Raw genomic sequence first — 72,089 nt, 5'->3', positions numbered from 1 at the left:
ATTCAAGATGCTATAGAAAGATAAGAAAACAATCTACAATTTTTGTGTTTTGTGTTTTGCAAAATACTGGGAGCATCAAGGCCGAAATTAGACGTGAAGTTAGCATACGCCGTTTTATGGATTTTTTCGACAATTCTTCGTAATCTTGGCGTAACTTTCTCATACAAGCTCCGATTGAGATGATTCAAAATTTTGGGATAAGCTGAAAAAGAGCTCTACATCTTTTATGTTTTAAACTTTGAGAGTTATGAGCTGTAAAAGGGTCGAAAGTGGGCTTGAAAGAGGAGGGCAGTTCATGTACCTTTGAAAAAAAAAAAAAAAATCAAAAAAATCAAAAAATGAGATGTGACCCAGCCATGCAGCTGGGTCATCTCATAAGGGCAGTGTGCACTGGGTACATCCAAAGGAAAGACAAAAGAATGGAAAGAAGAAAAGAAAGGAAAGAAAAGCAAAGAAAGAAAGGACAAAAAGGAAAGGAATTGGAAAAGTCAAAGGAGGTTTCCTTGTGGAGAGTGCCGTGTGCAAGAGGAGATTTGGGGAGAGCAGCATGCGCTGGGGGCTGAAAAGAGGAAGAGAGGCCGCACCATAGGAAGAAAGGAAGGATTTTTCTTGGGGAGAAACACAAGGGAGGCCAAAAACACAGAGAGTTTCTTGGAAAAATTATTTTTTTTGGAGAGCTTTCTTGTGGTTTTCTTTTGGGGGTGCTGCGAAGATACACACACAGCCAGCAAAGGAGAGTTGGAAGCGCGCAAAAATACTATCTTTTCAGAATCGGAAGGCGGTGAACAACGGCGGTGTTCGGGGTGTTCGTGACACGCGACGGCGGTGCGGCGAGTGTTGATCTTTCTCGTACGCTCCAAATTGAAGAAAATATGGTGAAATCTGTTATGTTAGATTTTATTTTCGGAATGAACTAAATTTTTGAATTCTAGGAAAACGATGTAGCCAGTTTCGAACTATGCTTGCTCTTTGATGCTAATCTGAAATAGTTTTCATTAATGTTTGTTTGAGTTATTTTGTGCCTAATGCTTTTAATTAACTGACCATTAATTAAATGATTTTAGTCTTGTGATTTGCTACCGAAAGGGGGGATTATAGGATAGATCTTGGATAATTCAGCGTAGGTAAATATAGAGATCGAAAGACTTGTATGAACCTACGAAGCATAAAAAAATCGAGGGTCTTACTGCGTTCTTGCATTATTAATTTGCATACTCTTATGTTAAATAATAAACAAGAATAGGTTCCGATTGACTATCAAAAGAGGCTTTTGGAAAAATTGGCGATTTTCTAACAAACAGAGAAAACGAAGTTAAATTAGCTCAATGAGTAAAGCATAGTGAGAAACTAGGTGAAATCGGTTTCCTAGAAGTTTTCACCATCATCAATTTGACACGCGGTATCCAGTTTTAAATTCTCCTGAATAGTTTATTTAAAGTAGCCTTGTTTAAATTTTGCAGTCTAAAATTATTAATTTTTCTAAATAAAATCAAGGTTAGTAAAATTTCGGTACATGGTAAAATTAAGACATCAATCCCTGAGGACGATACTCTACACATCATTATATTATAAAAGTACGATACTGTGCAATACCATAACCCAAGTTCCACGGTTCCTATCAGGTATCTAAGTATTCGTTTGACAGCTAACAAGTGCGACTCTTTTGGTGCTGCCTAAAATCTTGCGCACAAACATACACTAAACATTATGTCAGGTCTGCTGGCAGTCAGATATAATAAGCTACCAATCATTCCACGATAGAGCTTGACATCTACTAGAATACTTTGTTAATCTTTGTCTAATTTCAAAGTAGCACTCATAGGTGTTCCTAGTATTTTTCCATCTTCCATACTAAACTTTTTGAGCATATCGCTAATGTACTTTGATTGATTTATAAAGAGTCCATGTTTTATTTGTTTGATTTGAAGTCCTAAGGAGAAATTTAGTTCACCCATCATGATCATCTCAATTTCATTTTGTATTGTGTTTGCAAACTCATTACACAAGTCTTTATTTGTAGCTCCAAATATGATATCATTTACCTATATTTGAACTAGGAGCATGTCATCTTTCTTAGACTTTATAAAGAGTGTTGTGTCTATCTTTCCTCTGATAAATCCATTGTCCAGTAGAAAACCGCTCAGTCTCTCATACCAAGCTCTAGGAGCTTGCTTTAAACTGTACAGGGCTTTTGTTAGTTTATAAACATGATTTGGATTCTTGTGGTCTTCAAAGCCTAAGGGTTGTTCTACATATACCTCTTCACTTATGTAGTCATTTAAAAAGACGCTTTTGACATCCATTTGATATAGCTTGAAATCCTTAAAAGCAGCATATGCTAAAAGCATTCGAATGGCTTCCATTCTAGCTACAGGTGCAAAGGTTTCTTTAAAATCTATTCCGTCTTCCTAGTTATATCCCTGAGCTACTAGTATTGCCTTATTTCTAACAACTATCCCATGTTCATCTTTCTTGTTCTTATATATCCATTTAGTTCCAATAATTGTATTATCCTTAGGTCTAGGAACTAATGTCCATACTTTATTTCTCTCAAACTAGTTTAACTCTTCTTGCATTAACAACACCCACGATTCATCCTTAATTACTTCACTCACATTCCTAGGTTCTTCTTGAGATAGAAAGGCAAAATGACTAATCATATTCCTAAGTGAGGATTGAGTGGGTACTCCACGTAATGGTTCACCTATTATTTGATCAATGGGATGATTCTTTATGTACTTCCATTCTCTAGGTGGTTCATTATCCTCATTTTCAATTTGATTAGTTTTAGCACATGGTTCCTTAAATTCACTTTTCTTTCATGAATCATCTTTAATGGATAATTTTTCAACTTCCTTATTTATCTTAATTTCATCTTCATTAGTCCTCTTAGAAAAGGTATTTGACTCATCGAACACTACATAAATAGATTCTATAATAGTTAATGTTCGTTTATTATATACTCCGTAGGCTTTACTATCTAAGGCATACCCTAGAAAGATACCTTCATCTGATTTTCGCATCAAACTTTCCTAAATGTTCATTGTCTCTAAGCACAAAACATTTACAGCCAAAGACATGAAAATATGATATGTTTGTTCTATAGCCATTCCATAATTTGTACGGAGTCTTATTTAGAGATGGTCAAATCAAAACTCAATTTAGAACATAGCACGCGGTATTTACTGCCTCAGCCCAGAAGTACTTAGGTAGTTTATGTTTGTTAAGCATAGTTCTAGTCATTTCTTGTATAGACCTATTTTTCCTTTCAACTACTCCATTCTGTTGTGGTGTTCTAGGAGCCGAAAAATTATGAGCTATTCTTAATGAATTGCAGTAGTCTTCCATGCCGTGATTTTTAAATTCTCTACCCCTGTCACCTCGAATTTTAGTGATAGTATATCTCTTTTCATTTTGGATTTTCTTGCACAGGTTTATGAATTGTTCACACGCTTCATCTTTGTGACCAATACCCATGTATATCTTGAGTAATCATCAACTATGACAAATGCATATGATTTTCCTCTTAAACTCTGAATTGGGTTTGGACCAAATAAATCTAAGTGTAGCATTTGAAGTGGCCTAGTAGTGGAGATTTCTTTTTTCTTCTTAAAGCTCATTCTTGCTTGTTTTCCTAGTTGACTAGCCTCACAAATTTATCTTTGACGAATTTTGTCTTAGGCAATCCCTTAACTAGTTTAGATATTAAGTCCATGTTTGCGTGTCATAGTCTCTTATGCCAAATCCAATTAATTTCATTCATAGTAGAGAAGCATGTCACACTCTATGAGGTTAAGTTATCAAAACGGGTGCTATATATGTTTTCATGACGCTCAGCAGTGAATAGTATCTTATTATCAGTTTTGTGTTCAACAATGCACTTGTCATGTTCAAAAGACACTCTATAACCTTTGTCACACAGTTGGCTTATACTCAAAAGTTGTGCTTTAAACTATCAACCAGTAAAACATCATCTATAATTACTGATGAATCGTTACCAACTTTACCTACACCTGTGATCGTTCCCTTAACATTATCCCCAAAAGTGACAAATCCTTCATCCTTGGGTGTGATGGATGTGAACTTTGCTTTATCTCCAATCATGTGACGTGAACATCTATTAACCATATACCATCTATCTTTTGAGGAGGATGATCTTAAGCATATATGCAAGACACAATCAGATAACTAGTTTTGGTACCCAGATTTTCTTGGGTCCATGGGGGTTAGTACTAGATTCTCCTTTGACCTTCCAGTCTTTCTTAATTTTGACATCTTTATTTTTGAAAGGATAGTCAAATTTTATGTGACCCAACCTCTTACATTTAAAACATGTAATATTTTTATGATAGTCTTTAGTTGGAATGTATAATTTTGACTCTTTTACAAAATATCCCATGTAAAGGTGTCTCTATTCTATGTTAATCTTTCCATTATAACCAAGACCTTCCTCTTCTAAGGAGTTTCTTTGAATTACTAGGAGTTTTTCAAAACTAGTTTGTCCTTCTGTAAACATACCAAAAATTTTAGATTTGTCTTTCAAATTCTTTTCTAACTCCTCAATTTTTAAATCCTTGTCTTTCATAAGAGATGCATGAGTTTCACTTTGACATTCAACTAAACTTGAAAGTTCTTTGACTTTATTTTTCAAATCAGAAATTTTCTTAGTTTTCTTATCAAGCATTTTAATAGTGTACAAATATTGTTCTTTCAATTCATCAGATGAAAGCATGCCATTCTCATTTTCAGAATCACTAGAATAATAAGAAGATGACGAGAGCAATGATTGTACCTCAAAGTCATTATGTGCTATTAGACACAGATTTGCAATCTCATCATCACTAGATTCAGATTCTGAATTACTTGTGCTGTGCGTATCCCAACCGAATTTTAGTGCCTTCTTCTTTTTCTTGGAAGCTTTCATTAGTTTGGGACACTTAGGCTTGATGTGTCCAACCTCTTTGCAGTAGTAGCAAGTTGGCGGATCTTCCGTTTTTTTCTTCATGCTTGACTCTCCTATTTCTGATTTTGAGTTCTAGGATTTTCTGTTGAACTTCTTATTCTTCATCAAGAACTTCCCGAACTTCTTTGTTAGCAAGGTCATGTCATCTTCTGTATCGGAATCACTTCCTTCACTAGAGTTGTTTGATGACGCCTTAAGAGTTGTGGCTTTCTTTGCTTTAATTTTCTCATTCTTCCTTTCATTTATTGCAAGGTCATAGGTGATAAGCGATCCAATTAGTTCATCAACAGACATCTCCTTGAGATTTCTCCCTTCTGCTATTGTCGTAGCTTTTGCTTCCCAAACTGGAGGTAGCCCCTTGAGTATTTTTATGATAAACTCATAAGTAGGTAAGATTTACCAAAATCATTGAAAGAATTCGTGATGTGTGTGAATCTTCTATACATTGATTGAATAGATTCATCAATAGTCATTTTAAATGCTTCGTACTCACTAGTGAGCATGTCTATCCTACTATCTTTTACTTCCTTGGTACCTTCATATGTAACTTCTATTTTTTCCCAAATCTTTTTAGCAGAGTTACATGTCATTACCCTATTAAATTCGTTTACATCTAGTACACAGAAAAAAAAGTTCATCACAGTAGCATTTATTTGTACCGATTTCCAGTCTTCCTCTGTATACTCATCTTCAATTTTAGGTACATTTACCTTCTCAATTACTTTCATAGGAACATTATTTCCCTTAGTAACTATTTTCCATACCTTCCAATCTACATTTAACAGGTATATGCTCATCCTACTTTTCCAATAGGTGTAATTTACACTGATGTGTGCCATGTGATCTCTTTTACAAATGAATAATTAATTCTATGTAAACCCGCTCTGATACCAAATGTTAATTTAGGTGTGATCCAAAGAGGGGGCTGAATTGGGTATTTTAAAATCTTTCAGATTATTTACCACTTAATCACTACTTTACTATTTAACAACTTAATGATTAAATGCGTGTGAGATTATTCGGCATACACACATGCAATATAAATAATGAAATGCATTGCAGAAAAGGAAAGGAGTAAAAGGAGAGAGAAGGCAAACATAGTTTTTACGGGGTTCAGCCAACTCGGCCTACGTCCTCGCCTTGAGCAACCCACTCAAGGATTCCACTAAATCTCTACTCCTTAAATCGGGACGGAGCTTCCCTTACATCCGCTGCTTGCAAGAGGAACAACTTCCTCCTCACCCGGTTCACAACCCGAACCGTGATTATAATTATAATTTTACAATTTGCAAAACAACTCAAGATTCACTTCTAACAAAGCCAGTGAGTACAATTGAAATCCTAACACATATTCATATGATGAAACTTGAAACTGAGTATGAATGTAACTATATAATCGTTATATGAATGATATCCTTCAACTCAAATTCTCTTTTATCCAATCTCCCAAGTAATGATATAAGTAAAAGATTTGGAAATTAGGGTTCTAGTTTAACTTTACTAGATGCACGAATACTAAATGTGGTCTTATTACAAGATGTGTCTTGAATATTATAAAGATCTAAATCAATATGTCTTCTTCCAAATATCCAAACACAATATGATCTTTGTAATATGAATATATGTATAAATGATATGAGTTCCAAAGATGAAAAGCAATAAAATATTTTTCAGAAAATATCCCTCAATAGTATATATAGTTATGAACTTCTAAAGATATTTAATCAAGTGGTTTTGTAGTATCAAAAATATCAAGTCTTTAACCAAATACACACTTGAATCAAAAACAATTTAACCAATGACAAAACCTTTCTCAAGTAATGATCTTGTCAAAACAATCTCTATATGTATATGAACAATCAAGATCAATCTCTCTAATAATATTCAAGAATAGATGATGAGATTAGAAACTCTTGAAAATAACAAATCGATTTACCAAACCTCAATACCAAGGTTGAAATCAAGACGTGTAAATGAAATCCCTTCGTTTTTCGAGTTTATTTTCCCAAGCTTGATGAGTATATGTTGGAGTGCAGACAATCGTATTGCAATATGTTCAAGGCTCTCAATTCTATTCCAAAAGTTAGGGCACTAGGGTTTCAATATTGATTATATAGGTAACCTTGCCCTTAGAATGATTTCTGACCGTTGGATCAACTTGATGTAGAAATAACTCGCCTGTTCTCACATTAAAAGATCAAAATTTTTAATCTTTTTATAAGTTCAGATGACTGAGGGTTCGAGCCCAGACGATCGAAGTTCCTTAGAGCTTTGAAAAATTAACCTGGACATAAGGTCAGACGATTGAAGTTGGGGTTCAGTCTTCTGAAGTGTCAGGTTCAAATGACTGAAGTCTGAGTTCAATCTTCTAATGTGCTTCTGCCAGGTTTTGTGTTTCACCATTAATTCTTCAAACGACTAAACTTAATGTTTGGTCTTTTGAAGAAATTCTTCAGACGACTGAGCTTAACTTTGGTCTTCTGAAGTTCAATCTTCAATCGACTGAACTTGAAGTTCGGTCTTCTGAACTAAACCTTTCCTGAATTTTTCTTCTTAGTTTCAAAAATCTATTTTTCTCTCTTTCTTTGCTCTTTTATAAAAATATTTTTTGGGGTTTTAAAAATATATCTAAGTCCATAAATATCTCCTAATGATGTTCATGAGATGCATGAGTCCTAAAGTCATTATAGGATATATTTGAGTTTCAAATTAAATCATATGAAATATGTAAATACATTCAGTTCTAAATGCCCATTCCCATGACGATCTTGAACTTGCCGCTTGCATCTTCGTTCTTATACTCTTTTAGTTCCATGGATTGTGCCAAGATATGTATGCTTTAATATTCATGGCTTCCATGACTTGTTATCCTTCCGTGCATGCTATATATTGTTTCTATTGACAATCTCAATGCACAGATCAAATACCAAGTGATTTATCATTATCAAAACAGGATTGGACTCGTAGAGTCAATAGGAGGAAGTCCTCTAAGGATTTTCCTAATCATTACATATGTAGAGTAGTTCTTCCCTAGTGCATCGAGGGATAGTTAATTATGTGAGTGAACCTAGTGTACACACTAGTTATGGATTCCTCTGGGTTCATCCTAAAGGCCTTGTACTCACTAGTGAGCATGTTGATTCCACTGTCCCTAACATCTACACTTCCCTCATAGGTTACTTCTAGTTGGTTTCAAATTTCCTTTGCAGATTTACATCCCATTATCCTGCTAAACTCATTGGCGTCTAGCGCACAGTATAAGGCATTCATTGCACTTGAGTTTATTTGCAACAGTTTTATATCAGTCTTACTACTTCTTTTTTAGGGATTTTTTTTGTTATCTACAGTCTAGAAGGAAAATAGTCACTGTTGACTCTACGAGTCCAATCCATTTTTGATAATGACAAATCACTTGGTATTTGATCTGTGCATGGAGTTTGTCAAAAGGAACTACAGGAACTATATTAAGCATGCACGGAAGGATAACGAGTCATGAAAGCCTTCAAGTAAAGCTACCAAATCGTGGCAAGATCCATGGAACTCAAAGAGTACGAGAATCAAGATGCAAGCGGAAAACTTCAACAGCTTGGGATTGGGTATTTAGAACAAATGTACTTACATTGTCATATGATTTAATTTGAGGCTCAACATAACTTAGGATGATTTTAGGATTCATGCATTTCATGTACATCATTAGGGAACTTCCATGGACTTAAAAATGTTTTTAAATCATGAAAAAATTGTTTTATAAAACACCCGAGAAAAAGAGTAAAGCAGAGTTTTAAACTAGAAAAGAAAAATTGAGAAAAGGGGACTTTGGTAGCCTGAATTTAACCTCAGTCACTTGAAGAATTTCTTCAAGAGACAGAAGATTAAGTTCAGTAGCCTGAAGAATTAATGGGAAAAACAGAACCTGGCAGAGGCACTTTGGTCACATGACCCTAGAACCTTAGGCGCCTGAACCCACTTCAGAAGCCTGAACATACCTCCTTAGGCGCCTGACCCTGTATTCCAACTTGATTTTTCAAATGCTTAAGGAACTTCGGTCGCCTGGGCTTTCAACCTCAGGCGCCTGAACTTGCGGGAAACTTAAAAACATGTTTTTTATTAAACAAACTCGCGAGCTATTTCATTGATCCAACGACTGAGATCAATCCTAAGGGTAAGACACTATATATACTGAATATCTAAACCCTAGAACGAGGTTAAGACACACAACAAGAGAAGAACACACCGCATTGCAAGATTGTAGAAAAAACTTTAGCTGATTGTCTGCACGTCATTCTACGTTCATTGTCTTTGGGAAAATCTATTCTGAAAATAAAAAGGCATTTATTCACTCAACTGTACTTCAATCTAGTATTGAGATTTGATCTTTCAAGTTATCATTCTTAAGAACTTCTCATCTCATCCCATTATGTGCTTTTGATTATCATTAGAAAAGTTTTTATCTTGAGTGTGTATATTCGTATAAAAATTGATTTTTGAAAAATCATTACTTGAGAAAGCTTATTTAACTTGGTTGATTGATTTTTTATTCAAGAGCATATAAATATACTTATATATCATTCATTGAGTTTATTATTGAAAAACCTATTTTGATTAAAAGGTTGATCTTGAAAGTGCATATACATATATATAGTTATTCTCAACAAAATCACTACTTGATTTAAGTTGTGTGATTGATTGAAAGGTTTGATTCAAGTGTGTGTTTTCTAAAGGAACTATATTTTAGATATATTAACGTTTGATTAAATATCCTTGGTACTTATAACTATATATTCTATTGAGGGATATTTTTTGAAAAATAATATACTCAGTTTGTGATTGAATACTTGATATAAAACTTTGTGTTTTTGATTGATTTAATATTTCAAGACAAAGTTTTTGTTAACAAGTTCACTTAAAATATATTTGTGCGTTTTTGCAAAGTGAACCAAGAACCCTAGTATACTCCAAAATATTTTAAATATATCTTTAATTGGGAGTTTTGGTTAAATAGGGATTTGTGTGTTGAAGCATATCATACATAAAACGATTGTATCGTTTTTATACATTCATGAGCTTCAAGTTATATCATATGGTAATGTATTAGGAAATTGAATTGTACTCACAAGCTTTTGTTAGAAGCATTGTTTTGAGTGTTATTTTTCAGGTTTTATTGTATACACGGTTCGGTGTGTGAACCGGTGTGTGAGGGGAGAGTTGTATCTCTTGTAAGCAGCGAAGTAGGAGGGAGTTGTGCCTCTTGTAAGCAGCGGATTGTAAGGGAAGCTCCATCTCAATTTAGGGAGTAGAGATTTAGTGAATCCTTGAGTGGTTGCTCAAGGCAAGGACGTTGGCCAAGTCGGCTGAACCTCGTAAAACTGTGTTTGTCTTCTCTCTTCCCTTTACTCTTTATTTTCAGCACTGTATTTAAATTGTGTAAGTTGCATACATAGGTTGGATAGTCTTACGCTTAAGTAATTGAGTAACAAGAATTTATTGGTTAATATATAAGAAGGGTTTTAGCCATTAATAAGTGTCAAAGATTTTTTAAATACCCAATTCACCCCCCATCCTCTTGGGATTACACCTGATTCAACATTTAGTATTAGAGCGAGTTTACATGGACTTAATAGTTAATTTGTAAAATGATCACATGACACACATTGGTGTAACTCCATTCGGTGAGGGACACTCATCCACTAGACCACCCATTTTCTGCGGTGTAAATTACACCTATTGGAAACATAGGATGAGCATATATCTACTGAACGTAGATTGGAAGTTTTGGAAAATAGTGACTAAGGGAAATCACAATTCCATGAAAGTAATTGATAAGATTAATGTACCTAAAACTGAAGATGAATATACTGAAGAGGATTGGAAGTCGGTTCAAATCAATGCCACTGCCATGAACTTACTTTTCTATGCAATAGATGTCAATGAATTTAATAGGGTAATGACATGTAACTCAGCTAAAGAAATTTGGAAAAAATTAGAAGTTACATATGAAGGCACTAAGGAAGTCAAGGATAGTAGGACAGATATGCTTACTAGTGAATATGAAGCATTTAAAATGACGGTTGATGAATCCATACAATCCATGTACACTAGATTCACACACATCATTAACTTATTAAATGCTCTTGGAAAAACTTACCCTACTTATGAGTTGATCAGGAAAATACTTAGGGGATTACCTCCAGTGTGGGAAGCAAATGCTACAGCAATAGTAGAAAGGAGAAATCTCAAGGAAATGTCGGTAGATGAACTCATTGGATCACTCATCACCTATGAGCTAGCAATAAACGAGAGGAAAAATGAGCAAAGTAAAGCTAAGAAGGTCACTGCACTTAAGGCATCATCAAGCTATTCAAGTGAAGGAAGTGATTTTGAAACGGATGATGACATGGCCTTGCTAACAAAGAAGTTCTGGAAATTCTTAAAGAGGAAGAAAAAGTTCAATAGAAAATTTTAGAACTCTAAATTAGAAGGAGGAGAGGAAAACATGAAGAAAAAGAAGTAGGATCCACCAACATGCTACAACTACCGAGAAGTTGGACACATCAAGCCTGAGTGCCCCAAGCTCATAAAAGCTTCAAAGAAAAAGAAGAAGGCACTGAAAGTCGGCTGAGATACACACAGCACTAGTAGTTCAGAATCTGAATCCAACGACGACGAGGTTGCCAATTTGTGTCTAATGGCACATGATGACCTTGAGGTACAATCTTTTTCATCATCTTCATACTATTCTAGTGAATCTGAAAATGAAAATGATATTATTTCTTATGATGAACTGAAACAAGAATACTAGTACACTATTAAAATGGTTGAGAAGAAAACAAAGAAAATTTCTGAGTTGAGAAGCAAAGTCAAAGAACTTTCAAATCTAGTTGAACACCAAAATGAATCCCATGCATCTTTCATAAAAGATAAAGATTTGAAAATTGAGGAATTAGAAAAGGATTTGAAAGATAAATCTGAAATTATTTGTAAATTTACTGAAGGGCAAAACAATTTTGAAAAGCTCGTAGGATCTTAAAGAAATTCCCTTGAAAAGGAAGGGCTCAGTTTTAATGGTAAGGAAAATATAAAGAAAATACATTTTTACATGGGTTATTTTACAAAAGAATCAAAGGCATATGTTCCAACTAAGAATCATTATAGAAATACTACATGTTTTAAATGTAGAAGGTTGGGTCACATATAATTCAATTGTCCTTTCAAAAATAAAGATGTAAAAATAAAGAAAGTATGGAATGTCAACGGTCAATCTAACACTAACCCTCCTGGACCCAAGACAATCTGGGTACCAAAGCTAGTTGTTTAATTGTGTTTTGCAGATTTGCTTAAGATCAGCATCCTCAAAAGATAGATGGTATATAAATAGCGGATGCTCACGCCACATAACCGGGGATAAAGCAAAATTCATATCCATCATACCCAAGGATGAAGGGTTTGTTACTTTTGGAGATAATGCTAAGGGAAGGATCACAAGTGTCGCTAATGATTCCTCACTCATTATTGATGATGTTTTATTAGTTGAAGGTCTAAAGCACAATTTATTGAGCATAAGTCAACTATGTGATAAAGGCTACAAAGTATCATTTGAACATGACAAGTGCATAGTTGAACACAAAACTGATAATAAGATACTGTTCATTGCTAAGCGTCATGAAAACGTATATACCACAAGCTTTGATAACTTAACTTCACAGAGTGTAACATGCTTATCTGCTATGAATGAAATAAGTTGGATTTGGCATAGGAGACTAGGACACGCAAACATGGATTTAATCTCAAAACTAGTTAAGAAAGAATTAGTTAAGGGACTGCCTAAGACTAAATTTGTGAAAGATAAAATTTGTGATGCATGCGAACTAGGAAAACAAGCTAGGACAAGCTTTAAGAAAAAGAAAGAGATCTCCACTACTAGGTCACTTCAAATGCTACACTTAGACTTATTTGGACCAAACCCAATTCAGAGTTTAGGAGGAAAATCATATGTTTTTGTCATAGTTGATGACTTTTCAAGATACACATGGGTACTATTCTTATGTCACAAAGATGAAGCATGTGAAAAATTTATAAACCTGTGCAAGAAAGTCCAAAATGAAAAGGGATATACAATTACTAAAATTCAAAGTGATAGGGGTAGAAAATTTAAAAATCAAGGCATGGAAGACTATTGTAATTCATTAGGAATTGCCCATAATTTTTTAGCTCCTAGAACACCGCAACATAATGGTGTAGTTGAAAGGAATAATAGGTCTATACAAGAAATGGCCAAAACTATGCTTAACGAACATAAATTACCTAAATACTTCTGGGCCGAGGCAGTGAATACTGCCTACTATGTTCTAAATAGAGTTCTGATTAGACCATCACTTAATAAGACTCCTTATGAATTATGGAACGGCCATAGACCAAACATATCATATTTTCATGTCTTTGACTGTAAGTGTTTTGTGCTTAGAGACAATGAGTATCTAGGAAAATTTGATGTGAAATTAGATGAAGGTATCTTCCTAGGGTATGCTTTAGATAGTAAAGCTTATAGAGTGTATAACAAATGAACATTGGCGGTCATAGAATCTATTCATGTAGTGTTCAATGAGTCAAATCCTTTCTCTAAAAGAACTGATGAAGATGAAATTGAATTAAACAAGGAACTAGAAGAACTATCAATTGAGAATGATTCAGAAAAGAAAAATGAACTTAAAGAACCATCCATTGAAATTGATCAAACTACAAATGAGGCTAATGAACCACCTAGAGAATGGAAATACATAAAGAATCATCCCATAGATCAAATAATAGGTGAACCATTATGTGGAGTATCCACTCGCTCCTCTCTTAGGAACATGATTAGTCATTGTGCATTTTTATCTCAAGAAGAACCTAAGAATGTGAATGAAGCTATAGAGGATGAATCTTGGGTGGTGTCCATGCAAGAAGAATTAAATCAATTTGAAAGAAACAAAGTATGGACTTTAGTTCCCAAACTAGAGGATAAGTCAATCATAGGGACCAAATGGATATATAAGAATAAGAAAGATGAACATGGAGTAGTTGTGAGAAATAAGGTTAGATTAGTAGCTTAGGGATATAATCAAGAAGAAGGTATAGATTTTGAAGAAACATTTGCCCCAGTAGCTAGGATGGAAGCCATGTGAATGCTTTTAGCATATGCAGCTTTTAAGGATTTCAGGCTATATCAAATAGAAGTCAAAAGCACATTTTTAAATGGTTACATAAATGAATAAGTGTATGTAAAACAACCCCTAGGCTTTGAAAACCATAAGAATCCAGATCACGTGTATAAACTGACTAAAGCCCTGTACGGTTTAAAGCAAGCTCTTAGAGCTTGGTATGAAAGGTTAAGCGGTTTTCTATTAGAAAATGGATTTATAAGAGGAAAGATAGATACAACCCTATTCATAAAGTCTAAGAAAGATGATATTCTCCTAGTGCAAGTATATGTAGATGACATCATATTTGGTGCTACAGATAAAGAATTGTGTAATGAATTTGCAAATACCATGCAAAATGAATTTGAGATGAGCATGATGGGTGAACTAAATTTCTTCCTAGGACTTCAGATCAAACAAGAAAATCATGGAATATTAATAAATCAATTAAAGTATATTAGAGACTTACTTAAAAGTTTAATATGGAAGACATAAAAATACTAGGTACACCTATGAGCGCTTCATTGAAATTAGACAAAGATGAACAAGGTATACCAATAGATGCCAAGCTATATCGTGGAATGATAGGTAGCTTGTTATACCTAACTGCCAGTAGATCAGATATAATGTTTAGCGTATGTTTGTGTGCAAGATTTCAATTTACACCAAAAGAATCTCACTTGCTAGCTGTTAAACGGATACTTAGATATTTGATAGGAACCGTGGACATTGGGTTATGGTATCCTAAGTACACATCCTTTGAGATTCTTAGTTATTCAAATGCTGATTTTGCTGGTAGCAAAGTGGATAAGAAGAGCACTAGTGGTACTTGTCATTTTTTGGGACACTCCTTGGTCTCTTGGTTTTCCAAGAAACAAAATGCAGTTGCTATTTCCACAGCTAGGGCTGAATATATAGTGGCAGGTAGTTGTTGTGCTCGAACGCTTTATATGAAGCAACAACTGAAGGATTTTGGATTAAGTTATGAAACAATCCCTATAAGATGCGATAATACGAGTGCAATAAATATCTCAAAGAATCCCATATTACATTCACAAACTAAGCACATAGAAATACGACATCACTTTCTTCGTGACCATGTGCAAAAAGGGGATGTAACACTAGTGTTTGTACGCACGGATGAACAATGGGCAGATATATTCACGAAACCACTTGCAGAGGATAGGTTTATCCAAATTAGATGTGAATTAGGTCTCATACATAGTCGAGAGGTTGCTTAGAATCATGTTAGATGATATAATTCAAGGGGAGCAACATCATTTACGATATAATCACTTGGTATTGCATTAATTAACAATTGGAAACATTCAAAACCTTAAGATCTCTAAGGGGAAAAGAACATAAGGGTGCATCTACTCATGTTTTATTTGTTTACACCTTTTTGTTGATGTCAAAAGGGGGAGAAAATTTGGAAGCAAAATAACACAATGGAACCAAAGGGGGAAAAATAGTTGGTTGATGTCATGATTGAAACATCATAAGCATATTTATTGTGAGCATATTTCATAATTCATTTGGATTTAGGCTAAACACTTTGTGTATGAACATGAACATATTGTCATTCATTGATTATTTGATGCATTAATTGAGGGGGAGCCTTTTAGGTGTAACCCATTATATATTTTTGCTCGTGCATTTGTCATCATCAAAAAGGGGGAGATTGTTGACTCTACGAGTCCAATCCGTTTTTGATAATGACAAATCACTTAGTATTTGATCTGTGCATGGAGTTTGTTAACAGGAACTATAGGAACTATATTAAGCATGCATGGAAGGATAACGAGTCATGGAAGCCTTCAAGTAAAGCTACCAAATCTTGGCAAGATCCATGGAACTCAAGGAGTATGAGAATTAAGATGCAAGCGGAAAACTTCAAAAACAGCTTGGGAATGGGTATTTAGAACTTATGTACTTACATTGTCGTATGATTTAATTTGAGGCTCAACATAACTTAGGATAATTTTAGGATTCATGCATTTCATGTACATCATTAGGGAACTTCCATGGACTTAGAAATGTTTTTAAATCATGGAAAATTAGTTTTATAAGAGACTCAAGAAAAGGAGCAAAGCAGAATTTTAAACTAGAAAATAAAATTTGAGAAAAAGGGGACTTCGATAGCCTGAACTCAACCTCAGTCGCCTGAAGAATTTCTTCAGGAGCCTGAAGATTAAGTTCAATAGCTTGAAGAATTAATGGGAAATACAGAACCTGGCAGAGGCTCTTCGGTCGCCTGACCCTGGAACCTCAGGCCCCTAAACCCATTTCAGAAGCCTGAACTTACCTCCTTAGGTGCCTGACCTTGTATTCCAACTTGATTTTTCAAAGGCTTAAGGAACTTCAGTCACCTGGGCTTTCGACCTCAGGCGCCTGAACTTGCGGGAAACTTAAAAACTTGTTTTTTATTAAACAAACTCGCAAGCTATTTCATTGATCCAACGGCTGAGATCAATCCTAATGGTAAGACACCATATATACTGAATATCTAAACCCTAGAACAAGGTTAAGACACACAACAAGAGAAGAACACATCGCATTGCAAGATTGTAAAAAAAACTTGAGCTGATTGTCTGCACATCATTCTACGTTCATTGTCTTTAGGCAAATATATTCTGAAAATCAAAGGGCATTCATTCACTCAACTGTACTTCAATCTAGTATTAAGGTTTTGATCTTTCAAGTTATCATTCTTAAGAACTTCTCATCTCATCCCATTACGTGCTTTTGATTATCATTAGAAAAGTTTTGATCTTGAGTGTGTATATTCGTATAAAAATTGATTTTTGAAAAGATCATTACTTGAGAAAGCTTATTTAACTTGGTTGATTGATTTTTTATTCAAGAGCATATAAATATACTTATATATCATTCATTGAGTTTATTATTGAAAAACCTATTTTGATTAAAAGGTTGATTTTGAAAGTGCCTATACATATATATAGTTATTCTAAACAAGATCACTACTTGATTTAAGTTGTGTGATTGATTGAAAGGTTTGATTCAAGTGTGTGTTTTCTAAAGGAACTATATTTTAGATATATTAACGTTTGATTAAATATCCTTGGTACTTATAACTATATATTCTATTGAGGGATATTTTTTGAAAAATAATATACTCAATTTGTGATTGAATACTTGATATAAAACTTTGTGTTTTTGTTTGATTTAATATTTCAAGACAAAGTTTTTGTTAACAAGTTCACTTAAAATATATTTGTGCATTTTTGCAAAGTGAACCAAGAACCCTAGTATACTCCAAAACATTTTAAATATATCTTTAATTGGAAGTTTTGGTTAAATAGGGATTTGTGTGTTGAAGCATATCATACATAAAACGAATGTATCATTTTCATACATTCATGAGCTTCAAGTTATATCATATGGTAATGTATTAGGAAATTGAATTGTACTCACAAGCTTTTGTTAGAAGCATTATTTTGAGTGTTATTTTTTAGATCTTATTGTATACACGGTTCGGTGTGTGAACCGGTGTGTGAGGAGAGAGTTGTATCTCTTGTAAGCAGCGAAGTAGGAGGGAGTTGTGCCTCTTGTAAGCAGCAGATTGTAAGGGAAGGTCTGTCCCAATTTAAGGGGCAAGGATTTAGTGAATCCTTGAGTGGTTGCTCAAGGCGAGGACGTAGGCCAAGTCGGCTGAACCTCGTAAAACTGTGTTTGTCTTCTCTCTTCCCTTTACTTTTTATTTTCAGCACTATATTTAAATTGTGTATGTTGCATACATAGGTTGGATAGTCTTACATTTAAGTAATTGAGTAACGAGAATTTATTGGTAAATATATAAGAAGGGTTTAAGCCGTAAATAAGTGTCAAAGATTTTTTAAATACCCAATTCACATCCCCCTCTTGGGATTACACCTGATTCAACAGTCACCTTGGGTTACTACTTTCCAAACTTTCAAATCCATGGTTTGCAAAAATATTTTCATTTGTTGTTTCCAGAAGGTGTAGTTTACACCGCAAAAAAAGAAAAAAAGAAAAAAAAAAGATGTCTAGATGAGGATTACCCTTCACTAAAAAGGGATACACCTGCACTAGCCATTAAGATCTTTGTGTAACTACCTATTAGGATTTGTTACAACCTAAGCTCTTATACCATTGAAAGTAGTGGTGTAATCCCAAGAGGGGAGTGAATTGGGTATTTTAAAAATTATTATGCTGAATCTCAGCTTATTTTAAACCTTTTAAATTTATCAATCACAATATTTTACAAATATCAAACACAATCAACTAATCAATGATAATACTATACCAATACACAACCCTAGGTATATATGAAATTGAATAATACAATCTAAATTTTTACCTTCAACAATTCCAATAATCAATCCTGAATTTCAAAAATGAACAATTATATTCACAAACCAAGATTCAATTATATATCTCAAGCAAGTAGGCTTTTTAGGCTTGAATAACCAGCCCACAAAATTTTTTCCTTAGCTAACCAAAAAACTAAATTTAAGTTTCAGCACTTGCCTGAATTTTCAGCCAAAACCATAAGCCATTCAAACCATTAACAATCCAATACGCTTATTTAAAGTAATCCATAACTAAACTCAGTGTTCAACAAAATTTTCTCAATAAATTTAGAACATACACTGCAGATTATAAAATGTAGAATTTAAAGAGATAGGGAAAGAAGATTGAACACCTAATTTTTTACAAGGTTCGGCTTACCACCTACGTCCTTGCCCCGAGTAACTTGTGGTGAGGATTTCCTTTACCCAATCCATTCAATAGCTGGAGTACGCCTCTCACCATTTGAAGGTGGAGACCCCTCTTTAATGAGAACACCTTCTTGCTAGGCAAGATTCTAACCCTGAATCGTCCGATTGCAAAAACAGCAATTTAAATTCGTTCATACAAGTATAGCACTCTGACAATAGAGCAAAATTTGTACAATAAGAAGCACTATATATTGTAAAAAAAAATAAGTAATTGAAGCTCACAGAGGTTGCAAAGGGATTATGATTGTAGTATAATAAATTTAGAGAATTGAAATCAGAATACGTTTAGGGCTTCGAGCAAAATGTACAACAACTTTTTTAGAGCTTGAATCAAGAGTATAAAAAGAATTTCAATGTGTATTTGCAAGTATATCTTTCCATAATGCTTAAAAATCATCTATATATAGAGTAGGAAAAATTCTTACCATTTTTCCCAAGTTTGGAAACCATATCTTTCGATTTTGGAAAGAAATCGGCGCTATTAGAAAGTTTAAAACATAGACTTCAGTCGCATAAACCATATGTTTAGTAGCCTGAACTATTTAGAAATAAAACTCCAGAACAAGCAGTAGTAGTTCAATTGCCTAACCCCAAGAGTTCAGTCGCCTGACCCTGTTTTGATTTCTTTTTACACTAGCAGTAGCATATCAGTTGCCTAAGTGATAAACCTCAGTCACCTGAACACTATGAAACTTAGTGTTTTTTTCATTTTGAATCCAAAACTTGTTTCAATTAACTTTAAAATGTATTTTGGACCTCATAAAAATGTTTTCCAGATTCTAAATCAGGTCTCTAAGTCAAGAGTTAAATCCTAAGAGTTTCAGTCACAATATTGAAGTTTAGAATAAATACACTTAAATCCTAAGTCTTTATGTTGTATAACTTTAACATTGTCCATTATTGATCAACTCTTTAGTACACTTATATTGTTCATGACATGTACCTTTAAGTTGGGCTTCATTCAATTTTTTCCAAGTATAACAATTTACTTTGTGAAACACACGATTCTTGAAGTTTAACTTGAAAGCACAATTACTAACCTTAATTTGTTATCATCAAAACGAGATTAAATCTTGTTAGGCCAACATGGCATATTACATGAATTGATTTATGATATTTTTTTAGTTTGTTTGTATGTTTTTAAATTCACTGAAAATAAAAAAATGTATATTGTTTTCAACTATTAAACATCCTTAAAAAAGTTTTATAAATATTGCGGTAGCATGCAATATTTATGAGAGTATTGAAAGCTATAACATGCAGCTAAGAGAAAAGGGATCAAACCCATCAAACATGCCCTTGTGAAGACCACCAATTTGGCAAGTTCAACAAATCTAACTCCCTTCTTGGCACATAACAACATGCAACTCATAGGGGCCACCCAACAATCATTCCCCAATTAAAATATAAAAAGTCATTCTTTATTTAATTAGAATAAATCCTGCATACGTAGTAGAAAAATATGGTTGTAAAGTCACCGCAAAGCATGCATCAACAATTCAAATACACAAATTACTATCATACTTACAAAGTTTTATAGTAACCCATACTCATAATTTACATGACTATGGTTCAAGAAAATTGCTAACGAAAGTTCATTGTTGAAGCCTAAATTAATCATGTCGGGTTACTTCTCTCATGGCCCTAATAAGATCTTGCCTCCTAATTTTGAATCAAATATAAAATATTATTTCAATAAAATAATAATATACAATTAACAAAAAGGAGCAATCATTAGGGATGGAGGACAAGAAGTCCTCCTAAAGAACTAAAAATCAAAGCCTAAAGACAAATAAAAAGAGATACATGAGAGAATGCAAAAAAACTAGAACCCTCCTATCTTGGAGCACAACAATGAGTTCACTCCTAACTTTGTATTATGTACAACCAAAAAAATGGGATAAATATTTAAAATGTTTATCATTGGATCATCACCTTGGGATACAGAGACATTATTTGTCATTATTTAGTATTAGGAAAAGTTTATATTAATGTTTGATGTCTAACCATGAGAAGGAAATTAAAATACTAAACATTATTGCCTTAAATTGATCTTCATTTTACTCTCTTGCATGGGGCCTGCAAAAAACGTTGTTTCATCCATTAGTTTTTAGCTAAAAATACTACTTAGTATAGCGTCTTTTAATGGCCATGTTTCAACCATGCTTTTATGCCAAAATTGAAAAATGTTGGATGGTCCAACATGTCTTGTTTAAAGACCGCTTGATCATCGAATGTTTTTTCGGACGCATCAATTTGGGAAATAAAATTCAATCTGAATTGTTTTCAAAACTCCTCCGTTTTTGGTCTCATAGATTCTCTATGATCTTTCTTTATTTATTTTTAAAATTTAGAAATAATAATTAATAAAGTGAGGATCTTCCTTTAATTTTATATTGTTTTGTTTATTTTTATTGTCATTTTAGTGGGAGTGTGGTACCCTTTCATGGATTACCCGAACATAATATCTTTAGTGATGAGTTTATTCAACTCGTTCTGACATCTTTGAATATCCTTAATTAATTTGGATAGGACTTTTGTTTCATCTATGTTTCTGAGAGCACTGCGCACCTCTTCGTTGTCTTTAGCAGTATATTTTTCTAATATACTACTTCGGGCTTGAGATGTCCGAGGAACTTCTCCTTCCTGGTTATGTTCGGGAGCTCCGACGCTTTGTTCGGAGAGGGAACCAGGGAAAACTCAATAAACATATAAATTTTTATTCATGAAACAGAAATAAATTATTATTCATTGAAATAGAGGCATGCACGTTGCCGATGCGACCTAGGGCTGCACAGTACTCTTATAGGTCGTGCCGTACTGCCAAATCGGAAGGTATAACATTCCATGCAGTCATGCGGCGCCCATCACTTGTGGTGACAGTGAAGGAGAGGGTTTCATCATGGAAACTGGAGCTGGCTTGCCAGTTTTGACCCCAGTTCCTTCTCATTTGCTGTCAGGCACCTGAACCTTTAATGGAAACCGATGCAACGTCGCCGGCTCCTCCCACGTTATTGACCAAGAAAAGGGTAATGCTTTTCGATGTGAAACTGATGCCTCCGGACCTTTGGCACGACACCCTTTAAAACACATAAATGGAGAAACTTGTTTAAGTAGGAAACCGAATAAATCAGAAGAAGATAGAAATATGAGACGCCTGCATCTAGAATTTATTTGAGGTAAAGAAAGTAAACAAAAGCCATATAATAGAGGATATCTATGTTCCCCTCACTTGATAATCTAAACTTTTAAATTTAAACTACGTCCAACTTTATTGATATAAGAAGTTATTTTTCGGTGGCAATGCATTTTTGTATAATCTATTGCATAAATCTTTATATTAGAGTCATTCCATTATGTGAATAAGTAAATAAAACCTTGAAATAAAAATTCTAGTCACCATCCACTTAGATATGGAAAAAAAAAATTGTCATGAGATAATTAATATGAGAGTTGGACATGGGTACTAGTCATTTAAAACGCACATGCCTATGCGCAATTAACATAGATCACCGATTCTTAGATGACTAGTAAGGCTTGATACCAACTTTTTTTCATAGACCCATCTTTTAAATATAATTAAAATATAAAACAAGGTAAAACTAGACAAAAAGTAGTGGCTCACATTTATATTGCTCCTAGCTACACGCATAAACATGAAAGATGTTCTAGAAAATAAAATGTACTTTTAGAATTTGAAAAACCCTAACTATGTCCATAATCCATTAGATTTTTATGTATTAATTAAACATGAAATTAGGTTAGACTTTGAAAAAAAAAAACAAAATGCATGACTCAAGTGATCAATACCTCCTGTAAGACACTTGTACCATCCCAGCTTGGTATATGGCAATTTTTTGGAAGGCAGGTTTAGAGAGATCACAATGTGCCCGCGGTACATTGTACCTGTTGAAAATTAAACTTGACTCGTTGGTAGCCGTTTTTGTTGACATTGGAGATTGGCAGGCAACCTACTCCACCTACCAGCCCACCTCCATTGAAGTTTAATTCCCACCATTTGTTGATTTTTTGGTTTTATATCTGCTATACATAGGTGTGTGTATGTAATGTATTATGTGGTGTGTTGACAGTGAAAAACCAGTGAGCGTGTGAGTGATTTTTATTTTTTGAAGTTCTCTGTATCCATTTTTAGATTGAAATACATTGTTGTTGTATTTATTTTTACTGAGTTTTAGTCACAACTAGTGACTGAGCGTTCCTCTTCACCCATCAATGGAATCAGAGAGTCCAGGTACGCTGGAATTGGCCAAACATAGGCGAACAGAGGAGAAATTCAATTTTCTTCCCACTTTTGAAGTTGCTCAAAATCCAAAATTGAGCCTACCATTGTAAAATGCGACTTGAGACGATTCCAACGGTGGAAACGATGTCTTAAATGGACTCCAGGAAACTCCGTACGCGCTCACACGCGCGTTCGATGATTTCAACGCTATTCCCACACGCCACACACGCCGACGAAGCCTCCAGCTGCTGGTGACACACGCCCACGCCCTCCGCACGTGTCTTCTTCACCCGGTGGGTGAGATCCGACTCGACCAGCAACTCGTAACCCAGATCCGTAACCCACAAACCGGATCCGTACCCGAGACTCGACCCGAATCCAATCCGCATCCCGCTGCCGACACGCGGCACGTGTAGATGCTGCCATGCTTCCTAACGGTAGGCATAACGCTGTTAAACGGCCATTAAGTTGAACCGACCAGTTTAAAAACCACTCGAAAATCCTTGTAGTTGGTTCAGTGACTTTTGGACCGGTTCTTTGCAATCCAAAACCGATTCCTAAGGTTTTTCAACCTTCTAAACACATTGGTGGCATCAGATTTGCCAAAATGAGTCTCCATTTCTCTGTTTTTATATATTAAATTCAATGACTAACGATATTGTCGAGACATCCCGGGGGCGCATGTGCCCCGGGCGGCGAAATTAAAAATCAATTTAATATTTTCATGGAAAAACATGGATATCGGAGTCGCCACTAACCTTTAGTGCGGTTAGAACACATTGTCGCGACGTCCCGGGGGCGCGTGTGCCCCGGGCGGCGAAATCAAAAATCAATTTAATATTTTCATGGAAAAACATGGATATCGAAGTCGCCACTAACCTTTAGTGCGGTTAGAACACATGATTACTACCCCGTTAGGGGTAGAATAGGTCTACATTACCAGAGTTGGGGCCGAGAGTTCGGTTACGCGAGGGGAAGGTACGAGCACCCCCTACGCGCCCGTTCTTACGAACGGTACCTAATTAATTTGAAATTATCCCTAAGTTAATCTAATAATTCTTTAAATTACTCCTTTTTATGAATACATGTAAAAAATAAATAAATAAATATATACATATATATATATATATATATATATATTCCCTCAGAGCTTAGGGTACGTGATGCCCGAAGGCTCATACTCCCGCAATAAAATCATAGGGATAAAAAATCAAAAATAATTTACAAAAATACACTCCCAAAATTTTTTTTAAATCTTATAGGGTTTTTTCTAAGTATAAAACTACTAGCTCAGGAGGTTTTCGAAATAACAAAAAGAAATATATATATATATATATATATATATATAATTAAAGAAAATAGCGAAAGTCAAGTCAAAAATGTTTTTAGAATTTTCTCTTAGTTTTCTATTTTTTTATTTTTCTGTATTTCACAAAAATTTCAAATAGCTAATAACAAAAATAATATACTACTTAAGATATAAATCATAACACGTAAATATTATATATCATAATAGTCCAATTTTCAATGATAAAACACCAAGTATTAATAATCAAATCCTAATGATATACTCTAGAATGGAAATAATCAAACCCTAAAAATTATGTACTTTTTATAAACATGTAAGGAGATAAAATGAGATTATGGACAATAACTCACATCATGGATCTATTATAAAATATACACAAACCCTAAAATATTAATGTACTTTAATATGGAAATGTTGTACATAAATATGGAAAATAAATCAAATTCTTCTAAGCCATATACAAGCCAAAGAAATAATATGCATTTTATGGAAACCCTTAAGATCAATATTTAATGGTATGGAATTCCTAAAATTAGTACACAATAACAATATAGAGACAGATTAAATAAAACACTATTTAAAACCCTAATAACGTAAAATAGTCAAAACCCTAAACTAAAACAATAACCAAAACCTTAAAGATAATATCATGAAAATAACGTAAATAATCAAGAATCATGAACATACGTAAATATTACAATCCTAAATAATAAACAATAATACACAAAATCCTTAAATATCCCATAAACAAATAATCATGATAAATATCCTAAATACGTCAAAAAGCCTAAATAATGTCTACCCAATAAAACAAACGCCCTAAATAATATGTAACAATAAAAATAAGTATATTACAATGATTACAAAAAAAAAAATACAACGATAATATAAGTACTTTAAACAAATTCCAACTATGAACATTCCACAAATAAAGAAAATTAATGTATATAAATAATACAACCAAAACCTACCATGAATATGAATACTATATATTAACAAACACAATAAAAATCTAAACTTGAGAACAAATGCCATGACAACAATAGTCCTGCAATAATAAAGATATACCGGTTAATATTCCTAATAAATGTGAAGAAGAAAACAAAAATAAAAATAAAATAAACATGACTATCAAATTAAAACACACTAAAAATCTAAACTTTTGATATAGAAACTAAAATATTTACAAGGCTACAGGTGTAAGTATGTGTATTCGTGTGTGCAGTGTGCATGAGTGCAGGGACTTACAGAGGTGGGGAGGGGTGGTCGGCCGTGACAGAGGATGGCCGGTGAGTGTGTGACGTGGTTGTAGAGAGGAGTTGCTGTGGGTTCTGCCGGACTTACAGTCAGAGACGGTGACTGGAGTTCGGCACGGTGACGGCGAACGGCGGCGAATGAGAGAGCTTGCGGTAGCGATGGAGACGACGATGACAGCGATGGTGATGACGATGGTGAGTCTCTGCATGGTTTTGAATCTGCAGGTTCATTGCGGCGGTGATGGATGGCCGGGCGTGGGTGCCGCCGGACAAGGGTACCTATGTGGTGTCGTGGCTGTGCAGAGGGTCTTCGGGCTAGAGATTTCGGCAGTATGGTGGTGGCCGGAGTTGCGTTGCAACTGGTTGGAGGATGGGGACCGTGGAGTTGGGACGGTGGCAGCAGGGGCTGTTCGCTGGTGTTGCCGGTATGGTGGCTGGCGTGAGGGGGAACTGCACGGGATGAGAGGATGGACGAGTAGGTGGCCGTGAGGGATGGTAGCTAGTTGGAGCAAGAAGAAGAAGAAGTTGAAGAAGAAGAAGACGATGAAGAAGAACAAGCAGAAGAAGAAGGTTTTTTTTTTTTTAATTTTTTTTGTTCTGCTTTGGCTTTGCCCCCCCGGCTCTGTGCGCAGCCCCCCCTTCTTATAAAAATAATTTTGAAAAAACCCTAAAAACATTTCCTTTTTTGGTTTATGGTATTTTTCTTTTTTTTTTGGAAATAATATATACTACTATTATAGAAATAAGGAAATAATAATAATAATAATAATAATAATAATAATAATAATAATAATAATAATAATAATAATAATAATAATAATAATAGTAATAACAAAGATAAATAAATAAATAAAATAATAATAATAATAGTAATAAATAAAGGTAAAAATACTAATAATAATAATAATTAAAAATAATGTTAATAATAATGAAAATAATAAATAATAATAATAATAAGAATAAATAAAATAATAATAATAATAAAATAACAATAATAATAATAATAGTAATACATATATTGGGCCTGGGTAAAAATGGGGTGTCTACACACATGATTACTACCCCGTTAGGGGTAGAATCGGTCTACATTACCAAAGTTGGGGCCGGGAGTTCAGTTACGCGAGTGGAAGGTATGAGCACCCCCTACGCACCCGTTCTTACGAATGGTACCTAATTAATTTGAAATTATTCCTAAGTTAATCTAATAATTCTTTACATTACTCCTTTTTATGAATTTATAAGTACATGTAAAAATAAATAAATAAATAAAGATAATATATACATATATATATATTCCCTCAGAGCTTAGGGTACGTGATGCCCGAAGGCTCATACCCCGCAATAAAATCATAGGGATTATAAAAATCAAAAATATTTAATAAAAATATATATATATATAATAAAATAAAATAATAATAATCATTATAATAATGAACATAATAATAACAATAATAATAATAATAATAATAATAATAATAATAATAACAATAGAAAAAATAATAATAATGGTACTAATGATAATAATAATAATAATATTAATATTAATAGTAGTAATCCCATAATGACAATAATAAATAATATTAATACGCACATATTAACAATAAATACATATTCTAAACATCATAATGGTAACATAATAATTTCACACATGATAATAATAATAATACACTATAAATAAAAGGTAATTATAATAATATTCCTAATAGTACACCCCTAATACCCTATAAATACCTTTACACCCATATGGAAATAATTGATAAAAGAGATAAACCAAATTTCAAATTAAAACATGGAAACCTGTGCACAAGTAAAGAAATAACAAAATTATGGAAATAAGGTATTGCTGAAAATAATAAATACAAGATTGTTGCCAAAATTAATACACAACCCTAACTATACAAATATTAAATACAAAGTGAGTACAATAATGACCAAAAACCCTAAGTACATAATTTATATGAAAGAAATTTCAACCCTAAAAGTACATCAAGATACAATAAATCAAAATATGAGAATACAATAAATCAAAACATGATATACAATGTTAAGAATATATAGTAGTAAGGCAGCAATTTTAAATATACCCTAATATACAATATAATAACATAACCTCAAAATACTAAGGTTACCAAGATAAATGATATTGTGTACATTAAAATGCTACAAATATGATAGTAATAAATATATAATATGTAATATCCATTATAATATTGAACATACCTTAAAACTAACATGCTAAATACACTAAAATACTAAACACAATATTACTAGATATATCAACATGCCAACCGTAACCAAAATATAAAATATGCAAATCAACTATATAAACCTAAGCATAATAATGAAACAATCTACATAATAAACCCAATAATAGCATATAACAATAATAAAACAATCTACATAATAATAATACCAACCATATGCAAACAATAGAATATTAATACTAATAAAATCAATATGATAATTAATATAATAATAACATCCAAACCATACCGTAATTTTACTAATAGTAATATACAAACCAGTAACATAAAAATAACGCAATCATGTAATTAATAATAACATACAAACTACGTAATACTAATACTAATATAATTAATATAATGACAATGCTAATATTAATAAACCAACTATATAATAATATTACTAATAATGATATATAAATCATACAATACTAATAATAACAATACACCTATGATGTGATGACAATATCAGAAATATTATACAAATCATATAATAATATTATTAATGGTAATATACGAACAATTTAACAACATTATTAATAATGATATACAAAACAACATAATAATATAATATATAAATAATAATAATATTACTATCAATAAGATACGTATAATAATACTAATATGGTTAATATTGTATATACATAAATATAACACCTGCAAGCAAGAACTGAGATTTAATAATAATAAAGCATGAATAATTGGTGTGTGCATGTGTGTGTGGCTTGCATGAAAGAAGCTTACCGCCGGGGTGGGTGCTCGGGTCTAATATTCGGAGGTTTGGGTTCAGCTTGGTGTTGATGGAGAACGGAGGTCCTGGTGCAGGCCGAGGAGGGGGCTGTGGTCTCCGGAGTTGAGGTTGTGCTAGTGTGCTGCTGCTGCTGCAGAGGAGTAGTGCCGGAGTTGGGGAGTTTCAGACGCAGGGGTTCTCGGTGGCGGCTGGTTCTGTGGACTAGCGGCGACGACGAATGGTTGGGCTTGCAGGGCTCGGCTGGTTGTGGGAGCCTGGCTGCTGGAGCTCGTGGCGGTGGTTTGCTGTGTGTGGCGTGACAGAGGAGGAGATGGCTGTGTGGCTAGAGACTGCTCTGCTACCTGCTGAAGCCTTGGGGGAATGGAGGGGGCAGCGTGAGAGACAGAGAGCAGAGGGGGGAGAATCAAGGAGGAATGGAGGATGGTGAGGATGATGGAGTGAGGGAGAATACGGTGGAGAAAGAGCAGGAGCGTGAGGATGGATGGCGAGAGAAGAAGAGGAAGCAGAAGAGAGAAACGGATCTCTTTTTTTCACTGTGCGCTGCCCCCCCTTAGAAGAGAAGAAAAGGCCTTTTTATAAAAAAAATATTAGAAACCCTAAATCTCTCCATTCCTTTTTGGTTTATGGTATTTTTCTTTTGGAAATAATATATACTACTATTATGGTAATAAGGAAATAATAATAATAATAATAATAATAATAATAATAATAATAATAATAATAATAATAATAAGGTAAAAATAATAATAATAATAATAATAAAGTGAATATGGAAATAATGTTAATAATAAAAAAAAAATAAAAAACAAAAATAATAATAATAAAAATAATAGTGATAAGAAGCCACTTATAATACTATAGGAAAATAACAATAATATAATAATAGTAATAATAATAAATTACTTATATCCATATAGGAAAATAAATAATAATAACATAATAATAGTAATAATAATAAATTACATATATCAATATGGAGAAATAATTAATAATAATAATAATAGTGAAAAATAATAATAATAATAATAATAATAATAATAATAGTGTAAATAACAACAATAGAAATCATAACAATAATGATAATAATAATAATAATAATAATAATAATAATAATAATAATAATAATAATAATAATAAATTACTTATATCAATATAGGAAAATGATTAATAATGATTATAATAGTGAAAATAAAAATAATAAAAATATTGGGTCTGGGTAAAAATGGGGTGTCTACAGATACTATCTAAGCGGTCATTCCAAATTCGATTCGAGAGAATTATGACAACTGGTCTATTCAAATGAGAGCCCTACTAGGTGCTCAAGATGTCATGGATATCGTTGAAGATGGATATAGAGAAAGCCCATCAAAAGAAGCCGAATCAACTATGTCGGATGCTCAAAGAATGACCTTGCGAGCTGATCGAAAGAAAGATTGTAAGGCGAAATCCATAATCTACCAAGGCCTTGATGAGGCCACATTCAAAATCATCGCCTCTGCCAAGGCATCCAAAGAAGTTTGGGACTCTCTCCATCGAACACGTAAAGGTGCAGATAAAGTGAAAAAGATTCGTCTTCAAACATTGCGAGGTGAGTTCGAATCTCTAAAAAAGAAATCTACTAAATCTATTGCTGACTACTATACACGAGTTATGGTAGTATCAAATCAATTAAGAAGAAATGGAGAGACTCTCACGAGAGAATTTGTGAGAAAATTTTGCGATCTCTAGATCCAAAATATGATTATATAGTTGTGACCTTGGAAGAAACAAAAGATTTGGAAACAATGTCTGTAGAAGAACCTGTGGGCTCACTCTAAGCCCATGAGCTGAAAGTCAACAGAAGGAGTGATGATAAAGTACTGGAGTAAGCCCTCCAAAAGAAGTTGTCCCTCACTGCAGATAGATACGACAAAGGGAAGACATCACAGCAAGGAAGAGGACGAGGTCAAGGATCTCGTGGAATAAATTATGGAAACTTTGACTCCAGAGGAGGTAGCAGAGGCGAAAAAGGTCTCACTAGAGGACCTATAGCAATGAGTGTTGGGGACGACAACAAAAAAAGGTTAGTAAGGAGGCTAACCTTACTGAAACTAAACATGCAGATGGAGAGTCGTTGATGCTAATGGCACACAATTCAACTCCCCAAGACCAAAGTGTTTGGTACCTTGATTCTGGAGCCAGCAACCATATGACTGGCAGAAAAAACCTATTCTTTGAACTTGATGAGAAAGTTCAGGGGGAGATCTCTTTGGGTGATAATTCTAAAATTTCAGTCCGAGGGAGAGGAGATGTTTTGATCAAATAGAAGTCTGGAGATCATGCTTACATCTCCAACGTCTATTACATGCCAGATATGAAGACTAACATACTTAGTCTCGGACAACTCATGGAGAGAGGCTATCGAATTAAAATCAATGATAAGCAGATGGTGATAATAGACGCTCGAGGAAAGCTTGTTACTCGAGTTCAAATGGCAAAGAATCGAATGTTTCCACTCGCCATCCGACATGATACGCCAAGGTGTTTGAGCGCTATCATTAAAAACAAAGACTGGCTATGGCATCTAAGGTATGGGCATCTAAATTTTGAAAGTTTAAAAAAATTGGGAAGCAAGAAGATGGTGAAAGGCTTACCCAATATCCACCATCCAAATGTGATATGTGAAAGTTGTGTTCTGAGCAAGAAACACAGAAATAGTTTTGGAAAACAAGCCGACTAGAGATCCACCATGCCGCTCCAACTAATACACATAGACGTGTGTGGTCCACTAAAACCATTTTTGAATGGATAAAATTGATACTTTCTAACCTTCATTGATGACTACAGCAAGAAGACCTGGGTCTACTTCCTGAAAGAGGTCAGAGGTATTCGATAAGTTCAAAGAGTTCAAAGCTCTTGTGGAGAAACAGAGTGGCTACCGCATCAAGTCACTCCGGTCAGACTAAGGAGGAGAATATAAAGACAAAGCTTTCCTGGAATTCCTTAGGCATCAAGAATTCAAACACAGTTCACACCAACCTACACTCCCTAGTTGAATGGTGTAGCTGAAAGGAAGAACCACACAATCCTTAACATGGCCAAAAGCATGTTAAATGATAAGAATATGCCTAAGAGTTTTTGGGCAGAAGCAGTGTTATATGCAGTCTATTTGTTCAATCAGTGTCCTATGAAGAGTCTTGATACAAAGACACCCTATGAAGCCTGGAGTACTCATAAGCCCAGTGTGAGTCATCTTAGGGTGTTTGGCTCCATAGCCTACGCCAAGATCCCAGAAGCAAGAAGGACAGAACTGGATAATTAAGGAAAGAAGTGTATCCTTGTAGGATACGATGATAGCACCATGGGATATCAACTCTACAATCCCATCAATAAGAAAGTCTTTCACAGCGGGGATGTCATCTTTGAAGAAAATGAATCCTGGAAATGGGACCAGGCTGAATGTTCCAAAGATGCAGAATTGACACTTGAAGGAAAAGAACCTACATAGACAAGAGAAGTGGCTATCGAGCCACAAGTTCCCAAGCTGTAAACACCTCCACATGGTTCACCACAGAGGAATGAAGCTCCATCACCAATAGAGCGTGAAATCTCAGACATGAGACCTAGAGGAGCTCAAAATTTGGCTGACCTGTATTAAACTACAGAACCAATAGAAGAGTATGTTACTCTATATTGTCTGTTGTTGATCAGCGATCCGGTTAGTTTTGAGGAAGCTAATAAAGAAGACCAATGGAGAAAAGCGATGGATGAGGAGATTCAATCCATCGAGAAGAACAAGACTTGGGAGTTGACAAATCTCCCTAAGGGTCGTAAAACTATTGGCGTGAAATGGGTCTACAAGACCAAGAAGAATGCTCCAGGAAAAGTTTAGAGATACAAAGCAAGACTTGTCACCAAAGGCTACAAGAAAAAAGAAGGGATTGATTATGGAGAAATCTTTGCCCCAATTGCCAGACTTGAAACCATCAAATTACTAATTTCACTTTCAGCACAAAATGGATGGAAGATTTACCAGCTGGATGTGAAATTAGCATTTCTGAATGGTTTTTTGGAAGAAGAGATTTATATCGATCAACCATATGGATATATGAAGAAGGGAAAAGAAGATAGAGTGTACAAGTTGAAGAAAGAACTCTATGGCTTGAAGCAAGCACCTTGTGCGTGGAACATGAGGATTGATGACTACGTCCAAAAGAATGGATTTGAGAAGTGTCCCTATGAGCATGCGCTATACATAAAGATGGAGACATATGGAAGCATGTTGATAGCCTGCCTATATGTTGATGATCTAATCTTAATCGGCAACAATCTAGAGATGTTTGGCACTTTCAAAAGGAGCATGGTCAAAGAATTCGAAATGATGGATATTGGCTAGATGGCTCACTTCCTTGGCATAGAAGTTGTGCAAAACAAGAAGGGAATCTTCATCTCCTAGAGCCACTATGCAAAATAAGTACTGAAGAAGTTTGGGATGGACAAATGCAACCCTGTGACAACTCTAGTTGAAACGGGATTGTAGTTGAGAAAGAATGAGCAAGAAGATGTTGACCCCACATATTTTAAGAGTCTGGTTGGAAGCTTGAGGTATTTGATGTGCACCAGACCAGATATACTCAATGGAGTTGGACTTGTCAGCAGGTACATGGAGACTCCTCACCAGTCCTACCTGAACGCAGCGAAAAGGATACTTTGATATGTCAAGGGTACCATCACCGATGGTATGTTCTATTCATCGAGAGGTGATTGCAAACTTATCGGCTATTCAGATAGCAATTGGGGAAGAGATCTTGATGAAAGAAAAAGCACAATGGGATTCACATTTTTCATGGGAGATATAGCGTTTACATGGTCTTCGAAGAAGCAACTCATCGTAACGTTGTCATCATGTGAAGCTAAGTGTGTTGCTACCAGCTCAGCTATTTGTCATGGTATATGGATTAGGAATGTACTGAAGTATATGAGATTTCTTCAAGATAATCCCACAGAAGTCTACATTGACAACCAATCAACGATTGCACTTGCAAAAAAATCCAGTTTACCATGAAAATAGCAAACATATTGATACTCGGTATCATTTTATCAAGGAGCATGTCAAGAATAAAGAAGTGGAGTTGATATCTTGCAGAATGTATAATCAGATTGCCGACATTTTCACGAAGCCACTCTGGCATGATATTTTTGCAAGACTGAAGACAATGCTCGGAATGACAAAGTTAGGAGGGTCAAGTTTAAGGGGAGATGTTGAAAATTAAACTTGACTCGTCGGCAGCCGTTTTTGTTGACATTGGAGATTGGCAGGAAACCTACTCCACCTACCAGCCAACCTCCCTTGAAGTTTAATTCCCACCATTTGTTGATTTTTTGGTTTTGTATCTGCTATAAATAGGTGTGTGTATGTAATGTATTATGTGGTGTGTTGAGAGTGTAAATCCAGTGAGCGAGAGAGAGAGTTTTAATTTGAAGTTCTCTGTATCCATTTTGAGATTGAAATACATTGTTGTTGTATTTATTCTCACTGAGTTTCAGTCACAACTAGTGACTGAGTGTTCCTCTCCACCCATCAGTACCAACCCCCATTATCATTAGGGTTCGAAGGATTTGGTGGGCAAAAGTTGGTTGCAATGACCATAACGGATTGACCAAGACACCATTGTGGATCATCGACACACCAAATCTCAAAGCAAGCCCCACAAAGTGAACCTTGGTTGAACAATATTGTGCTTAAAACTGTGTTGTAACTATTATATCCTTCTTTTACTAGGTCATCATGGCCACAAGCTCCACCTGCATTAAATATGTACTAGACTAAATTATACGCTTTAAAAAATTTGCATTAACTCTATCTATATTTGATATGTGTCTACGTGATATATATATATATATATATATATATATATATCTGTGTGTGTGTGTGTGTGTGTGTGTGTGTGTGTGTGTCTTGTATATTATAGGGAGTATAATAGTTGAGTACCCCATTGGGAGTTTTCTCCTTCATAGAAAGTGGCGTTAGCTTTATGTCAAGTATCATCTGCATTAAGAGCGTTAGGACTATGGACTAGCTAAAGAAACCCAAGTATAATAAAACCATAAATAGCCATTTCACATATAGAGACACTAACATTCAACTTAGAAAAAAAAAGGATAAATATGGAGCAGAGAAAAAAAAAATTGGTGAGAAGAGATGATAGAGTGATAGGGGTATAAATAGAAGCATGCAACATGTTATATATGGAAAATATTTGGGTCAATGGAGCATGCCATTATGGGTCAATGTGGCAACACAAAAGAACATCATAGATTCGTGACGGTCAATGAGTTCAAGAAGAATATTAATTACTACCCCTTGCATATATGTGGGGGAATAAAAAATTTTATTAGGCTACACAATTGAAATAATTAGCTTCTTTTGAGGAATGGAGGAACCTAATAATCATTATAAAATTCTAAACTAAGTCATTATGTAAGGGCACTCTAGATGGAGTCCACCTCGATCCTATATATCATAGTTTTAAAAAATCAGATTAGTGACAAACCCAGGAAACCATAGGATGAGTCAATGATTAAACTTGTGACATTTCTGTTATATATTTAATAATTGTGGAATCTTCCACATAACCCCTTTGCTATTTTTTCTTGGCTCCCCATTTTGTGTTTTTTTTTTCTTAAATATTAATAATAAATAAAATATCCTCAAGGCGGAGATAAAGGGGTACCTTAAGATGCATTTTAAAGAAAGTAAACATGAGGTTAGAAAATGGATTGTAACTCCTAGAAAATTGAGGGTATAAAAGGAGAGCAACTCCTATAAATCCATTATAATTATGGGAACCTGGTATTAACATTGAAACCAAATAAATAAAAAGATAGGTATATGACATGTTTGGATCTAACATTTTCTTTGAGGTAAAGAAAGTAAACAAAAATCATTTTCAATTATATTTTTACTCTATCTCAAATATTATTAAAATTAAAATATATTTTTATAAATGCTTAATTTTTATTTCAAAATTTTAAATAATTACAAAAATTTCACCTAATTTTAAAAATTTCAAACAAAATGTAGAAAACAATGAAAATATGCTTTCAAATTTATTATATAAATTTATCCTCATAATTATTTCAAAGGCAGTGTGAAAAAAAAAAATAATGAATTTATGATGGGGATCGGCATGTGTTGCCCATATATTTTGCAGATGTTTTAGCGCGTGGATGACCTCCGGAAGTCAACATTTCTTTCGCCGACATGCTAACACATGGAAGACCTCCGGATGCCACTTTTGTTCGTTGCTTCGCAAGAATTCATGGAGTATCTAGAAGATGTTTTCAGAGTGAAAAAGTTCCGAATTTAGATGTTGAAGCAAAACCGAGATCAAGACCCCTTGTAGGCCCCACACGGCTGGGCCTCCCCCTTTGATTATTGACTTTGTTACATTTAATATGTAGCCTTGCAAGACAACTTGCTTGCAAGTGTTGTGTCTTGTAAGTTGTGTTTAGCAACTTGTGTTTAGTTATTACTGTGTTTAGAAAATAGGTGTCTTTATTATGTTTGAAAGTTGTGGGTTTTGTTGGGGTTGTAATCTTCATTTATTTTTTCCCCTATGTAGACACCCTAATTTTTACCAGGTCTTTCTGAGAGGACCTAGCATAATAAAGTTAACTTTAAATGATATGGACCTACAAGCTCTGATTGCACAGGATGATCTGCACATGCCAAGTAGACCCATTGTAAAAGCTAGAGCCAAGAAGGTCAAGGAGGCTACGCAAGGACTAATTGAGAAGTTGCTTGAGCAAGAGTCAATGAGGGCCATGGACACTAAAGAAAAGGACTTTCTTGAAGAGCCTAAGATGGTAAATTGTCTAAAGATGTGTGAAACTGGAACCTTAAGCCAATAAGGGCTGTTTGGGGTTGGACTAAATAGTGGGTTAATTGTGTCTATTAAGCATGACATATGACTTACACATGTTTCATTAAATGAAATGGCACATGGCATGTGACTTGCACATGTTTCATTAAATGACATGACATGACATGCTTAAGGTTATGTGGGGCTATTTTATTGGGCAAATTGATGTCATAGCCGATTTTTATTGGGCGAGCTGATGTCATGGGTTTCTTTTATTTTTTATAAGTAGCAAACTTTCTGTTGTATAAGGAAAAAAAAATTTTTTTTTGGTTGAATAATCTCCAAGTGAGGTTTATTTCTCTTCAAGTTCTTTATTCAACTTTCACCAAACTTATCAAAGGGGCTACCTTTGTGGCGTTCATCCATTAATTTGATATTCTTGGTTTGTGCTTCACGTCAAGCAATAGGTCAAGGATCCACTACCATGTTGAATCTTATTTTGGGTTTAGGGTTTTGATAAATCTAATTTGGGGTCTCCAGACGTTCATTTTTGGGGTTCCGCATCATTTGGTATTAGAGCTTTGATTCAAATCAGGTTCTATCTATCTTATTTTTGTTGTTTGCTTTCAAAAATTCTTTTATTTTATAATCATTTGTTGAATCAAGTGTAATCCCAAGAGAGGGAAGGGTGAATTGGGTATTTAAAAAATTCTTTGACAATTATTTACCTCTTAAACCCTTCTTATATATTTACCAATGACTTCTTGTTACTCAATTACTAATGTGTAAGGCTATCCAACCTATATATGCAATATACACAATTTAAATGCAATGCTGAAAATAAAGAGTAAAGGGAAGAGAGAAGACAAACACAGTTTTACGAGGTTCAACTGACTTGGCCTACGTCCTCTCCTTGAGCAACCACTCAAGGATTCTCCTACTCCGCTGCTTACAAGAGATACAACTCTCTCCTCACACACCGGTTCACACACCGAACTGTGTATACAGTAATATCTGAAAAATAACACTCAAAACAACGCTTCTAACAAAAGCTTATGAGTACAAATTAATTTCCTAATACATTAACATATGATATAACTTGAAGCTCATGAATGTATGAAAACGACAATCGTTTTATGTAGGATATGCTTCAACACACAAATCCCTATTTAACCAAAACTCCCAATTAAAGTTATATTTAAAATGTTTTGGAGTATACTAGCGTTCTTGGTTCACTTTGCAAAAATACACAAATATATTTGAAGTGAACTTGTTAACAAAAACTTTGTCTTGAAATATTAAATCAATCAAAATCACAAAGTTTTATATCAAGTATTCAATCACAAATTGAGAATATTATTTTTCTGAAAATATTCCTCAATAAAATATATAGTTATAAGTACCAAGGATATTTAATCAAACGTTAATATATCTAAAATATAATTCCTTTAGAAAACACACACTTGAATCAAACATTTCAATCAATCACACAACTTAAATCAAGTAGTGATCGAGTTTAGAATAACTATATATATGTATAGGCACTTTCAAGATCAACCTTTTAATCAAAATAGGTTTTCCGATAATAAGATCAATGAATGATATATAAGTATCTTTATATGATCTTGAATCAAAAATCAATCAACCAAGTTAAATAAACTTTCTCAAGTAATGATCCTTTCAAAAAATCAATTTTTATACGAATATGCTTACTCAAGATCAAAACTTTTCTAATGATAGTCAAGAGCACTTAATGGGATGAGATGAGAAGTTCTTAAGAATGATAACTTGAAAGATCAAACCTCAACACTAGATTGAAGTACAGTTGGGTGAATGAATGCCCTTTGATTTTCGGAATGGATTTGCCCAAAGAAAATGAAAGTAGAATGAAGTGCAGACAATCAGCTCAAGTTTCTCTACAATCTTGCAATATGATGTGTTCTTCTCTTGTTGTGTGTCATGCCCCTTTTTAGGGTTTAGATATTCAGTATATATAGTGTCTTACCCTTATGATTGATCTCAGCCGTTGGATCAAAGAAATAGCTCGCGAGTTTGTTTAATAAAAAACAAGTTTTTAAGTTTCTCGCAAGTTCAGGTGCCTGAGGTCGAAAGCCCAGGCAACCGAAGTTCTTTAAGCCTCTAAAAAATCAAGTTAGAATACAGGGTCAGGCGCCTTAGGAGGTAAGTTTAGGCTCCTGAAGTGGGCTCAGGTGCCTGAGGTTCCAGGGTCAAGTGACCGAAGAGCCTCTGCCAGGTTCTGTGTTTCCCATTAATTCTTCAGGCTACCGAACTTAATCTTTAGACTCCTGAAGAAATTCTTCAGGCGACTGAGGTTGAGTTCAGGCCACCGAAGTTCCTTTTTTCTCAATTTTTCTTTTCTAGTTTAAAATTCTACTTTGCTCCTTTTCTTGGGTCTTTTATAAAACAACTTTTCCATGATTTAAAAACATTTCCAAGTCCATGGAAGTTTCCCAATGATGTACATGAAATGCATGAATCCTCAAATCATCCTAAGTTATGTTGATTCTCAAATTAAATCATATGACAATGTAAGTACATAAGTTCTAAATACCCATTCCCAAGCTGTTCTTGAACTTTTCCGCTTGCATCTTGATTCTCGTACTCTTTGAGTTCCATGGATCTGGCCAAGATTTGTAAGCTTTACTTGAAGGTTTTCATGACTCGTTGTCTTTCCATGCATGCTTAATATAGTTCCTGTTCACAAACCCCATGCATAGATCAAATACCAAGTGATTTGTCATTATCAAAAACGGATTGGACTCGTAGAGTCAACATCATTTATCCTTATTTCATACTCTTCTATCATTTGATTTACCTATCTTGTTTTCTTGTTTCCGAAATTTTCCATCTCTTCTTTAATATCATCCATCATCAAGATTGAATCTTTTGTGGTTAGAAATTGCAAGAAACACAGCAAGGTTGATTAGAGCACATTAAAAAAAAAAAAAAGCCATTTAGTGCATTCAAAAAAAAAAAAAAAAAGAGGAGGCAGCAGCTTGAAGGTTTGTGCAATTTGTGGTTGCACTTAACTTGGATTCTCCTTTGGCTTTATCTTAGTCCATCCTAAAATCTATTCAATTTATTATTCTGATTTGTATTTGAATATACCCTTGGTCGAGTTTGTTATTTAGTTCCATTGAATTTCTTCTTATTTCGTTTGCATCATTATTATTTTCTTGACTTCTTTTTGTCTTTCCATCATTGTTTTGTGTCCTGATTTAGTTGTTCTATTGTTATTTTCATTGATATCTTGTTTCTAATTCATTGATTCAATTGCCGCGTTTGGTTGGACTATTGGTTTGTTTGGGATTAGTTCATTAAAGAACTAAAAGAGAAATCTTAAGTGGTAAGAGGCACGAGTGTGTGAGCGTATCGGAGGGAAAAAGCCAAAAAAAAAAAAATTGTGTCAAAACATGAGCATTGAGTGTCATTGTTTGGAGGGTAAACTCGTAAGGGAGTGAGTGAGGAATTTTTTTTTCTCTTTAATATCCTTTTTGCAGGTTTGAATTCATGAGTAGAAAGGCGGTTGACACTAAAACTTCTTGCAAAGGTAGCGAGAATGAGAACCCTCCACAAGGCTCATTCTTCACCTTGCAAGCCATTCAATAGCAGTTTGAAAGACTCAATACAGTTTTTGGGGAGTTCATAGATAGATTGGATAAACAAGACGCTGCAATTGATGGACTGAGAAGTGGGCAATCCAATGAAAGAAGGCAAAGGCCACATACTCCTCTGATTACTGAATTTGAACATGATATAGGTAGCAATGAAGCAAGTGATGATGAACATGATGGTATGGGAAGATTTGCTTATAGAGGTGCTAGGCAAGAGCTACAACCTCGATGGGAGCGAAGGGGTCGAGATAACATCGATAGAAACATCGGAAGCATAAAAATGAAGATCCCTCCTTTTCAAGGGAAAAATAACCCGGATGTATACCTTGAATGGGAGAGGAAGGTTGAGCTCATTTTTGAGTGTCATAACTACTCCGAAAAAAAGAAGGTGAAATTGACAGCTATGGAGTTCGCTGACTATACACTGGTATGGTGGGATCAAATTCTTCTCACTAGGCGTAGAAACATGGAAAGGCCTGTTGAGATGTTGGCTGAAATAAAGGTGGTGATGAGGAAGCAATTTGTACCAAATGACTACTACCGAGACTTACACCAACATCATCAAAGCCTTACCCAAGGTTCCAAAAGTGTGGAGGACTACCACAGTTAAGGAGATGGAGATGACTATGATTCAAGCAAATATTAAGGAAGATAGAAAAGCTACAATGGCACGGTTCTTATATGGGTTGAACCAGGAAATTGTTAACATAGTAAAGCTGCAGCACTATGTGGAGTTAGAGGACATGGTGCATATGGCAATGAAAGTAGAGAGACAACTCAAATACTAAGGAGGAAACAAGCATGCTACAACAACTTCGGCTTCCCATTCCACATGCAAAACGAATTAGGGGAAATCAAAAGAAGAAAAGGTTGTTTCCAAATCCAAGGAAGAGAAGGAGAAAGACAAAGACAAAGTGGGCAGCCATGAAAAAGGTACAACTTCTTCTCAACCTAGTAGGTACAGAAATACCAAGTGTTTTAGGTGTTTGGCTACTGACCATATTGCATCATAATGCCCAAATAAAAGAGCAATGAGTATGAGAGATGATGGTTTTATTGAGACCAATGATGAAGAGATTGATCATGAGTCCATGCCTTCACTAGAAAAGTCTAGTGATGTTGAGTATGCTGTCCATGGCGAGGTATTAGTAACTAGGAGAGCTTTAAATGTGCATGTGGTGAAAGATGAAAATGAGGAGCAGCGTGAGAATATATTTCATACTCGATGTTACATCTATGATAAGGTGTGTAGCATGATCATCGATGAAGGGAGCTGCACTAACGTAGCTAGTACCACATTAGTATAGAAGTTGGGGTTGCAATGCATAAAACATCCCAGGCCTTACAAACTTTAATGGTTGAATGAGTGTGGGGAAATTAGGGTGAACAAGCAAGTGCTGACACTACAAAAAAATAGGGTTATTAGTGATGGTTTTAAACCGTCACTAATACTCACAAAACCGTCACTACTAGTTTTAGTGACAGTTCTATGAGTATTAGTGACGGTTTTCAATTTGTCGCTATACCTGCCGTTACTTATACTTATTAGTGACGAAAATTTCAAATCGTCACTAATAATCGAGTATTAGTGACAGTTTTAATCCGTCACTAAAGAACGAAGCCCGTCACTATAGATTCTACACCAGATCGATCAAAAACCGTCACTAATGCTCTATTATTAGTGACGGTTTCAAATTCCTCACTATTGCTTCATTATTAGTGACGATTTTATATTCCTCACTATTAGTACATTATTAGTGACGGTTATAAAACGTTCACTATTACTCATTAGTAGTGACGGTTTAAAAAACGTCACTATTGGCCTTCTATTAGTGACGGTTTCAAAATTGTCACTATTTGTCTATTGTTAGTGACGGTTTCAGGGTCGTCACTATTGCTTTGCAGAACCGTTATTTATGGATTTAGTGACGATTTTAAACCGTCACTAAAGACATAGTATTAGTGACGATTTTGAAATCGTCACTAATACCTAAATTGCACAATTAATAGTGAAGTGAATTTTTTTCCAATTATATTATCTTGTAAAAATCTGATTCAAATTAATTCCTATAAAAACCATAATTGCAATTCAAATTTAAGTACAAATATATTATACAACTTCAAATTCAAATACAAAATATTATACAAATTCAAATTTAAGTACAAATATATTATACAACTTCAAATTCAATACAAAATATTATACAAATTCAAATTTAAATACACAACATTATAAAAATTCAAATTTAAATACATTCCATTTGTTCAAATAAAAAAAAAAAAAAGTGGAAAGCTGCATCCGAGCTGCATTACATTGTCCTAACGTTGTCACAGTTGCAAACCCCTACAAATTAAGAAAGTTAAAAAAATTAGTATACGGTTTTTGAAAATAAATCACTACGTAGCACATATACAGGCATAAAAAATAAATCACATCAAGATCAGATTGTAGAGGACGAAATAATCCACCCTTCAATCAGTACACACCAATACAAAGAATGAAAAACACAGCAACAATGCAAATTAGGCAGCGCACACTAGCATAAAGCAACATTATAGAACTTCAAAGGTTAAGTTCAAAAAGCAGTCACGACTACAGAATTCAGTATTCTAGGAGGAATCACAGATATACATAGCCTCGAATAACTGCAGGCACTTAAGCAGCCGTGCTGACACTCAATAAACAATCTACCAGCAGCTAGAAGCATTTGCAAGCAGGGCTAGGTGATCACGTACACACACAACATCATTACAGTATCTTCACTTGACAACTAATTAGAAGAAGAATCAGAAACATTTTTAAGTTGTCTTATGCTGAGGTAATGCATTGAAGATGTAATTTGGACTGCCACCACAACCTTGAGGCTTTGAAGGACATAATGTGAAATTTAACTAGTTAGATGGAAGGTATCATGGCTAAAATAAGCTTACGTTTTGATAGCCTTTGAATTTGTAAATATAACATCATAAACATTAATTAAACTACACAGTTCTCACATAGGTGAGCCTACATTGCCAAGCAGAAAAAAAAATTGATATATACTTGGACAATTACACCGTGCTTGCAGCAGTGCCTGCAGCAATGGAATACGGTCACTGCCAAGCAGCTGCGCATGAAACAATGAGATCAAATTCTTAGATTTGATTCATTTGTTGAAACTGAAGGAAGGTGTTGTAATAAAATGAAAAAAAAAATATGATTAGTTAAGGAAAGTTAAGAAGAAACAAGGCCTAGACCCCTTGACAGTTCTTACCTCCTGAAAAGTATAGGTCTCTTGAGAATTTTTAGGAAAAGGAAAAAGTTAGGACTCTAACTTATTTTGGAAATGTGATCGCCAAGATTTATTATTATTATTATTATTATTATTATTATTGTAATTATAAGCAACCAAATCCAAACTACTAGACAACGAACTAAAACGCACATGCAAAACACGTGAAATTTTGAACTAAAATGCACATGAAAACACGTGGACCGTAAAACAGATGCGTGGATACCCGGTGCGTAATCCAAAAAAAAAGAGAAAATTTTCCAACCAGTGTGCTTAGTTATATAAGAAATGCAAAAGGTAAATGATCGGATGCCCAAAAAGTATTCACATTTGGGAGCCTCTCAATCCACAAACAACAAAATTCATCCCAAGGAACAGTAGCTTCAGCCTTCTGGACAGGCTGGCTTCCTTTACTTATAAAACAAGGGATGAATAAGCATACGTGTTATCAAGGACATCATCGAAAAAAAGGCGTCAGGCAGAATATCAATCAGACAACAACGCATCCCACAGGCTTCTCCATTCTCAAGAACACGAAACAATCCAACAATTACAAATATGTACAGAGGGTGAAAATTTCCTATGTATGTGTGAAACAATGCAATACTATTGCCAGAAGTGTGCTTCAACAAAATAATCCTTATGAAACTTGGCAAAAAGAAAAGTGCACACCTCTCAAAAATGTTTATACTACCCTATTTTAATGGTTTTGCTGGATCTGACTCACAAGATTGTTCAATACTCCAATTTGAATGGCAGGCCCAAAATCTAATTGAACAGGGATAGCTTCTTCTTCTAAGTTTATCTTACGAGATATCCCTCGCACTTTTTAATGTTTCACGGCATGTTCCTCAAAACTCGACAATATTTCTACAAATTCCTTGTAGCAGAAAATTAAACTCTTAACTTGATAATAAAATAAAATCAATTTGATAAAAATGGAACATAGTACAATCTGTGGAGGGGAAGACATCCTCCATGAATCAGCTAGAATACTTACAATATTGCTGCTTTTGAGCCTTCGAATCCCTTCGAAGGTTGGATAGCAAAATCCCCCATAAATCTCAGAAGAATGCCCCTAAAGAGAAGCAAGAAAGATGACCCTGGCCCCCTAACGAAAAGAAAGAAAAACCTTTCCCTTTGTTGCTTTCTCCCCTGTACTACCGAACCTCCTTTTGCCCATTCTCACTTTGTCATAGTTGGGACCAGTTTATTTTCCACAATGAGCCCCCCATCTATTGGGATGTAGGCCGGATGACCATTTCTATCACCCCACCCCTGCCTACAGACCTGGATTTGCCTTTGGGCATAGTTCAAGGCCCCATCCCAATCCCACCAGGTGGCTTCTGCCTCCATTCCCAAATGCATTATCCCTAAAAACCCAAATCTGCCCAGCCAGCAGATTTTACACTCAACTTTAATAAATTCTACACTACAATGAAATGCAAAAAATTGACTTTTACAGTTCTACATCTTGAAACTACAACCAGCAACCTAAACACAACAATATTATGGTTCAGCAACCTCAAGACAACAACATCACAGGGTTACAGTGTACAGTAACACTACAATCCAACAATTTCAATTGCCAATGCATCTTCATCAAAGTCAGATGAATGAAGAAGAGATTCCAAACATAGATGGAAAAATATTAATCAGGAAAGAACCATTAGCTAAAAAAAAATGTAAAGGATCATGCAACTCAACAATCGGAATCACCAAAGACAGCTGCTTTCAAATGAAGCCATAGCCCAAATTCACAAAATTGCAACACGGGCACACAGAACACAGTAAATCCTTGAAATTCATTGAATTGCATTTCACTTCCTAATTTGACTTGCAACATACTCATGCTTGAAGTTTCATATTCTGGAAAATTTAAGTCCTTTAAAGATCTCAGTAAAGCTGAAATTGAAACTTAGGATCAAAATATCCCAATTTAAATTTCAGGAAGGGAAATTTAGTGAAACTTCAGGGACTTGTAGAGAGATAAATTGCCAAATTGCCGAATGGAAGAGGATATCAACAAGGAGTCCCTGATTTATTATTATTATTATTGTACTTATAAGCAACCAGATCCAAACTACGAGACAACGAACTAAAACGCACATGCAAAACACGTGAAATTTTGAATACAAGAAATATAAATAATAAAAATAATAATAATGATAATAAGACGAGTTGAATTCAGGTTAAGCATGCATCCTTCATAAACAAACAGCAACCACCACCACCACCATTCCCCCCCCCCCCCCTCCAGAAAATAGGAAAAAAAAAAAAATAGCAAAACAGTTGCTGCAAGGTGACAACAGTTTGTTTAGACTCAATTTTTTTTTTTTATCATTGTACAAGTTGGATGTGTATCCAATCAATTTTAGCAATTAATTTTTATAAGGGGAATGGTGAAATTTCAACCTTCTTGTATAGAATTTATATTTCTTTTGCATAAACATGATTTTGGAAAATCTTACTGAATTTTTTGGAGAATGGTTGTAGTCATTCTACATTTAAGTTGATAAAAATTTTATGAGTGAAAATAAGATTTTTATAAGGTATAAAAAAAAGTCCCATTTTCATTTAGACGATTTCAGTGATGAAGTTCTTCAATTTGTTAATTTGAACAGGTGGATTTGGTACTAGAATTCGTAGAATTGAAATATTTGGATGGACTTTTTCAATGTGTTTTGTCCTTGCATATGATCAAAATTTCATGGTAAAGTTGGGGCTTTTTGCATTGGCAGCTTCTCACTCAGAAAGATATCCTCTCATGCAAGGTAATATTTGTTTGAGAGATTGGGAGATAATAAAAATAGCATCATTAATTGCCTAGAGCAGGGCCATACAGGAGTAATATTTTACACCTACAATAGATTCATATTTTTATAAAGTACAGATACAAAGTTCTATTATACCATTTGTCATAGGGTCTAAGTTCACTGCAGAAAATTCAACACTGCAATGGCACCAAGTGGCACACATGGTTAAGTCAATTTCACAAACACACAAATTCATTGGTTAAGTCCTGCAATAGCAATTGAAACAACTTTCACAGGCCAACAGTAATTACAAGAGCAATGCCTCCCAAGCTTTTCTTTTATTGAAAGACAAGGTTTACACACTCTTAACATGTGTAGGAACACCATGCATGAATTACCCTTGTGTCCCATGCCACGTACATGATAAATTAATACATAGTTGATGCCCACAACTGCCTAGGGTCTACAGTTGACAACACCAACTGCCTAGGTAGTGATAGACACATCCAACATTTGCCAACAAATCTAAAACAAGTTATGCTTACAATTATGTGGCTAAAAACATGCTCAAGTGTCAACACACAAAATTTCCCCCCAGCCAAGCCTGTCTGCTAGCCTTACAAGAAGAAACTCCCAAGTAACTGGCCAGCCAAGTCAACATGTCAAGACTGCAAACATTTGACTGACCCTACATGCTACTTATGGGTCAACACTTTGTGTCAAGCATGGTTCCCTTTAACCATGAATAATTTCATGTCCCAACATCACCATGTCAATAAGGCAGTTGACATAATCGAGTTAACCATCCAACCATGTCAACCAAAACCAGTCACCATAAGCAACCCTGTCAAGGACCATGGCCCTAACCATGTCCATCTCTGACCATGTCAGCCAAGTCATTAGTTCTTCTAATGGTAAATTGTTTCATCTAAATATTCCTTATTGATTCTTTTGATTCAGGTTACAATTTTGATTTCTTATGGTTGCCTATCATACTTATTCAAAAAATAAGGATAAAGTATTTATTCTAATTGAAATCCTCATGCATTTTCTATTTCAATTAATTGTCACTAGTTTTTACATACCTTCTAATGAGAGAAAGACACCCAAAAAACCCCAAGGATAACTTAAAAAAAGGTAGTTCTCAATAAAAACTCACCAAAGTCAAAGAAAAACCTCTCAGATAGCAATTGATCCCTACAGAAGCACAATATAGGGATCCTCTTGTTTGATATTCTATGTATTTGAGTGGACCAATATAGTTGCACATAGAATAACTTCTTGATCATGGAAAAATTTTAGTGAACATTACTTTTTGTGTACCAGCTGAACTAGCCAACACAGATTCAGAGTTCACAGCACTATTTTTGAAGTCATATTAGGCTCACCAATGCCTCAAACTGTCACTGTTTCTAAAGGGGGAAAAGAAACTGTTGACCCTATGGGTCACGCCCGGTTTTTATTATGAAAGATACTCATTATATATCTAATGGGTGTTTGAGAATATGTGCAGGAACCAAAACTGTCAAAATCATAATATACATGCACATGGAGAAAATGAAGAACCAAAGACAAATCTTTTATTAAGTGTTGTAATATATATATTCCTCGTGCACATTTGGTCTGTAATAGTAAATTAGGTTATTTGGCTTGTAATAAGCACACACAACACATGCATGGTTTAATCTGTAAGCTCAAACCAAATAGTGACCTATAAATGACCTTAGGGCTTTCCCTTCGGTCGACCGACACTAAACTTTTTCGGTATCTCTATTTTGGACCCAAGTGATCCTAGGACACACACATGTACACATATGATTGTTAGACACTTAAATAGGGTTCGTATGTCTCAAAATAGGACCGAAATGCACACTTGGTGCACTTTCGGTCAACCGACCCTTGCAGTTCATTCTGCCTCGGTCAACTGAACCCAAGTCCTGATCAACTATTAACCAAGGTCCTGGCTGACCGAGACCTTATAGTTCATTTGACCCCGGTCGACCGAACCACTTGGGAGTCAACATTTTGACCTCCCGGTCGACTGAGAACTTTTGTTCTCCAACTACCTGGTCGACCGGAGGGTTCTCGGGAGAATTCCCAGCCGTCTGATCGACCGAACCAGGCATTTCAAATCGGCCTGGTCAATTGAACCTCGGAAATTTAGGAAATCGCCCACTTCCAGTCGACCGAACCCTCAGTTGATTACGCATCAAAACTGCGTAATTGGGCATTGTTATCCGGGCTTTACGGTTTATATTTTTAATTAAATGTCCAAAATTATCCAATATTTTAATAAAGTACCAAAATCATCATTCTTGAACTTTATTGCACTATTTATGAAGTTTTGGTATTTTTTTGTCGCAGGAAAATTCCCGGGAACCAAAACCAACACCTGTTTGTATTTCATGCATAACTTCTCTGTCCGAGCTCCGATCGAGAGGATTCAAATTTTTGGAGAAATAGAAAAGGATTATCTACAACTTTAATGTTTTGAGTTTTGTGAGATACGGGCTCCAGAAAAGTCATATTTGCGATGAACAGAGAATGAAAAAAATGAAAAAAAAAATATAACAATCCAGGTCGGGTCTCCCATCTGGGTCAATCCTCTCCATCCGAGTCTAGGGCAACCCCTCCTATTTAAGCTCCCTTCTTCTCCTATGCAGGGTGTGCCTCCGGCACCCTTCTCTCTCCTTCAAACTCTCCTCTCTTCTTCTCCTTTTCTTCTTCTTCTTCTCTTCTCTTTACTTTGATTTATTCTCATCTTCTCGCTCTTTCTCTATTTCTATTTGTTTTCTTTTTCTTCCCCTAAGCTCTGCAAACCTGAGACTCAGTCCTCCCTTCTCTTTCAGTCCTCTTCTTCTTCCTTTAGTCAACAATTCCAGCCGTGGCAGCCCCTGTTCTAGCACCTACGACTCCATCACAGCAGCCACGGTCGAACACAGCACCAGCAGCTCCTCTGCTCAACCTGCAGAAGACCACCACGACCCCCTACTGCTGCCATCAACAGCAACACCACAGCAGCAGCTTCTCCCCTTCTCCTCCTCATCCAGCTCTCCACGCACCAGCCCAACCTTCACTCCAGCTCTCCACCACACAGCAGTCCTAGCAGAGCATAGCAGCTCCAGCAGATCAGCAAATCTCCTACGGCCTAAAACATTCATGGCTTTTCTTTTTTTCTCTCTCTCTCATCTTTTCTTTCTTTTTATATAATTTTTGGTTAGTTGAATAAGTGTTAAATGTTATCTTTTGAAGATTATTTAAAGTTTTGAATTTGAATACTGTGTTAGTCGGATAATTGTTAAGTATTAATTTTTTTTGGGTTATTTGAAATTTTGAATTGCGAATGCTATTTAAAGTGCTTTTATTATGGTAGTATTCATTTATTTTCTTAGATAAAAATTAGTGGTATATTTAGCTAGTAGTAGTTAATTTTTGGTTCTTTTTGAAGCTCAGCTTAATTAGGGTCAGATTTATCAAAGTTTGCATTTTTATTGTGTTTCGATAGCATTTAAATTTAGGTTTTTTTTTGTGTTTTTTTTTTATTTTGGTTCGAGTTCTTGATTTTTGTTAAATTTTCGATTTTTAATGTGTGTGTGTGTGATTGAGTTTCCATTATGTGCTTTAATTCCATGATCAATGTTACCATTTTTAGTCAACGCGTGTCCCAATGTTTCCTTGAGTAGATTAGAGTTTCCGTTTTTGCTCTCAATTTCACTGCATGCTAGGTTTAGAGTTTTGTTTGTTTCATGTTTAAATTGTGATTGTGGTTGCGTATTTTTAATTCCATGTTTAAATTTTCCATTTTTAGTTAGTATGCTCTAGTGTTTCCTTAAGTAGATTAGGGTTTTCACTATTGTTATTTAATTCCGTGCGTGCTAGTTTTAGAACTTTAATTTGTGTTTTCATTTAAGTCTCCACAATCTTGAAAACCCGAATCTGAACTAAGTTCAGTGCAATTTAATTTTGATTGGGAGAACGTTAAATCTAAGATTAAACGCATTCCCTGAGGAGACGATCTAGCCCTTGGGCTTAATATTACACGACAGAACTCCTATACTTGGGATAGCTTTTGAGCTGCTCATTTTTCGAGTGAGTCAAGTTTTTGGCGCCGTTGTCGGGGAATGTCGTTCTTAGTCTCAATTTTGCATTTTTCTCGTCATTTTTATTAGTTTTATGAAAAAGAAAAAAAAAAAGCATAAAACAAAAACAGAAATTGTTTTTTTGAGTTTTGAAAAATGGCTGCACCCGCACGATAATGGATTTTTTACAACTTGAATATGCCATTGCATCCTCTTCCACTATTTTGCCTTATGATGAGCTTAATTTCATGATGCAGCGCGGGAGAACGTCATTGCTCCCCGAGTTCTACGGGACGGAATCTGAGTGCCCATATCAGCACTTAGCAGAGTTTGAATTAACCTGTAACATGTTTTTCTCTCATGCTAAAACTGATGAATCTATTCAACTGAATTTATTTCTTGCTACTTTGCAGGATAGGGCACCGATTTGGTTTCATTCTATGAGACCTTATTCTATCACTAATTGGGTTGATATGGAGCGTGAATTCCTGCATGCATTTTGTCCCACACAGAAAACTCAATTTTTGTAGGAACAGATTCTTAATTTTGTGCAGCAGGATGACGAGACATTTTGGGCTTGCTAGGAGAGATTCAAGGATCTACTAAGCACTTGTCCATATCACGGGTTCCACTCATGGAGGTTAGCTGATTGTTTTTATATTGCTCTTACCCCTGATTGCAAGTGTTTTGTCCAGACTATGTCTAATGGAGAGCCCGTCAGCGAGGATCCAGATCAAGTATTATCATTCTTTAATTACTTAGCTGACAATGTCCCACAGTGGAACACACGATGCACTCAGGCACCCATAACTACACACCCTATTGGCACAATTAGTGGTGGAGATGTATACGAGCCATCAAACTTCCCAAATACCCCTCCGCCTCAATATCAGCCATAACAGATCTCTCCGAGCTGTACGTCGTCATACCTTTTCGAGGATAGCATAACACAGATGGCGAACATGCTCCAACAATTCATGCAAACTCAAGTCGATCATAATAATGAATTGCGGGATACCATTAATGCGATAAGCACGCAATTGGACATCTTAGAAAACGAAGAATTGCCCGTGGAACCTCAGCCTAGTCCTCAAGAGTACCAGCAGTTACACCAACAAATACACGATATTTCTCTTGAGACAGCAGAGACCACCACTACTTTGAGAAGTGAGAAAGAATTTCCCCACCCTGAGATGCTCATCGTTGGACAACCAGTTGTCCCAGCACTAGGAGTCACGGCTGAACTAGAAGAGGTCAAAGAAAAATTAGAGGAAACGGGGCCAGAAGTAGAGCAGTTAGTTGATGAGGAGACTGATACTCATATGAAGTACCAACCTGTGGTACCTCATACTCCGAGCTCAAAAATCGTGAAACCGTCACTCCCGCCTGAATCAGATGTTAAGGAGCCTAATGTGGAGGCAGACTTCTGCAGTGGTATGATGATATGTACACTCGATAAAGAGGGTGACCAGTCTGGTGATCATATAATTTTCAAAGAACCAGGTAAAACATTTAATGTTAATGCTTCTGAAGAACTGCAGGTAATTATTCCAATAACTTCCTATCACACACTAGTTCGTAAAGAAGCACATTTCCTGGACAAAATGTTGAATAAAGACCCTTTCTTATTCACACACGAGGGTCAACTTGCACACAAATTGTTTGGTATTTTGACACGCATTAATTTATCTGAGGTTGATTTTCGTGCTGGTATGAAGACTGATCCACTGTAACGACTCAAATTTGGAGACCCACCAATGCAATTTATAGACCTGTGGCCACCAGACAAAATTCCTCCTGAGCCTCCACCAGACAATTGTGATGTTTTTCTTTTCCTTCTTTTCCTTTTATTTTATCTTATTTTATTTTTTTTTAGTTTTCAGGACCATTTTCTCATAGTTCGATTTTTGTTATTTCGCCACTCAGGTACGCTTTACTTTTCCCGTGCACAGTCCTTTCTATTTCCCCTATGCTTTCACATTGAGGACAATGTTTCATTTTAGTTGGGGGGGATGAGCATTTGCATGTGACATTGTGCACGTACATATATCGGGTTTTTAATTTAAAACAAAAAAAAACAAAAAAAAATCAAAAAGATAAAAAAAAAAAAAAAAAGAAAGAAAAGAGGAGCACTGAAGGATTACATTGCATTGTGCCATGCTTAACATTGCGTATACCCTTTGCATACTTGCATATAACTTATGAATGACACACTTGAGTCAATCATGCGTAGTTTCTCTCTATATGATCTTATGACTCCATGAAGAATCGATTGGTAGTACATTCGTGTTAATTTGACTATATAATTTCCTGTATTTACACGGCATCTCACGAGGCTGAATAAACACATTCACGTGATTCATTGCACTTAGGGTTTCTTGTGAGCACTGAGTAGCACCCGTGGAGACTATGACACCTTGTGAGATATCCTTGAGCTATTTATCATCCTTTTGAGCGTTAATATCAAATCAGAGTTCATGGAACTCAATTCTCTTTTTCTGGATGATTCCTTTGTACACTAGTCTATGTTTTGATTTACTAGCCTAGAGGTGACACCTAGTGGGGAGATAGAAATCTAGGTCTTGTAGCCTACTCAAGATGTGAAGGCTGAGCCACCCCTAGAGATAGACTTAATTCATGGACCCCTATTTGAGCTCAATTCTCATTGATGGTATAAAGATTACAAAAGAAGTGTAATATTGTCCTTATTACTCAAGAAAAGACAAAAAATAAAGAATGAGCAAAAAAAAAAAAGCAATACACATACGCATGAAATGAAATGTCAGTGCCGGCCCAAATACATATCACAAAAGGTCAAGGACGATACATATTTTCCACGTATGAAGATGCTTCAACCGGTTAATGCCTCAGATGTATTCACAACAAGTTTGTGAGTAAGTTGATCTAGGGTGGTCTCAGTTGGATATGGCGAGTAGGTGAGAAGATGCTAGGGTGAAGGACCCAACACCTCATAGATAGGCTAGATCCTTTCCAGACTAGTCCACTCCATATACTTAGCGTTGTTCCTTTTAATATGTGGGATGTTTGATCATGACACTCCTCCTCACATATGACGAGTGAACCCATTTTCTTTGAGTGTTTTTGAGGGTATACCAGTTAGGCCGAGTCAAAGCGACCATTCTGTAGGTGTCCACTGGCATCCTAGGTGTACTGAGTCACACACATCACACACACCTCGAGAGTTTACCTATTTATACTCGAACTTATATGATTGCATTAACTCTGAATGTGCCTCTGATTAACTTCATGTGAGTATACTGCTCTTAAATCACATATAAACGATGAAACTTGCATGAGTGACGTGCCTTTGAGTCGTGTGCATTGAATACGAACGAGCTTGTATGAAATTCAGTTATGTTCTTATACGTGAAGTGGTATAGTTATGTCGCATGTGCATTGATTTCATGATCACCAGAGTATGTAGTTGTAGACACCACCCTGAGATTCATTCACGTCATTTGCTAGAGACTAGCAAAACGTTAGTTGGGGGGTGTGATTACGCGTCAAAACTGCGTAATTGGGCATTGTTATCCGGGCTTTACGATTTATATTTTTAATTAAATGTCCAAAATTGTTCAATATTTTAATGAAGTGCCAAAATCATCATTCTTGAACTTTATTGCACTATTTATGAAGTTTTGGTATTTTTTTGTCACAGGAAAATTCCTGGGAACTAAAACCAACACCTGTTCGTATTTCATGCATAACTCTTCTGTCCAAGCTTCGATCAAGACGATTAAAATTTCTAGAGAAAGAGGAAAGGATTATCTACAACTTTCATGTTTTTAGTTTTATGAGATACAGGTTTTAGAAGAGTCAGATTTGCGATGAACATAGAATGAAAAAAATGAAAAAAAAAATATAACAATCCGGGTCGGGTCTCCCATCCGAGTCAATCCTCTCCATCCAGGTCTAGGGCAGCCCCTCCTATTTAAGCTCCCTTCTTCTCCTACGCAGGGTGTGCCTCTGGCACCCTTCTCTCTCCCTCAAACTCTCCTCTCTTCTTCTCCTTTTCTTCTTCTTCTTCTCTTCTCTTTACTTTGATTTATTCTCGTCTTCTCGCTCTTTCTCTGTTTCTATTTGTTTTCTTTTTTTTCCCCTAAGCTCTGTAAACCCGAGACTCAGTCCTCCCTTCTCTTTCAGTCCTCTGCTTCTTCCTTTAGTCAACAATTCCAGCCATGGCAGCCCCTGTTCCAGCACCTACGACTCCATCACAGCAGCCACGGTCGAACACAGCACCAGTAGCTCCTCTGCTCAACCTGCAGCAGACCACCATGACCCCCTGCTGCTGCCATCAATAGCAACACCACAGCAGCAGCTTCTCCCCTTCTCCTCCTCGTCCAGCTCTCCACGCACCTGCCCAGCCTTCACTCCAGCTCTCCACCACACAGCAGTCCTAGCAGAGTGTAGCAGCTCCAGCAGATCAGCAAATCTCCCACGGCCTAAAACTTTCATGCCTTTTCTTTTTCTCTCTCTCTCATCTTTTCTTTCTTTTTATATAATTTTTGGTTAGTTGAATAAGTGTTAAATGTTATCTTTTGAAGATTATTTAAAGTTTTGAATTTGAATATTGTGTTAGTCGGATAATTGTTAAGTATTAATTTTTTTTGGGTTATTTGAAATTTTGAATTGCGAATGCTATTTAAAGTGCTTTTATTATGGTAGTATTCATTTATTTTCTTAGATAAAAATTAGTGGTATATTTAGCTAGCAGTAGTTAATTTTTGGTTCTTTTTGATGCTCAGCTTAATTAGGGTCAGATTTATCAAAGTTTGCATTTTTATTGTGTTTCGATAGCATTTAAATTTAGGTTTTTGTTTGTGTTTTTTTTTATTTTGGTTTGCATTCTTGATTTTTGTTAAAGTTTCGATTTTTAATGTGTGTGTGTGTGATTGAGGTTCCATTATGTGCTTTAATTCCATGATCAGTGTTACCATTTTTAGTCAACGCGTGTCTCAATGTTTCCTTTAGTAGATTAGAGTTTCCATTTTTGCTCTCAATTTCAGTGCATGCTAGGTTTAGAGTTTTGTTTGTTTCGTGTTTAAATTGTGATTGTGGTTGCGTATTTTTAATTCCATGTTTAAAGTTTCCATTTTTAGTTAGTATGCTCTAGTGTTTCCTTAAGTAGATTAGGGTTTTCACTATTGTTATTTAATTCCATGCGTGCTAGTTTTAGGACTTTAATTTGTGTTTTCATTTAAGTCTCCACAATCTTGAAAACCCGAATTTGAACTAAGTTCAGTGCAATTTAATTTTGATTGGGAGAACGTTAAATATGAGATTAAACGCATTCCCTGAGGAGACGATCTAGCCCTTGGGCTTAATATTACATGACAAAACTCCTATACTTGGGATAGCTTCCGAACTGCTCATTTTTTGAGTGAGTCAAGTTTTTTTGGCGCCATCGCCCACTTCCAGTCGGCCGAACCCTTAGTTCAAAAACTCCCTGGTCGACCGAACCATATAAGTCCTGGTTGACCGAAACTGATCTGGTCGACCGGACCTCTCGGGTTGCCATCATTTTTACCGTGGGTTAAATATTTTTAAATAGGGTTAAATTGATTTAAATGTCATTAAACTTTTCCAATAATCCCTAATAGGTCCCTGATGGTCAAATATTTTGGTTTGTCTATATATACTCCTTCATTTGGGAGAATTAAGTGTGATTAGCAAGAACCAAAATCAAAATTTCTCTCTCAAGCTAAATATTTCCCATTGCTTATACTCTTTCAAAATCCACTCAAGCTTACCTTCTTCATCTATCTACATCATTTGTAAGTGTATTGAGTGTTATTGCTTAGAAGGTTTGCTCTCTCATTTGTTGTGTATTTGAATCGATTTTTCTTTGAGAGCATAACCTAAGTATTCTTAGGTGACTTTTCTAATAAGCCTACCCTAAGAAGACTTGTGTTAAACTTCCTAGTGTTGCATTCTCATTGCAATAGTTTAGGAGGTTTGTATTTGGTTTTGGCTTGAAAAAATATTTTCAAACCTACTCAAATATCTTCTAAAATCTTTATTGAAATATTTTTGAAAAGATATTTGTGTTTGTTACATTAATCTTTGTGACAATATTTATTCAAGTATATATCATTTGCTGAATACAAAGATCATCTACTTTGCAATCCAAGCATATACATATTCACGTGATTAAGATACTCTGCTAGTTGATATTCGTAAGGCTTGATACTCTGTGTGAACACGTTTGATTGAATATTTTGAAATACATAGATTATTATTGACACTCTCACGTACGTACAACACTAATAGAAAATCTATTTGAGAGTTGAACTACTTAGACCACACTGAACTTACATTATTAAATCATCTGTGGTGTATGTGATATTGTGCGCATTTGTGGTACAAATCTTCTTTACATGAAAGCACCCATATATTGTACCTTTTGATTGTATATCTGAGAGATTCTAGGTGTGGCCTGAGGGGGCGATATTCCAGCCCGGTAAGGATTTGTGTAAAGGTTGAGGTCAGCCCTGTGATAATTTGACCTGATTTGTATAGGTGCCGCTCCACCTGTTCAAGTGAGCAAGTTAGTGTGATAATCCTTGTGCTGGTTAGCCAAGGCAGGGACAGGCAGTTGGCCAAACCTCGATAACATATCTGTGTGTCACCCTTTATTTATTGCTTTCTGGTGCTTGTGCAATTAATTAAACTGCTTCATTTAATTTCTAATATAATTATATTGTTTGCATTAGATTGACCATAGGATTGTGAACATACTGTCGTTAGGAGGAATACCTAGGGGTTAAATTTTAAAAATACCATTTCACCCCCCCTTTTGGGATCACGGTAAAGCTAACAGAAACCAGAGAAACTAAGGGAAGCCAAGGAAAACTAGAAATGAAGGTAGTTCTCAACAAAAATCTCACCAAAATCAGAGAAGAAACTCTTAGATAGCAAATGACTCCTATAGAAGCACAATATGGGGATCCTCATGTTTGATATTCTATATTTTAATGGATTGCAGCCAATGTCAATATCTTTTTGCAGTTGAACCCTACATACACAATGTCAATGGTTTCTCACATAGGTGAGCCTATATTGCCAAGTATAGAAAAAAAAAATTGATATATACTTGGACAATTACTACATCGTGCCTACAGCAGTGGAACACGGTGGCTGCCAAGCAGCTGCGCATGAAACAATGAGATCAAATTCTTAGATCTGATTCATTCGTTGAAACTAAAAGAAGGTGTTGTAATAAAATGACAAAAATATGATTAGTTAAGGAAAGTTAAGAAGAAACAAAGCCAAGACCCCTTGATAGATCTTACCTCCTCAAAAGTATGGGTCTCTTGAGAATTTTTAGGAAAAGGAGAAAGTTAGGACGCTCACTTATTTTGGAAATGTGTTCTTCTTGTAACTAGTCTATACTGGAATATTGTTGTAATCTTACAATAATAAATATTTTTATTCAAATTATTCTTTCACCATCTTCTCATTGTAGTAATGTTTTGGCTATTCTCTTTCTTGTGCTGGATTCAATTTTCCAAATTTACTGCTAAAGCTTTTCTTTTGTTTTTTCTTTTTTCTTTCCCAGGTCTGCTTTGTCTTTAAAAACTCTTCCTGCTAACTTTCATTTACTATCTGTCGTAAGAGTGAATTCATTGAATATTTGAACACATTTCTAAAAGATATGGAATAATGGAAGGAATTGTTTGCCAATTGTTTGTTAGATTTAAAGATTGGCAAATCAGGGGTCTCTTGAAGGAATAGATGCACTACTTGGTTTTCCTTTACACCTTCCTTCTTCTAAGGTAAGAGATCATGAAACTAAATTGGATGTTCTCACTAGCATTGTCAATTTTTTAAAAACCATTATAAATATTGTAGTTATTTTTCTATTGAATTTATGAAAGAAATACTCTTTTCATTTGTAAAGTTAATTTTAACACCCTTGAATTGTTGAGGTCTTACTCTTAAATTTTAGAGTAAAACTATTTTCTGGACTCATAAATTCAGTAAATTTAATTTTTTCTTATCATTGGAAATGCATTTGTTTGAATTACATTGTCAATAATTGTTTTGTGTTTGTTTGCTGAGATACTGAGGACCCAACTGGAAGCTTGTTTGATGTATAAGAATGAAGAAATGATGTGAAGAACATATCTGTAAGCAAAGAAGCCTAGAAATAGAAAAAAATATGAGGTTTATTCTGTAAATATACAGATTGAGACTTGTATATAAAGCTAAAATGTGTTGTAATTTTGTGGAAAAAGGACTCACCTGCAAAGAGTTTTAGGGGATGACAATGTATTGATTGTCAAATTTGCTAATAGAGAGATAGACCTCAACACTTCTGCGACCTGTTCTGGTAATCATTACATTGCCTACAAAAGTATTGCTAATCATGACTTTTTATTGGTCTGTTGTTTATCTAAGTCAATTCATGATAGTTTGTTGTAAGGAATTCTTGTTGGTCTATGTAATTACAATTTCACCAAGACTTTATGTGCATGCTTTTAGTAAGATACTGTAATGAACTATCTACTGTTCCTAGTGATTTTCTTTGCTCCCATTTGTCATTGTTATATTTTAATTGCTTTAGGTAATAATTTATTCAAGTGCTTTGTTAAGTTTTATTGTTTTAGGAGTTAGATTTCCTTGATAGAAGTGTTTTTTGGAAGAATGATGCGAAAGAATGTTGGATGTTAAGGGTGTATTCAATTCGAGACAATGATGGAATACTAAACTAAATTCAAACTTGATTGATCTTGTAATTAATGAACTCAAACTCAACTTGACTATGAGTTCTTAAAATTTGAGCTCGACTCAATTGAGCTCTATTTAAAATATTATTAAATATATTTATAAAATTTATTAGAATATATACAATTTATATAAGACATATAATAAAGAACTTATACAATATAAAAAAATACATAAATAACAAAAGCTTGATTACGATGGTCATTAGTGCTATGAAAGTCAAAACTCAATTTGTCAAGGTACTCGAGTAGCTGGAAGTTGACTCATTTACACACCTATAGTCGTGTGCTTACTTGTAATAGGGGGGGGGGTGGAGATTGGGGATGATTGGGGTGTTTGGTGTGATTTGAGGGAGTTTTTTTATGTACTCACTGCTAATTCAGCGACCCACTGCTGCAAAGTACATGTCTCTTTCTAGCTTCTTATGGGTCTTTGCTTCAATTCATTGCCCCAGCGACAGTGTTTTTGTTTATGGAGTTGCTAAACAATTCTTCAATCTAACACATAATGTTGAGTGTCTTGAAAGGATTAATTATGGTTCAAGTTCATGATTGGATTCTAGACATATACCTTGGAAAATATTTTTAAAAGAGTGTCTCTACATATCCATTTGATCTGTCTACCATATCATAGTTCTATATTGAATTTCTACTTGAGAGTTCGATTCAATCTAATTAGGTCATTGATTAGATAGGCAGACCATGACATTATACCAATAATTATTAAATATCTATTGATGTATTTTGAAAGTAAAAAAAAAAAGGATAAAGTATTTATTCCAATTGAAATTCTCATGCATTTTATATTTCAATTAATTGTCACTAGCTTGTACATACCTTCTAATGAGAGGAGTCACCCGCATCATCTGGACGGGATTAACACATCATTTTTTCCATTTGCACTTTCCAATCCTTGATGGCTTGCATCTCCGCTTCCCAGTTTGAGATATTTTCTTTCAATTGCTGGCTCTTCGCTTCCACCATTTGCACCCGGATAACCATCGCCTCCTCTCGAGCCTCGGTAGTTCGACGCTCTTGGTCAATCTCAACACGAGACGCCGCACTGAAAGAAGATGATGATGTTGGGGTGACGTATCCACTCCCAAGACCATTCAACCAGCCACCTGATCGTTGCCCAAGCACTTGAGTGCAGATCTCGTCATCCGTCATCAGCTGACTACCCTCTGCAATGGGTGCTTCCCGCAGCTCAAGCATCCTTGCCTATTTTCATTCATTAAAATGATGAAAATGAAGAAATAAGAATACAACTGACGTTTTGAATAAGAGAATGAACTAAATAATCTGCTTAACTTACATGTTTCATCTGCGCACCCTGGCAACACTCCCTCGATGTCCTCTGATGTGTTCTCTGATACAGATCCGACCTCGACTCTAGGTCACCAGTGACGGGATCACACTACATTATCATATAAAAGTTCATTAATATGAATTCATTGGTGTCAATATAAATAACACTTGTTAAGTGACGGTCAGATAGTTTCGTAGCAATTACCTTTCGATGATTGACGAACAATTTCGAGCCACCACAATGCGTCGTATCTAGTTTGCTGCGATTCACAGCATTTTTCTCACAGATAGCCTACAAAATAGATGTAATCACTTTTTTTTATTCACATAAATATGAAAAAGTAGTTATTGTAATTAATAGAAACACATCACCTGATAGTTAGGGTCATGAAAATGGCGACACACCACCCGCCAATCCTCTAGGGAGATCTTATCGTATGGGTGCGCTTTTGTCTGATCTCCCATCTCCCTAAAATGGTTGAGCATTTTGCTGCGATAGGTCTTAAACCGAGAGCACAACTGTGTGTTCACCGCCTTTTTCACATGGTCTGCGGTGAAAATGTCCATATCAAACTCTTCTTGCATATGAAATATATATATTGAATGTTAGAGAATCTTTAGTGTAATATATTAAAAGTGAAAGAAATGTTTTAGGGTTACTTACCAAGATGCGCTCATATAGAACCAAGCGCTAAGCCTCCGTCACCTTTGGCTAGGTGAAGCAAGTGGCTGGAGCATATTAGTGACATATAATCCCAAGCTCCCATGACCAGAATGTGCACCAATCGTCAAGAGGGGCCGTAAAGCCTGGAGAAATGTCAATATGGATCCGCCGCCCAGTCCTCTCCACGTGCTTCTTTAGCACAATGTTCTTCATTGCACCGCCGCCTGCACTCGTATGCGTCATAAAGGTCGATGCTGAAAGAAGAGTTAAAGAACAATAACATAATCATGCACGTGAAATGATAGTAAATATATTATTCTAAATCAAATAAGCATAACCTTACCAATGCTACTGATTATGGATGACAACTCACCCTGGGCATGATCCCCAACTGATGTATTGATGTTGGGCTGGGGTCCCGAGGGCTTAAATGGTGCCGCATCAGCCCCGACGTGCTCAGTCGCTCTCGATGATGACCCATCATCCTCGCGGGATGATATCGTTGATAGCCTAGCCTAAAGTAAAGGGCGGCGACCTCTTGGGGCCATGTCTGCAAAACATTTCACAAGTAAATATTAGAAGATTGGATATTAGATGGATGCATAGTAAATATATTTTCACTTGTTCTCACATGTTAAATACACGGTGACAACATAACACGCTTACCCCCTATACGTCCTCAATATGAGTATCATCCTCACTTTCTATAGTGTCTTCCTCTTCACTGCAGCACTCAACCATAGTTTCATCTTCCCTATCAATTTCATCACTGTCGATGAAGTCAACATGTACAAAAGGTTCAATTCTAATGTCAACAATTCCTACGTGTTCTTTCATGGCACCAACCCTATTTAATGGTATAAGATCGACTCCTTCCTTGGAAAGATTGATAGTAGATTGCGTTGCTACGGGATCAGATGGCTGATCTTCTTGGAAAGCATCATCGCTGACACTCTTCTCCCTATCTACGATTTCTGTAATATCATACAAACTTCGAGGAGGATTTTTTTGGGCCACATGCCATTCACCCTTTAATTTGGTGTCCTTAAGGCATAACACTTGTTCTACCTGAGTCGAAAGCACAAAAGGGTCGTTTTGATACCATGTTTTACTAAAATTGACACTAGTAAAGTAGGCATCCATATTTATCCCGCTCTTTTTATTTCTAATGTCCCACCAGGTACACTTGAAGATGTGGACAAGTATGTTAGCTCCATAGTGAAGCTTTATAATGTCATCCAACACACCAAAATAGTCAATTTCCTCATCTCCTTCTGTGCCTAGCACCGCAACGCCACAATTTTGGGTTCTTCTATGCAGTTCGAAGGACTTGGTATGAAAGCGTAAGCCGTTGACAATGCAACCGCTGTAGCGGTTAACTCATTGATCGGGGCCACATGCCAACACGTACAAATATTTACTTGCTGTTGGTTCTTTATTATAATACATGAATTTCATCTATTAATTACAAAGGACTTTAGATGAGTAAACCATTAATATTAAAAATGTACATTGCAGCGAACTTAGGCAGTAGTTGTTACTTACACGACACCCAAACCAATTGACAAATTCCTTCTTATGTCTTTCGACAACATTCCTTTCATTTTGAGTGAAAATTTTAGCTTTATGTTCGCTATATGCAACACTAGTACATGTTAATGTCAACTAAGTATATATGCATATGTAAATACAATTCGAAGTAAGGAGTTTTGAACCACGTACTCGATATATGGAATAATTTCATCACAATTATTGAGGACATAAAAATGTACCTTTCGTAGGTCGTCCATATCAATGAAATCGTAAACCCGTGCACCGAACGGCCGAACATTTCCTCGAAATATAGAGCTCCTTGGTTCTTCATCTTCGGCATTAATAGCATGAACGTCTGCATTTCGCTCCTCATGAGTGAACCTTGTTTCAATATCATGTAGATACATTGAGCAAACTGCAAGACATTCACTATCAATGTATGCCTCAATGATTGAACCTTCCAGTCGTGCTTTATTGTGCACATACCCCTTCAAAGTGGATTAAAACCTGTGCAGTTTACACATCATTAGTGAGTTGTACACAAAAAAAAAAAAAAACAAGGAAATCATAAGAACATTGTAGGACTTTATAATGTACCTCTCAATAGGATACATCCAACAATATTAGACCGGTCCTCCAATTATGGCCTCCATTAGTAAATGGACGGCTAGGTGGACCATCACATCGAAGAATGCTGGCAAAAATATTTTCTCCAGCTTGCATAGTATGATCACAATGTCCTCTACTAACCATTCAAGTACGTTTATGCTCAATTTTTTGGGGCACAACTATCGAAAGAAGATCCCCATTTCAATCAGCACCAAGCAAACATCTTCGATCAAGTTTCCACGAAGGAAAATGAGTAGAACTTGTTGCAAAATGATGTGACAGTCATAAATTTTCATTCCTAACATCTTCTCTTCCCTCGTGCTTATGCATCGAGATATGTTCGATTCATATCCATCAAGGAACTTCACTGATTTAAACCATTCGAAGAAATTATTCTTCTCATCTTTCGAAAATGTGTAATAGGCTGATGACATGAGAAGTTTGTCCCCATCACGAATCAGTTGCAACTCAAGCCGTATTCCCATATCTTTTGTATCCCAATGAGCATTTGCGTTGTCCTTTGTCTTCCTATTTATATCCAACAATGTACAAATGACATTCTGACAAATGTTCTTCTTGATGTGCATGACATCCAGGTTATGGCGTAGGGGAAGATCTTTCTAGTATGACAACTTGATGAAGATGCTTCTCTTTGTCCAATTTAACTCCCACTCAGCACGTTTTCTTTTTTCTACTGCTAGGTGATTTCCCAACATTCGTTCAGGATTTCCATTAAAGCTTATGACACCACGAGTCCTCCAAGGATGTCGAGGTTGTAAAAAATGACGATGACACATAAAACATAACTTGCATCCATGCTTTAAGGATAAGGACCTAGCATCCTTATTATACACTGAGCATGCTAAGTAACCTTTTGTGCTCCAGTCCGACAAATTGCCGTAGGCGGGGAAATCATTAATTGTCCGCAAAAGTACAGCATGCATCCGAAATGTTGTCTCGATTTGCACGTCAAATGTCTCCACTCCTTTTTCCCATAGTTCTTTCAACTCATCAATTAATGGCCTCAAGTAAACGTCAATATCATTACCAGGTGCCCTCGGTTCAGGAATAAGTAGAGACATATAAATGAAGGGTTCTTTCATGCATCGCCATGGTGGCATATTGTTTGGCATCATCATAACTAGTCATATACAAGTTGTTCATGTTACCGAAAGGATTGAACCCATCTGAAGCAAGGCCAAGTCTGATGTTGCGAGGATCACTAGCAAACCACAAATGCATTTTATCGAACTTGTCCCAAGCTTCGGAGTCCACTGGATGGCTAAGGGTGTTTCCATCTTAAAGACGTTTCTCTTTCTGTCATCTCATATCTGTAGTAGTCTTTTTGCACATATACAATCGTTGCAGCCGCAGGATTAATGGACAATATCGCAAAACTTTTTGGGAGATCTTTTTACCTTTTTTTTTATTAGTTGTATACCTCGGTTCACCACATTCTAGACACTCATTCGCGTTTTCATGTTCACCATAAAATAGTGCACAATCATACCTACACGCATGTATTGTAGTGTAATCGAGACCCAATTCACGCATGTATTTCTTCGCCTCATAAAACGACTTTGGAAGTGTTTCACCATCAGGTAGTGCTGCCTTAATGAGGCTTAAATGCATGTTGAATGTGCTCTGAGATAACCCATGCATTGACTTTGCATGAAGCAACTTTATCAGGAACTCTAATTTTGAGAACTTTGTACAGTTTGGATATAGGGGCACCCGTGCATCCCTCACAAGATTAGCAAATGATTTACCAAATCGATTTAATGTACTATGATCGCAAGGTATGGTACCTATTGAAGTAGATTCATCACCAGTACGCGACACACTGACGTCTTCCGTGTCCACTGCAATCCCCCTTTGTAAGTCACCTAACATTTCGATTAACCCTTCCGAACGTGTATCACCACCTACTATATTTTCCCCCTCATCTTCATCGTCATCATCATCGCTCTGAACTATGTAATCTTCACCTTGGAACACCCATCTTGTGTACCTTTTCTCCATTCCAAAGTCTAATAAATGTGAATGGACCAGATCAATGTGTTTGAATGTTATGTTTTGACATTTCTTGCAAGGACACCTTATTCTACTAGCACTGTCAGCACGAGGACGTGCAAACTCTATGAAATCATGTACTCCTTTCATGTATTCTGGCAAAATCCTACCCCGAGCATTCATCCAACTTTTATCCATGTTCATTAATTCCCTATAACATGTTCAAGTAAATGGTGTTGATTACATTGTCAGAATGTTTATGACGCATGCATTGTGAATCTTATAATCAACCACCTTCCATCTAAAGGGTACGAATCCTATCCCATTCAAGAATGTTACAATTACATTGCGATCAATCGCTCAAATTCTTTCGTCGTAGTCATTATAAATTTCAGCACTATCTCCCCATGGCTCTCCAAGTTTATGAGATGGGGGATATGCACATCATCTGTTAGTTTTCCATTACTAACAAATTGTCACCACACCCCACTATGCACCCAGAGAACACAGGTAGAGACGCGATCGAAATATATAATGACAATGATGAAAGCGTGAAAGATGAAAAGAATGTAAATACAACTTCCTAAACTATCCATATTGGACAATTCAATAGTGGTCGAAATACAAACATGACTAATCATAAATGAAACAAATAATCGACATGTTCAATTGATTATTAGTCTACATAATATGACTAATACTCAATTGAATTTTAACAATTGATTTGTCCCACATGTACGATGAGGCATGAATGTATAGTAACCATTCTTGAACGGGTCTAAGCTTCGATGCACACATGAAATGACAATAATTAATTTTGCATAAGGAGCCCGTGATAAGTAGGCAAGGCATAAGCCTCATGGCATTAAGGTGCAAAGATGTGGCTGTTGAAGATAAATGCTTCTAAAATTAGGAATAGTTTCCCAAGAAGGGGGGGGGGGTGAATTGGCTTTTAAAATTTCTTTTAATTCCTTTTAAGATACCTTAAACTCCTTTTATTTCTTTTAACCAATTCTTGACTTGTTTGTTTAATTCTTTAATCAAACGAAAACTTAGTTCTTTTATCCGATCAATAACACAATTGAACAACCAATCAATTAAACAATATCTTCAAGCCAAACAATCAATTAATTTTCCAAGTACAAGTTAAACAACAAACAACCAAACAAAGATATGAAGTATTCAGCACTTTGGTAATATAACAACTCAAGATGGTTGTTTGTTTATATTTTCCCAATTTGAACCAAGCTCTGTAGTGAATGAGAATTTATGCTTGCTGATGTAAAGCCCTGTATAGATGAATCAAATCACTCTTTCCAAATATTTAGAACTCAAATAAACTCTTGGTAAATTTATCTTTGGGATGTTAACCAAGTAACGTACTCCTGTAAGGTTTCCGCAAGCTTTGGTGCAACCAACGTACTCCCTTTCGGTTTCCGCTACCTAGATCAAAATTAAACCTTAAGTTTGTTTGATTTCCAAATATATGTAGTTTATATGATTTTCAAATTTAAAACCATCCAGACAATTTAAATATGCTGAAAATAAAGAGTAAGGGAAAGAGAGAATAAGACGGAGATTTTTACGAGGTTCGACTTATACCCAGCCTACATCCTCACCTTTGGCAAACCACCAAAGGATTCAGTAGTTAAGTTCCATTGACGGCTGGAACAATACCGATTACAACACTCCTTGGTTAAGGTTAGAGCCCGCCTTCTCCAAACGATATCCCCTCGTTTGGTCACTCCTTACATAGGCTAGAGCCCGTATCTCTAAGCAATATTTCCTTGCTTAGCCAATGATCCAAACAACCCTTGGAATCATCAAAGAACTACAAGAAACAAGATACAATGTGCGTACAAGTATATTCTCTCAAAGAGCAAGTTAATACAATTTCAGCACTATATACTTTGAATGTAAAATATCAATATGAAATACAATGAAGTTCGAGCGTAGAATTCACTAATATCCTTCTTAGAAAAGGATTAGCAGTTGGAACTCAGAGAAAGAAGGATCAGCACTTCACGATTCTCAACAAAAGAAATTTTCAATGAGTAAACAAGAGAGCTTTGGAAGAACAAGAGTGCTTTCAGCTTTACAAGCAGATTTTTCAATTCTTGGATGAGTTTTGATTTGCAAAACGATATATTTATAGGCTTTCAAACTTATTTCCATGTTGGAAAAGTTTTCTTAGAGAGTTTCCCAAAATTTTAGAAAATTTGAAGATCAAACGGCTATATTTTAAAACATTAGAATTTAAAAAATTTTCCCGTTGAACAGTGTTCAAATGACTGAAGGTTCGAGTTCAGTCATCTGAGGTTCCTTAAACCCCTTTAAAATAGAACTGGATACAGGGTTAGATGTCTTAAATTAGGGTTCAGTCATCTGATGTCATAGGTTCAGATGACTGAAGTCGCAAGTTCAGTCGTCTCAACTTGCTACTGAAACTCTCTACCTGTTCTGTCTTGTTCTCAATCAATAGTGACCCAGTTTCAGTGTTTTGGCCATAAAATTTTTTGTATAACTCCAAATTAGGTTTTCATGGTGTCAAAAGGAAGCTAATAGAAAATCCTACAACTTTTATGTTGACGATATTTTATAATAGTGCGTTTTTTATAGAGAACAAGTCACCTCAATGTGGCTATATAAAAACTAACAACAAATGGAAAAACTCTTTTTGATGCTTTTCATTCCAAAAATGACTCTAACCTTTTTAAAATAATTTTTTACCTTATAAGAATATTTTACAGGTATTTTAAAAAGTATCTAGGTCTAAGTTAACCTAAGAGCTTCAAAATATTTCAAACGATATTTTAAACATTAAAGCACTTACTTGAGACTTCTAAAATATTAACAATCTAAGATCTTGAGTCTTCTTGCTTTGTCCTTGGATTGAGTCCATCTTTTCTTCAAGCTTCCATATTCATTGAGCTTTCTCACTTTTCCTTTCTTTGCCTCTTTGGACTTTAATATGCCTTGGCTTTCAACAACTCATTCATGTCCTCATATTCTTCAAGGTTTCATACATCATCTTTAAATCCATGCTTTGACTCTTTTAAGCTTCATTTGATCCTTGTGGGCACTTTGACCTTGCTTTCTCATATATGAGCCCTGAAATATCATTACTCACACAAATACATTAAATTCCACTTGTTTGTTAGCATCAAAACATGATAACAAGATTTTAAGCTTTGTAAGGCCAACAATCTCCCCCTTTTTGATGATGACAAACAAGGAGCAAAAATGTGAGTAAGCCTTAAAAAGGCTCCCCCTTTCAATAAGTTTCACCTTAATAAAATCAATCATGTTCAATTTTGCTCAATTTTTTCTTCACAACTTCTCCCCCTTTTGACATTAATCAAAAAGAAAAGAAATGATTTAAATTCAAATACAAATCATTTTAAGCTTATCAATAACCATGTATTCCAAACATATGTGCACACTCAAGTTATTTATTTTTCAATATAGCATGGGTAGTGTGTAGCTCACAACATTTATTCAAGATACCAGCTGATATTAATTCGATGGTTTTTATAATACCAATTTAAAATTTAAAATTTAATTTATGATATCAATTGATTAATGATTCATGACACTCCCCCTGAATTCAATACATTTAGTTTTGTTATTAATTTTTCTTTTATCATCCCATGTAAGATATTGAATCATATCATGTATCAAATATCAATATCATGCTAAGATCATCAATGTCACAACATGCTTATAGATATAATCATGCTCATAAATAATTTGACTTTGTGATACCAAGTGAGCTTTTAGATTTGATATCTATTGAAATTTTTATCATGTGAAACCAAAAATACTTTATAGATACCAAAACTTAATATCTCATAATGTATAGTTCGTGGATATCAATATAACTACAATATCTTTCATAGCTCATAGATAAAAAAAACAGTATGTTTATCCATTTGATTCATTTAAAATCATGCATGTTCAAGAATTATCCTTATATAAAAAATTTAGGCTTAAGCTCAATAATCTCATTCTCAATTTTCAACATAGTGAGCCATACTTTTCAATATAAATCAAGTTAAGTTAATTAATACACATATAACATATAGCATATCAATACATCACATGTAGGCAAGTAAGCATGTAGCATATAACATCAAGGCGCTTATATAATAATCTCAGATTTGATATTTTCTTTATATTTTCTTAAGTTAAGCCTTGTAAAAAGTCATCCTATGATTTTAGCCAACAGTGCCATTTTCTATTCTATATATGTGTGAAGTCATTATTTCATTTTTTGGTACCCACATTTTCTTGGGTCCGGAGGATTTTTCAAGGAAGGTTTCTTTTATTTTCCATACTTGCTTGGTTTTAACACCTTTCCTCTTAAACGGACATTCAAACTTTATATGCCCCCTTTTCTTGCATTGATAGAATATGGTGTTTGTGTAGGCATTAGAAGATGTGCAAGTACAGTTTTTGGATTCTTTCGAGAAATATCCCATGTAAGAATTCTTTTTCTTTTTATTTTCAATTCCATTGAAACCAATGCCTTCTTTATTTAGAGACATTCTTTGTAAGCCAATCATCTTATCAAAGTTTTCCTTTCCTTTTGTAAAGTTATGAATGATCTTATCTTTATCTTCAATTTGACTCTTAAGATTTTCTATCTCTTTCTTGTTATCAACCTTCTTTTGTAATTTCTCTAACTCTAGAGATAATTTTCTTATTCTATCCTCTAATCTAGATTTATACATATCTTTCTCATAAATTGTAGAGGATAGGGATTGAAGGTCTTCTATCATTTGTTCATTCTTGCTTTCTAGTTTCTTAATTTTCAAGTTGTTTTCTTTTTCAGCAAGATTTTTGGATTCTATTTCTTTCATTGCTTATTCATACTTATGTTCTAATTGCTTGAGTTTTGAGTCTTTATCTCTTTCAGCATTCTTTAAAAAATCTAACTCTTTCATTAAACTTTCATTCTTATTCTTCAATGAAGTATTTTGTTTATTTGCTTTGATAAGCATCTTATGTACTTTGAATAAATCATTTTGAAGTTCATCATAAGATGGCATACCCTCATCACTTGATTCATCACTACAAGAGTTATTTGAAGATTTAGTTGAGGAGTTTTCCTCGTTATCCCATGCCATAAAGCACGTGTAAGCAACCTCTTGATCACTTATTGCATTCTCTGAACTACTTGTACTATCCCAAGTAGTGGCTTTCATAGTCTTCTTGTTTTTCTTTTTAGACCCTTTCTTTAATAGTGGACGTTCCGGTTTTATATGTCCAACTTTATTGCAATTGTAGCATTTAGGATTTTTATTCTTTGATTTTCTTTTTTCTGAAATCTTTTTCTTCTGATTCGGAGTCTTGATTTCTCCTTTTAAATTTATTTCTCCTTCTTAGTATCCTTGCTAGCTTTTTAGATATGAAGGCTTCTTCATCTTCATCCATTTCACTACTTGAGTTTTCCTTTAAGGTTTTAAAGGCTATTTTTTCTTGGGCTTTGGTTTTCCCACTCTTTTCATTCATTGCCATTTCATATGTGAGAAGAGAACCTATAAGCTCATCTAAAGATGTGTTTTTCATATTTCTACCTTCGGTTATGGCAGTGGCTTTTGGTTCCCATACGGTTGGTAGCCCTCTAAGAATTTTTCTTATCATTTCATAAGTAGTGTAGGTTTTTCCTAGTGCATTTAGGGAATTGATTATGTGAGTGAACCTAGTAAACATATTTGTAATTGATTCATCCGGGTTCATCTTAAAGGCTTCATACTCGCTTGTGAGCATATCAACCCTATTATCCCTAACATCCGTTGTTCCTTCATATGTTACTTCTAGCTTATTCCATATCTCCTTAGCTGATTTGCAAGCCATTACTCTATTAAATTCATTAGCATCCAAGGCACAATATAAAGCATTCATAGCACTAGCATTAACTTGTAGCATCTTATAGTCTAGGTCGGTCATATCATTTTTCTCTTTGGAAACTTGTTTTCCATCAACTATCTTAGTGGGAATTTGATCACCATCCACGACAACTTCCCATGCTTTCCAATTCATAGTTTGAAGATATATTTGCATTCCCTTTTTCCAGAAGGTATAGTTCAAACCGCAAAAGATAGGTGGCCTAATTGAAGATTGTCCCTCTCCAAAGGGAGTTACGCCTAAGTTAGCCATTTAGATCTTTTTATAGCTACTATTTAAGATTTGCTACAACCCCGCTTTGATACCAATTGAAATTAGGAATAGCTTCCCAAGAGGGGGGGGGGTGTGAATTGGCTTTTAAAATTTTCTTTTAATTCCTTTTGAGATACCTTAAACTCCCTTTATTTCTTTTAACCAATTCTTGACTTGTTTGGTTAATTCTTTAATCAATCGAAAACTTAGTTCTTTTATTCGATCAATATAACAATTGAACAACCAATCAATTAAACAATATCTTCAAGCCAAACAATCAATTAATTTTCCAAGTACAAGTTAAACAACAAACAACCAAACCAAGATATAAAGTATTCAGCACTTTGGTAATATAACAACTCAAGATGGTTGTTTGTTTATATTTTCCCAATTTGAACCAAGCCCTGTAGTGAATGAGAATTTATGCTTGCTGATGTAAAGCCCTGTATAGATGAATCAAATCACTCTTTCCAAATATTTAGAACTCAAATAAACTCTTGGTAAATTTATCTTTGGGATGTTAACCAACTAATGTACTCTCGTAAGGTTTCCCTAAGATATGGTGTAACCAACATACTCCCTTTTGGTTTCCGCAACCCAAATCAAAATTAAACCTTAAGTTTGTTTGATTTCCAAATATATGTAGTTTATATGATTTTCAAATTTAAAACCATCCATACAATTTAAATATGCTGAAAATAAAGAGTAAGGGAAAGAGAGAATGAGATAGAGATTTTTATGAGGTTCGACTTATACCCAGCCT

General features: G+C 35.1%; 1 pseudogene; it reads right to left on the bottom strand.

The window, feature by feature from the left end:
• Positions 1 to 21,686: 21,686 nt before the first annotated feature.
• On the bottom strand, positions 21,687 to 49,372 carry LOC131145866 (expansin-A8-like; annotated as a pseudogene).
• Positions 49,373 to 72,089: the final 22,717 nt, after the last annotated feature.

This window comes from Malania oleifera, chromosome 13 (assembly GCF_029873635.1).
Source record: "Malania oleifera isolate guangnan ecotype guangnan chromosome 13, ASM2987363v1, whole genome shotgun sequence".
NCBI classification, from domain to species: Eukaryota; Viridiplantae; Streptophyta; class Magnoliopsida; order Santalales; family Ximeniaceae; genus Malania; species Malania oleifera.
This window is presented reverse-complemented; position numbering and strand designations above follow the sequence as displayed.